We start from the raw sequence: 72,089 nt of genomic DNA on the forward strand, positions 1-72,089 counted from the left end.
CAATAGACATGAAAGAAGGTTTTTTTTCAATTTTACCACCAGTAAATACAAACTGCACTTCTTTGAGACTCCAAGTGGGCTGAAGTTTATTTTAAACACTGACCTCAATGTGGGCGGCATGAAGGATGTCTTGCAGCAAATCTTTAGCTCATTGTACGAGGAGTATGTTGTAAAGAACCCGCTGTGCGAACTTGACAATCCAATCACAAGTGAACTGTCCAAAAACAAGTTGGATGAATACATCAGAAATTTACTACAGTTACAACTGTATTTAATATTTATTGACAAGTATGATTATATTGTGACAATTTTCAACAAAATAAAAAGTGTAGGTATTAAAAAAAAGAAGATGATTTTATTGTCGATGATTGTTTAAAAAAATGAATACTAAAAAGTGTGTTTCATATATATATATATAAATATAATGATGTATATAAAGATATATATATATATATATATATATATATATATATATATATATGTAACTAGGGGAAGTTACCAGACATAAGAAAGCGGTACAGCGCTGTCAACTTTGACACGACTGATGTAATAACACAGGTGGTGGCTGATAACGATCAGAAAGACAGGGCGTAGTATCTCGGGAAGCGATACGAAAGACGGTCTGTCAACTTTGATGTGACAGGATGCAGATGGCTTATTAAATCGGACTGTACAACAGAAGCGGCGTAATGCAACGATTACGATTACGAGTATGATAGGACCGAATATGATTACGGATATGACGGGGATAAATAAGGAAGGCGACGGCTGAGTTCACAGTCTCTCTCTCTCGCTCGCTTTCGATCAGTCAGTCAGTGTATCAAGTTGGTTATTGAACGGGTTAGCCGTATTGTGTTAAGAAGGACGTTAGACATGTGTATTCAGTTAGATGAAGCCTAGTGAGGACTGTTGGGGGTCCGTTGATTCAGACTATTATTGTGAAACATCTCTCTTGATTCATTATATTATTGTGAAGCATTCTTTGATTCATGTAATAAAAGGATCAATAATGAACCTGCATCTTCGAGTATCTATGCTGTGGTCAATGTTGTGTGGAATGAGTGGTTAGACTCGGGAAGGTCACATTTGGCGTTGTCGGCAGGGTAGCCAGAGACTCGTTACATTTGGCGTTGTCGGCAGGATAGACTCGGGGACTCGTTACATTTGGCGCTGCGATCAGGATGAATTCAACGAGACTTGCCGCGTTAGGCACCCATAGTCAACCTAGTTCATAACTGTGTTTAGTGTGTGTGTGAATTCGGACATTCAGGAACAGTGAAAATTGAGGAACGAGGAAAATTTTTTCATACACACACGGTAAGAAAGAACTCTTTTTTTTTTACTAAAGGAATAAAATGTCTACTCTGGACGAGAAGCAGACCCATATTGTGGTCCTGCCCAGAGAGTCCCACATTAACAAATTTTACGGGGACGGTGATCCAACTTTAACCAACAGGTTCAGTGAAGAGGTCAAAGCGGCCTGGGCCTCGAGAAACATGTCACCAGAGGAAAGATTAAGACTGCTGATGGGCAGTATAGGAGAGACGGTTAGGGCAGAGGTCAAATGCCACGATAAAACCGTCCAATCAGATCCAGATAAGGTGCTGGATCTAATTATGGAGACCTTTGGGGAGAGACGGTCGGGATCGCAACTGCTATCGGGGTTCGTAGGCTTAAAGCAGAGAATGGCGGAGAGTGTGATGGAGTATTCACACCGAATAAACAGGGCCTTTGATTCGGTAAAGGGCAAAACACCTGACATTGATGTACGCCTACTGAGGGACCAGTTCATCGAGGGGCTAGCAACCCCGATCTTAAGGAGAGAGTTGAAAGAGGAGGTCCACAAAGACCCGCAGTTGACCTTCCTTCAGGTCAGGAACTCAGCGATCCGCAGGTCCGAGGATGAGGACCAATCGAACTGTTCGGTGGACAAAGTCTCTGTGCCGAAACAGAAACAATCCCCACCCACGGGGACCGGCACGGTGGAAACCATGATGGCTCAACTGTTGGCCCACCTGGATAAGGTTGACCAAAGATTGGAGAGGTTAGAAAGCAGGTCAACAGCTGAGAATCAGGAAAAGAACGGGACAAAACAGAGACAGGTTGGACGGCCGCGACCCGCCGGTCCATCACTCCGGTGGACGGCTGACGGTCGACCAATTTGTTTGTCCTGTTCACAACCCGGACATATGGCACGGTACTGCCAGGGAAACGGTCGTCCTCTGTAAGGCAGGGCCAGGCTACAGAGGGGCGAGGTTATGGCCCAAGAAGCAAAATGATGGGGGTCTGTCCCGAAATGGTGATTACGATTGGGGACATCGCGGTGAAGGCAATTGTGGATACAGGCTCCCAGGTGACGACAATCACGGAAAATTTTTACACCAAATGGATGAAAGGAAAAGACCATAGGTTGAGGTCTGACACATGCATGCGCCTGACGGCAGCTAATGGACTAACCATTCCTTACTGTGGTTATTTTCTGGCGGATGTCGTGGTGGCGGGACATAGGTTGAAGCAGGTTGGGGTGTTCGTTACGAAACACAACCTAGAGACAAATGTGTCAAATATACCTTGCCTGTTGGGCATGAATATTCTTGGCCAGTTGCCAGAATTTCTTACAAATATTGTCGGATCGACCACACCAGGTCGGGGATCCAAGTTGGCCAGGTTTGCCAAGACCAGAGGAAGGATATCAGTCCCGGCAAACACGGTCAAGGCAATCACATTACAAATTGGTGATAGAAGCGTGAATGGTGATGTGATGATAGAACCATGTGGCGCCGCACTGAGGGCAGGCGTCGTGTTACTGCGGACATACACATCAGCGGAAAATGGACTAGTTCAAGGATTAGTGGCAAATGTTTTGGATGAGGAAATTTTTATACCGCCTAATACTCTGGTAGGAGTACCACAGAACGTCGAGGTACAAAGGTCGGCACAGTGCATCGAACTGAGCAATACCAGCAGTAATGAAGTAACAATTAGGTCGGTCAATGTGACGGCCGAGGTGAAGAAAGAGGATGGCCGATCATATACATTCCCGGAAACTGAGGACCCAAAACTAAATGAATTGTTGAATAAGTACAGGGATATATTTGCCTCGTACGAGGGTGATTTGGGTTACACGGAAGTAATAAAACACCAGATACCCTTACTACAGGACAGGCCTGTGGCGCAACCTTATCGAAGATTACCACCAAGTCACTACTCTGCGGTGAAGGCACACCTGAACGATCTACTAAAAAAGGGAATTATTACAACCAGCACTAGCCCGTATGCGGCACCGATAGTAGTGGTAAAAAAGAAGTCAGGGGAGATAAGACTGTGTTGTGATTACCGGAAATTGAACAATATCACAAGAAGGGATGCATTCCCCTTGCCTCGTATTGATGAATGTCTTGATGCGTTGGGGGGAGCAAGATTTTTTTCTACCTTGGATTTGGCTAGTGGCTACCACCAAGTGGCCATGCACCCCAACGATCAACATAAAACTGCATTTATTTCTCCACTGGGACTGTACGAGTGGACCCGTATGCCGTTTGGTCTAACTAATGCACCTGCTACATTCCAGCGAGTAATGCAGAGTGCTATGAGTGACTTTCTATTTCAAATAATGTTGGTGTACTTGGATGATATACTAGTTTATTCAAAAACTTGGGAGGACCATCTAGAAAGATTAGAACAAGTGTTTCTCCGTCTTAGGGAGATAGGAGTAAAGCTGAACCCAGACAAATGCTGCTTCGGTCTGAAATCGGTACATTTTTTGGGTTACGTGATTTCGTCGGATGGCATCGCCACTGACCCAGATAAAATTGCAGCTGTTAAAGAATGGAAACAGCCAACAACTACGGTAGAGGTCAGATCATTCTTGGGCTTTGCTTCCTATTATAGAAAATTTGTGCCTGGTTTTGCAAAAATTGCCGCACCATTGCATGACTTGGTAAACAAAATGACAAAGAAACACAGTAAGGAGAAAAAGAAAGGTAAAACACAACTGATAGGTGAATTATGGACTGATGAATGCCTGAACTCGTTTAAGCTATTGAAAAAGGCTTTGACAGAGGCGCCGATATTAGGATACGCAGACTTTGACAAACCATTTCGGCTAGAAATTGACGCCAGCTCTAAAGGTCTGGGAGCTGTGCTATCACAACAACAAAAGCAAGGCTTCAGGGTTATTGCTTATGCCAGTCGAGCTCTGAAGGAATCAGAGAAGAACATGACAAATTACAGCGCCATGAAACTAGAACTTTTGACATTAAAATGGGCTGTGACGGAAAAATTCAGGGACTATCTATTAGGTGCTAAATGTGTGGTATACACTGACAATAACCCCTTGAGTCACCTAAAGACAGCAAAGTTGGGATCCATCGAACAGCGATGGGCAGCAGAATTGGCACTCTTTGACCTAGAGATAAAATATCGCCCGGGGCGGTCCAACGGCAATGCGGGCGCCTTATCAATGAATCCTTACGAGAGACCGGGCGATGAGGAAGAAACGCTGACAGGAATATGTGAGGTCAGAGCGTCAACAGATATCCCTCACGGGGTGCAAGTGAGGCAGAACGGACAGACCGGGGTGGAGCACATTTCCACAGAGCCCGGACATAGGGACATTGGTAATTTTAATTGCCTTAATCACAAAGAGATAAGAGATGCCCAGAGAACGGATAGTGGCTTACAGCCGCTGTTGAAACACGTCCAGGAACAAAAATTCCCACGAAGAAGGGAAAGAGAACAATTTGGTCGAGAAACAAAGAAAATACTGAGTCAGTGGGACCGTCTCAGTATAAAGGATGGTGTTCTCATGCGGAGAATTCATGACCAAATTGATGGGACAATACACCGGGTGGTGGTGCCTGGACAATTACGAGAAGAAGTGCTAAGGTTGGCACATGACAGGGCAGGACACCAGGGTCAGGACAGGACGCACAAAATATTACGACGAAGGTGTTACTGGCCCAATATGGAAATGGAGGTCAAACGCCATTGTGAGGCTTGTGTGAGGTGTCAGCATGCGAAAATGCCAGTTGTCAAAATGAGACAGCCATCGGGACACCTATTAGCGACAAAACCACTAGAGATTGTGGCTATGGACTTTACGTCGTTGGAGCAATCATCGGATGGGACGGAACATGTGTTGGTAATGACTGATGTTTTCACCAAATGGACTGTGGCGGTGCCCACACGAGATCAGACTGCCAAAACAGTGGCAAAGGTCTTAATAGAACATTGGTTCATCAAATATGGCATACCAAGACAATTACACTCTGACCAAGGAAGGGCCTTCGAGTCAGAAGTAATTAACCAACTGTGCAGCCACTACGGGATCAACAAATCTAGAACAACCACATTTAATCCGAAAGGAAACGGACAGTGCGAGCGGTTCAACCGCAGCATGCATGATTTGCTGCGTACTCTAGAACCTGAACAAAAAAAACGTTGGCCTGATTTTCTCCCAGAGTTGGTATATCTATACAACTGCACACCCCATGCCACAACCGGCTTTTCGCCATACATGTTGCTGTTCGGACGGGAGGCTCGACCCCCCCTTGACTTGTTCCTAGGAAAAAAGGAGAGTATGACTGGCTCATACACTGCACTGGAATATGTGAATGAACATATGAGACGAATTAGAGAAATGTACAGGGTAGTACAGGAAAGACTAGAACATGAAGCACGGCGAAGGGAACCGCCGGTACAGACAAAGGACCCGCCACTCAAACTGAACGACAGGGTATTACTGCGTAGCCACCCGTTAGGCAGAAACAAAATCCACGACCTCTGGGGACAGGAGATATGGCAAGTCGTGGAGATGCCTAAAGTAGCAGGTGGCCCCTTTAAGATAAGACCCATCGATCACACCAAACCGGATCGGTGGGCGAATATTGCTCAATTAAAGAAATATTGTCATAGTCAAGAAGAGCAGTTACACACAAGGAAATCCAAGACAATTAGGGAACCGGAAACTATAACGGAAATTCACATACCCATCACGGAACCATGTCACCGTCAACAGAACAACAGCGACACACAAGGGGAGGATACCGGCAACAAGGAGGATCCCGGTCCCTCCAAAAGCAGAGAGACAGTAGACCATCAGTTAAGTGGTCCGCGGAGAAGTTTGAGAAACAGAAAGAATACGAAATTTTTTGTCAGCAACCATCAATTCTTTCATGGTCGCGCTGGTATGAGAACAGACTGTTCAAAAAGTCATAAAAGTGAACTGGTGAAGGCACCAGACGAAAAAAGGTGGATGTGAATTCTAGAACTGTTTTGTGTCTGAGGAAGATGATGTAGACACATTTGATATGTGAAATAGGGATAACGGTCAATCTTATACGAATGTGACGACATTGACAGTGAGTGGAACAATGGATTTTTTTTACGGTGGTGCGATGGACTTTGAAGGACTGCACCTGCCGGGCGTTGTTTGTGGTTGATAACACACAAAAAAGGCAGGGGTGGATGTAACTAGGGGAAGTTACCAGACATAAGAAAGCGGTACAGCGCTGTCAACTTTGACACGACTGATGTAATAACACAGGTGGTGGCTGATAACGATCAGAAAGACAGGGCGTAGTATCTCGGGAAGCGATACGAAAGACGGTCTGTCAACTTTGATGTGACAGGATGCAGATGGCTTATTAAATCGGACTGTACAACAGAAGCGGCGTAATGCAACGATTACGATTACGAGTATGATAGGACCGAATATGATTACGGATATGACGGGGATAAATAAGGAAGGCGACGGCTGAGTTCACAGTCTCTCTCTCTCGCTCGCTTTCGATCAGTCAGTCAGTGTATCAAGTTGGTTATTGAACGGGTTAGCCGTATTGTGTTAAGAAGGACGTTAGACATGTGTATTCAGTTAGATGAAGCCTAGTGAGGACTGTTGGGGGTCCGTTGATTCAGACTATTATTGTGAAACATCTCTCTTGATTCATTATATTATTGTGAAGCATTCTTTGATTCATGTAATAAAAGGATCAATAATGAACCTGCATCTTCGAGTATCTATGCTGTGGTCAATGTTGTGTGGAATGAGTGGTTAGACTCGGGAAGGTCACATTTGGCGTTGTCGGCAGGGTAGCCAGAGACTCGTTACATTTGGCGTTGTCGGCAGGATAGACTCGGGGACTCGTTACATATATATATATATATATATATATATATATATATATATATATATATATATATATATATATATATGTATATATATATGTATATATAATTAAGGCAAAGATTTAGTTTTCGAAGTCATTTGTTGTGTTATTTCTGTTTCTTTTTAGATACTTTCTGAATGCGCATAAATTGTCTAATTAGTGAACGATCAAAAGTGAACTGAAATCAAGTTTAAGTTATAAATTAAATATATATATATATATATATATATATATATATATATATATATATATATATATATATATATAACGCTATAGTTATAATAAGACTACTCGATGCAATTAAAATCATGGCACCACGAACATGTTAGGCAAACTGACGCTGTAAATTACATGTCTGAGGAAAAAATAAATAAAACGTTATTGTTATCCGTAAATTAAAAAAATGTAATACAACACTTTAATACATGAATGCATATACCGGAAAGAAGTAGGTCTAGTACTGTCTAAAACCTTTTTCAGTCCTCCCAAGCCGGTGGTGAAAACTGTAATTCTAAATGAAGCTATAAAGCAAGGTAAACTGACGCTGTAAATCAGGGGTCTCCAAACTACGGCCCGTGGGTTCCTCTCATCCGGCCCGCGGAGATATTTTTGTCCACGGAAAAAAAAACGTTTGTTGGTGATGGCTGAGGAACATTGGCCAGAAAAATCAAAGATATGCCTGGAATAAACTGGCCCCCGAATTGAAATTTTATAGTCAATGCGGCCCTCGGAATGAAAAGTTTGGAGACCCCTGCTGTAAATCATATGTTAAGACACGCAGACACACACTAATTCCGTTTACAGTATGAGGGCCATTCGATAAAAAGTGATTTATTTAATATTTAAAATATAAATACAAAGAGGGATAAAACGAACACGGAAACACATTAGACATCAAGGTTCCATGTATATAGACGGCTTGCCAGATATGAAATTTAACTTTTAGAAATGTGTGGGTCACGGTTTTTGCTTTTCTGAAGCGAAGTGCATTAATGAAATATTCTGAAGCGGCAGAATTGTCCTGTATGTACTTCGCCTCGTTCGATTAAAATTATCTTATTATTATACAATGTAAGTTTGAGTTTATTACTAGTATCACCAATGTTATTACCATAACCTTCTTTATTTGGGCGAGCGGTGATTTTTGGTATTCTGTGCTTTAATTTTTATTTTTATTTGCAAATAAATCTGTTGGAAATTCCTTGCAGTATTTAACTTTTTATTTCAGTCGAAGTAACACTTCGACAGGAGTCATGTTTAAAAATAACTCCGGGATTTTACAATTTTTTTTCTCTCACAAAAAAAAAAAGCTGTCCACTCTTATTTCTTCAATTTTTTTTCTAATTAATTCCCCTTTTTTTCTTCCCTCCCTTACTTCCGGAACCAGGCAATCAAAATCTCGGATGTTACTGGAGGTAAATCTCCGTTTAAACGAATCGCACTACCCACGTACAACGCCCCCTACGTTTGTTTTAACCCCAACACATCTTTTCTTCACGTTGAATTAATTATCAAAACGAGCCTAATTAATTTTAGCTCAGCACATCTTTACCTCGTTTTGACGCTCGCCTACCTCCCCTTCCCCCCCCCCCCCCCCCCCGTCATTCACTCACGCACACTAACACGTGAAAACACATCCTGTTTGATGTAATTATGCGGTCAAATTCTAACGTGTCTAAAGGAACGAGTTGTTTCTGGTTACAGAGGTTTAGAAAAAAATTCTTGTCAGGAAAAACAAACTGGCGTCGGTAATTAAGAACGATGTCGTCATCACACTGGTCCGTAATTACTTGAGTGTAACCCTAATCCTTGACTAAAGTATGGGTCATCGTGGGTCGGAGGTTTTCGGGTCATCGTGGGTCGGAGGTTTTCAAAGAGCTAATCGTTTCTAAAATATCATGCCTATAATGTTTCAAAGCTATTGTATCATTACAAGGTAAGCATTTTTCATGCATCATTTACATTTTTAATGAAATTGTTTCTTTTAACATCGAATCAGCCTGATAAAAACACCCATTAGGTGTAGCTTACTCCAAGAATTATATAAAATATATATATATATATATATATATATATATATATATATATATATATATATATCGAGTACAGCGATGAGCCTTCTTCAAGTGCTCACAGGTTAGCTAAGATTATATTAGTTTGTTTTACAATGACAGTCCATATTTCAGTAAGATTTTCGTTATCGTGTGGTCACAGTTAAGCCACCCTATGACTGACCAGACATTTTGTGAAATACTGGTCTCTTTACTGAGCCGGTACTTAACATTGCACGACTGTAAATTTCGCTTGGCAAAGCTACAAAATGGCCGTGTAACAGGTTTAGGCTTTAGTAGCTGATCGTCTTGACGTGGGCTTAGTGCCAAGTAGTTTCAAATGGTGTAGTTAAGGGGGGGGGGGGGTGGTGGTCGGCCCCAGGTTATATTTTATTTGATTTTAAAAATATGTGGAAAAAGTTAACATAAAAATTACATAGCATTGTAAAGTATGTGGATGTGCGTAGTTCCGCCGCTGGGGTGGTATAGCCTGAAGGCGTGTCCACACAGTGGATATTTCCGATTACAGCTGTCTCAAATAAAAGACCGAAGATCCAAACTAGTTTGAATATAAAGTGTAGATACGCCCTTGAGCCTTGTTGTTCAAGGGGACAGACGAAGTAGAATTCCTCTATCTCCGCGACCTCGAGTTATGAAGGGATAAGGTGGTCAGCTTTATATGCCCAACAGCTTAGGTACTCATCAGAGCGGGGTGGACTTTGGGACTTTAGCTCGGGATCGTAAATCTTCGGGTTAACAGTCGTAAGCTCAACCTTCCAACCACGCCGTACTATAGCTCGAATACATACACAGCTGGGAAAAATGAGCCCTCCCCACTAAAAAACAAAAAAAAAATATAAATTAAAGCAACAAAAAAAGAAATCTCAAGAGACCCCAAAATAAATAAATCCGTATCCAAATAAATCCCCAGAAAAAAAATAAAAAAATAAAAAATAAACAAAACAAATTATTTCAAGAACCGCCAACTGGAAAACAATTTATTGCTTCATTTTTATATAAAAAATAATTGAAGCTGATGGAAGCTTCTCTCAAGATCCCCCACCATTAAGATCTCTCTCCAGCTCTCCATGTGAAATCTTTTCTGATGAATCTCTTCTTGGGCGCCCGCTGAATACAAAATAGCCGGGCAGAAACAGAAAACCTATCAGCAGCCTGGGAGAATCTTTTATCGTGTGTTTCTTGTTGGGGTGGCTGCATACAGAATAGATAGGCCGACACAGAAAATAGATCAACAGACTGAAGAATGGACATCGCTAAAGCTCGTATCATTGTTAAAAAAAAACTAGACAGAAAATATTTCAACAGAGATGTATTTTTCTTGCTTTAATTGATGTCCATTCAAGTAAACTGTTTTGAACATTTTGTTTTTCTAGCCATTTATAGGGATTATATATTTGGCAAAACTTCTATGAGTGATCAACAATGTAGTGTGGGATGGACTAAGTTTGACAAAACACTAAACATGACTATTGTTAATTTGGGGCGGATTATGCTTGAGCGAAGACTTGGCAGAACATTTTCGAACATCGATATTTTAGTAGACAACATACACCACTCAAACACTCACACATACACGCTAACACAAACACAATACATTCTCTGTCGCTCTATTTTGTAGTCAGTCTTTGAATCTAGTCTGAACTTCGTTGAAAACTTTTAAATCCTCGACTATTTACATTTATTTTAATAATTTTATAGAAGAATTTATAATTAGCTTCAACCAGTATCCAGCGATAGTCTAATATGAAGCGTAGGTTGAATGAGGAGGTACATACAACAATATAGTGTAATGTCACAACATAATGGTATAGTGCATATGTCACACCACATTAGTATAGTGTATATGTCACATCACAATAGTATAGTGTATATGTCACACCACATTAGTATAGTGTATATGTCACATCACATTAGTATAGTGTATATGTCACATCACAATAGTATAGTGTATATGTCACACCACATTAGTATAGTGTATATGTCACACCACATTAGTATAATGTATATGTCACATCACAATAGTATAGTGTATATGTCACATCACAGTTGTATAATATACATATCACATCACAATAGTATAGTGTATATGTCACATCACAATAGTATAGTGTATATGTCACATCACAGAACTATAGTGTATATGTCACATCACAATAGTATAGTGTATATGTCATATCACAGTGGTATAGTGTATATGTCACATCACAGTAGTATAGTGTATATGTCACATAACAATAGTATAGTGTATATGTCACATCACATTAGTATAGATTATATGTCACATCAAAGTATTATAATGTCACAACACAGTAGTATAGGGTATATGTGACATCACAATAGCATAGTATGTCACATCACAATAATATGGTGTATGTTATAATACTGACGGGGGAGCACACACAAAATGTATAATGAAAGTTCACTATAGATTTGTATAGAGCATATGTCACAACACTGATGGGGCAGCAAACGCCACTACAGTTGTATAGAACACACGTTAGTATAGGGCATATGTCACTTAAAGGGTTGAACACACACTGGTATAATGAAATGTCATTACAGAATTATATATGGCATAGGTCCCATACCTAAGGGACAGCACACATAACATTGATGAGTGTTAAGAATTTGAGAGCTAAATTTTGATACCCGCCTCTCCATAGTATCAGGTACCAGAGGCGTAGCGACCCTTCCCGGCGCCCGGGGACAAACTTTCAATTTTAATAATTTTTTAATTAATTTTTAATTTTTTTTCAACCCATTTTGGCGCCCCCTAGGGTCGGCGCATGTGACATATGTACCCCCCTCGCTACGCCTCTGCCTGTTACGCCCCCCCCCTTCTTAGCTCCATTAATCCGCTCCATCTTTGATTAACATTTTTGGTCGTTGAACAATGTTATATGATGCAACTTAATATTGTTTACATAAAAAAAATAAACCATGGAAAATATAAAACTAAATTAACGGAACAAAACTTTTCTTCTATCTAACCGTGTGTGCCACTGTAACAATAAACAAGCAAAAAATAAATCGTTCAGACATGCAGGGTCACAGTGACATATTTATGGATCAATGTCGAAATTATTCACGTATTAACCGGAAGTGATGTGGACATTTGCTTACAAATACATGATTGGCTAAAACACGGCACAGGTTATAGGCGCCCCATTATATTTTATGCAGCAATACACTTACTGATGAATACCCAAGATGATAGGCGAGACGTTTTCCATAACGAGGCTGGACGAACTCGAACAGGGTCAGGCTCAAATAGACACACACGAGTCAAACACAAGGGTTTAGTTTTAAAAATTTGGATTTGAATAGCCCTTTGTAACAAGCCAACGCGATCTTTTGATACTGCTAGTTGGTTCCAGTGTTTTTTTTAGACTTTTTCCTGGAAGGGGGCACTTGAAATTTCGGGGGTCGTGGCGGACACTGGTAAAATTATATATTTTCTGCATACATTCTATTTCGTTTGAGGGCAGACGTGTATCGGGTAGGGGGGGGGGGGCAGCGACCCACACCCTGCCCCTAAAAGATACCTGAAAAAAACAGTTGTTGCCTCTTTACTATTTCACCTACACCATCTTACTTACGCCTGTCTCTATCTGCCGGTCTATAACAAACACCACACTGCTGTAGACTGGTTGATACACACCAGACCACAGGTTGTAATGTAAATGTAAGGGTTTATGCTAGACCACAGGTAGTGTAAGTGTAAGGCTTTATACTAGACCACAGGTAGTGCTGTAATTGTTAGGGTTTATACTAGACCATAGGTAGTGTAAGCGTAAGGGTTTATGCTAGCCCACATGTTGTGTAAGTGTAAGGGTTTATGCTATACACAGGCATTGCTGTAAATGTAAGGGATTATACTAGACAACAGGTTGTGATGTAAGTGTAAAGGTTTATGCTATACGACAGGTAGTGTAAGTGTAATGGTTTATGCTAGACCACAGGTAGTGTAAATGTAAGGTAGAGCTGTGAATGTAAAGGGTTATACTAGACACAGGGAGTGCTTTGAATGTAAGGGCTTATGCTAACACGACATGGCTCTAACCTGTCAGGTGAGTGGCGACAGCAGGCGGTAGTGAAACTGGACACTTCCGGTTCCACCCGTTAACAGTTTCCTGGAGCAGATTTTCAGCATGTCGCAGCAGGAGCTACATTTTAAAGTACTACACGACACATTTTAAAGTACTACACGACACATTTTAAAGTACTACACGACACATTTTAAAGTAATACACGACACATTTTAAAGTACTACACGACACAATTTAAAGTACTACACAACATATTTTAAAGTACTACACGACACATTTTAAAGTACTACACGACACATTTTAAAGTACTACACGACATATTTTAAAGTACTACACGACACATTTTAAAGTACTACACGACACATTTTAAAGTACTACACGATACATTTTAAAGTACTACACGACACATTTTAAAGTGCTACGCGACACATTTTAAAGTACTACACGACACATTTTAAAGTACTACACGACACATTTTAAAGTACTACACGACACATTTTAAAGTACTACACGACACATTTTAATGTACTACACAACATATTTTAAAGTACTACACGACACATTTTAAAGTACTACACGACACATTTTAAAGTACTACAAGACACATTTTAAAGTACTACACGACACACGTTGATTGTCGTGTCCCTCTATCAATGTTAACGCTAGCATACATAATTAGAAAAAAATCTTTGCTCGTTGGGACAAACTGTAACGCGTTAATTATTTTTATGTGGTCCGTTTTAACAAAATGAATGATTGATAACAATTTGAAAGATTAATCTGAATGACAGCGAAAATAATCAAAATCTAAAGCAGGGCTTAGAAAGTTAGCGCCGTAATCAGCGACATGGGGATTCAACATTTTCTCATTTGCGACGTTTTTTATCTAGCAGATCCGAAAATTATCTTGTGTATTGGGTTAAGGGATTATAACATGCATCACTGTTTACATTAGCTAGATAGATCCTAATCACCCCCAACTCCCTGCTAATAAATCCCAACCTTTTATTAAGTTATCAGATGTCAGGTTTATACATAAACTGCTCTCACCGTTATTTAAGTCAGTTCCCAACCTTAGACAACTGTACCAGCTCCCAGCTCTAGGCAACTGTACCAGCTCCCAGCTCTAGACAACTGTACCAGCTCCCAGCCCTAGACAACTGTACCAGCTCCCAGCTCTATACAACTGTACCAGCTCCCAGCACTAGACAACTGTACCAGCTCCCAGCTCTAGGCAACTGTACCAGCTCCCAGCTCTAGACAACTGTACCAGCTCCAAGCTCTAGACAACTGTACCAGCTCCCAGCTCTAGGCAACTGTACCAGCTCCCAGCTCTAGACAACTGTACCAGCTCCCAGCTCTAGACAACTGTACCAGCTCCCATCTCTAGACAACCGTACCAGCTCCCAGCTTTAGACAACTGTACCATCTCCCAGCTCTAGACAACTGTACCAGCTCCCATTCATGTATAACTGTACCAGCTCCCAGCTCTAGACAACTGTACCAGCTCCCAGCTCTAGGCAACTGTACCAGCTCCCAGCTTTAGACAACTGTACCAGCTCCCAGCTCTAGACAACTGTACCCACTCCCAGCTCTAGACAACTGTACCAGCTCCCATTCTTGTACAACTGTACCAGCTCCCAGCTCAACTGTACCAGCTCCCAGCTCTAGACAACTGTACCAGCTCCCAGCTCTAGACAACTGTACCAGCTCCCAGCCCATCTGTATCAGCTCCCATTCTTGTACAACTGTACCAGCTCCCAGCTCAACTGTACCCACTCCCAGCTCTAGACAACTGTACCAGCTCCCATTCATGTATAACTGTACCAGCTCCCAGCCCATCTGTATCAGCTCCCATTCTTGTACAACTGTACCAGCTCCCAGCTCAACTGTACCAGCTCCCAGCTCTAGACAACTGTACCAGCTCCCATTCATGTATAACTGTACCAGCTCCCAGCCCATCTGTATCAGCTCCCATTCTTGTACAACTGTACCAGCTCCCAGCTCAACTGTACCAGCTCCCAGCTCTAGACAACTGTACCAGCTCCCAGCTCTAGACAACTGTACCAGCTCCCAGCTCTAGACAACTGTACCAGCTCCCATTCTTGTACAACTGTACCAGCTCCCAGCTCTATACAACTGTACCAGCTCCCAGCTCTAGACAACTGTACCAGCTCCCAGCTCTAGACAACTGTACCAGCTCCCAGCTCTAGACAACTGTACCAGCTCCCAGCTCTATACAACTGTACCAGCTCCCAGCCCTAGACAACTGTACCAGCTCCCAGCTCTAGACAACTGTACCAGCTCCCAGCTCTAGACAACTGTACCAGCTCCCAGCTCTAGACAACTGTACCAGCTCCCAGCTCTAGATAACTGTACCAGCTCCAGGTCCTAGACAACTGTACCAGCTCCCAGCTCTAGACAACTGTACCAGCTCCCAGCTCTAGACAACTGTACCAGCTCCCAGCTCTAGACAATTGTACCAGCTCCCAGCCCTAGACAACTGTACCAGCTCCCAGCTCTAGACAACTGTACCAGCTCCCAGCTCTAGACAACTGTACCAGCTCCCAGCTCTAGACAACTGTACCAGCTCCCATTCTTGTACAACTGTACCATCTTCTTTCCTCACTTTTGTACCGAATTCCAGCCTCACACTTATGTACGAGTCATTCCATTTAAATACAATTACAAGCAATTATAAAATTAATTAACAACAACAAGGTGTTGAATGCCAGCCAAAGTCCAAACTGAATTCACACGATTGTCCCATCAATCCAACAATTCCCGTGTGGCCACTGTTTAAACTGAAGTTTTACCTAGGTCAGCGTGACATAATCATGGCCAGGTTCATTAACCTGGTCAACTCTGATCCTCATTAACCGCTGCCAGGTGGTGATTACATCAGCTGTCCAGCATCGATCTCTCCAGCTGTCCAGCATCGATCTCTCCAGCTGTCCAGCTGTCCAGCATCGATCTCTCCAGCTGTCCAGCATCGATCTCTCCAGCTGTCCAGCTGTCCAGCATCGATCTCTCCAGCTGTCCAGCATCGATCTCTCCAGCTGTCCAGCTGTCCAGCATCGATCTCTCCAGCTGTCCAGCATCGATCTCTCCAGCTGTCCAGCATCGATCTCTCCAGCTGTCCAGCATCGATCTCTCCAGCTGTCCAGCATCGATCTCTCAGCTGTCTGAGACCAGCTGTCTTATCTCTGTCCGGTTATCTCATCGCCTATTCCCGTGGACTGAATCAAATGTTGGGGGGGGGGGGGTGTATGTGTGAGGGGGTGGGGGAAGGGAAGCTGTACTGAGGCTAATATGGGGTAATAGAAAAAAATGTGTGAAAAAATTGAGCTGTTGGCGTTTTGTTGATTAGACGAGAAACCTGGGGGGGGGGGGGGCGAATGAAGAGATTTGGCCGAGGCTTTAAGTGACACCAGCACACGTGTGATGGCGAGGGTCTGAGTTAGTGGTTAGATGTGTGAGAACCGCTTGTTTTATTATGGTATAGTGGATGTGATCTAGATGTTGGCCATAATAATAGGAGACCTATCTGATCTAGATGTTGGCCATAATAATAGGAGACCTATCTGATTTAGGTGTTGGCCAAATAATATGAGACCTATCTGATCTAGATGATGGCCAAAAAATGTAAGACCTATCTCATCTAGATGTTGGCCAGATTGTGTTCAATAAAACGATTAACGTTCAGCCTAGAGTGTCATTGAACATGGCATGGAAGCGAGTTGATGTAGTAGGTTAATGATTGGAATAGCTTAATTGCATTATTACCAAAGTAAGTGTTGAATTATGTATGTTGAACGCAATTCTACGTAAACTTTCAACAAGTGGTAATTCGAAATTAATGTGTAGAAGTGCTACAGAGACTTAAAAAAAGATTAAATGTCACACTGTGAAAAACTTGACACTTGTTTTCTTTTCTAAAATAATTAGAACTGGATTTTAATTCTTAAATACTTTTTTTACCTTAAATTAAGAAACTGTAATTCGATTACAGGTGAAAAATTTGAACTTTGAAAGTGAAATATTACACCGACAGCAAATTTGTTATCTGTTCAATATGGGGCTTTTTTATTCGGGGCCTTTTGGTTAGTTTGACAATGTTAATGCTTGCTGACAGATAAGAATATCTTGCACACATTTCAAACTGTAAGCTATTGCATTACATGCGTGGGTCTAATCCCACATGAATTAAGCTCTTGTTGTAAATAAATGAAAACTACAATTTTATAGAATATCTTTCCTTACGGGCATATTTTTATATAAAGTCAATGTTAAAATATAAAACGTTATTTTTTACGAGAGGGTAATTTTTATTATATACATGGGCACCTTTTTTTGTAATTCTAAAATAAACAGCCCGAGCGAACAGACATTGGTGTAAAGTTATAAAAAAACCAAATAAAATATTTTTATGTATTTTATTTTTCGATTTATGGACAATTTCACTATTTTAATGGTAACCGTTGGTTGGTAACATCTACATTAAAGTTGACATTTTATGGTAAATTGACATTTGATGGTAAGTTGACATTTGATGGTAAATTGACATTTGAAGGTAAAATTGACATTTGATGGTAAATTGACATTTGATGGTAAATTGACATTTGATAGTAAATTGACATTTGGCTAGTTGATATTTGATGGGTAGTTACAATTTATGCTAAGATTACATATGTTAACATTTAATTTTATGGTAAGGTGACATATGAAAACAAGTTGACATATTATGTAATGATACGTTGATATATGACAGTAAGTTGACATGTCAACTTTAGATAGTTGACATATGATGACATAAATAGCCATACACCATAAAGATAACATAACAAAGCATCATTACACAACAATGTAGTTCCCTTGGCTCAGGTCCATACAAACGGGTGCGGCTGTTTTTTTTTTTGTAGTTTGGCGCGGATAATGGACGGTGTGACCAAATGGCACAGAATTAGATCACAACATTCTCAAGGTCAGGGTCTGATGGGCGTCTCCCAGGCGACTCAGCGCGAATAGACAGATCACAAAATCATTCAGCATGCTTCTCGCTACAGGGCATAGATCACAAAGATCACTCAGCATGCCTATCATTACAGGGCAAAGATCACAAAGATCATCCAGCATAGTCTACCTATCACGACAGGGAATAGATAAAAAAGATTCATACCTATTGCTACAGGGCACAAATCATAAAGATCACCCAGCATAAATCGCGACAGGGAATAGATCACAAAGATCACCCAGCATGCTTATCACTAAAAGGAAGGGATCACAAAGATCACCCATCATGTCTATCGGGACAGGGAATAGATCACAAAGATCACCCAGCATGCTTATCGCTAAAAGGAAGGGATCACAAAGATGACCCATCATATCTATCGCGACAGGGCATAGATCACAAAGATCACCCAGCATGCTTGTCGCTACAAGGAAGGGATCACAAAGATCCCAAGGCATACTACCCTTAGTCCACCCAGCATACTTATATCGAGAGTACTAAGTGCTATCCACTAAACCCATCCAAACTTCAAGATTACAGAGAAGACGTTTCTTGAAAAGCCTACAAATACTTGAGTACTCACTAGAGCCATCCAAACTTCAAGATTACAGAGAAGAGCTCACTAGAAAAGCCTGATAATCCTTGAGAACTCACTAGACCACAGCCTTGTCAAAATAAAATAAATGCCGGTCATGGTGATCTATGCTACCATGTAAGTGTTTAATTAAAGCTCATTAGTGCATTTAACGTAATTTTAAAAGCCATTTATTTCGTTTAATTTCGTACAGCGGATGTTGGTTGTAAGCTTGGTTTTAAATTATATTCCTACTTAGTCATTAATCATTGTTTCAACCAAATCCGTTTCTTTACAAAAATTTCATCATTAGCTAAATTATCTGTTTCATTATTAAAACTAATTTCCCCTAATTAAACAACTTTATACTCGATAAAAAATCCATGTTTAAATCAAGCTAGTTTACATGTTTTCTTCTAGTATTTCAAGGGCACCTGGAGTCTAATATGTAGGACATATGAATTATGTACAGTCGAATTGTCGGTGATTTGACAGAACATCACAAATTCAAACACACATTATATTTTTTTATATATCTAGACGATAACATTGTTAGGGTCTAGCAAAACTCTCTCGTCAAAAGAGATAAATAATACACAGATACAAGGAACATGTTTTATACAGCTGTAAAGAGGTTTTTAATTTACACCACTATATTTGAATCAGGGAATCAGCACATTTGATCAAAGTTTCAACATACACTCAACCAATAATCAACATACATTTGATCAGAGATTCAACATACAGTTAACCAATAATCAACATACATTTGATCAGAGATTCAACATTCAGGTGATCTATAATCAACATACAATCAATGATCAATATTCGTTTGATCAGATTCAACATACGGTTGATCCATGATCAATATACAGTTAATCAATCATCAACATACAGTTGATCAGAAATTCAACATTCAGGTGATCGATAATCAATATACAATCAATGATCAAAGTACGTTTGATCAGATAATCAAAAGGGGTTAAGGAATTAACATACAATTAATGATGTAAGCGTAAAAAGACTAAAAGGGTTACCACTGCTTTGATCACAATCTTGCTTGGAAAGAAGGTCAGCTACGCTATAAGAGAAACAAGTGTAGTCTATTCTATTTATAAAAACAAGTGTTACATTGTGTATAGATGGGGTATTTACAAAGGGTTAACAAAAGTTTGTAGAATATGACACAGCAATAATGAAAGAAACTGATTACATTAATTCTAGATGATAGGATAATTTTAAACTTGTTTTGAACGGTGATGTTTCGTGACAATTTGTAGTTTTGAAAAAAAATCAGTGTTTCTTCCAGACTTTTTTCTCCGGGGGGGGGGGGGCACTTGAAATCTTCGGGGGGGGGGGGGGGGGCGGTAAACTTTCTTCGGGGGACGGACACTGTTAAAAGTATATATTTTCTATATAAATTATATAAATTTCATTTCGTTCGGGGGGGGGGGGCGGTAAAAAATTTTCGGGGGGGGGGGGCCTTCGCCCCCCCGAAGACATGCCTGGAGGAAACTCTGAAAAAAATGTTCGTCATTTTTGTGATAGATGTTACTATTATGAATTTTAGAGAGTGTGAACTGTATTTAAATTTGAGAGAGTGCTGTGATTTTATCTGTATTTGGTATACTATTGTCTGTGATGTAAAGTCTAAAACGTATGCATTTTTTTTGTTAATTTTTGTTAATTTTATTGTTCTGGTTGTTGTGTTAAGTATTTTCTTGTCCAACTTCTGTGTGTGAATTGTTTATGTGTAGGTAGGTAGAGTGGAAATGTGGAGTGTGTGTTTGGATTGTGTTTTTCAATACTGTATATATATATATATATATATATATATATATATATATATATATATATATATATATATATATATATATATATGTGTGTGTGTGTGTGTGGGTGGGTTGAGAATTGCATTTTGGAATTATTTTGATTTTAAATGGTGATTTGACATTGGGTGTGTAGTGGGTAGGTAAATTGAATGTGTGTATTGAATGATCTTAAAACGTGTGTAGTGTGTAACAGTGTTTAAATAGTTGATGGTGTTCTGTTATTTACGATTGTCATGAACCAGTATATCAGACACAAATTTTAGTGCCGTCCACCCGTAAACATACATCAGCCTTAAATCACAATCGATCAACTCATCGATATAATTTACCCTCTTTGGTATAGTGGAAACAATGGGAGATCCAATAACGATGTACTATTTACACAATTTTACAGGACATACGTTTATTTTAAAAGAAAGTCACCAAACGTTCTTTACATCAATTTAAAACAAAATAAAGCTAGACATTTAAAATCTATTGGGTTTAAATTCAAGAACTCAAGTTTTAACTAATATATTTCATAAAGTTAACGTTGGTAAAGCCACTACATTTATAAGTGATAATCAAGTGTTTACACAAACTATTTCAATGTAAAAGAAGCGACTGTGGCACCCTGAATTTTACACTTGCAGCTGATCAACTTACAAGTAGAATCCATCATTTACATAACCAAAATAAAGTTATAAGCGGATTAAAAGGTCTATAAGTTCACGATTTACTTCAGGAAATGTCATTCGAATTTTTTAATCAATGATAATAATGAACTGGTTTACAGCTTATTCTATTCTGCGGCAGCAGGAGAGAAACCTCAGGACATGAGGCAAGCAGGTGTTTTAACTGACGGATATTGCTATGTATAAGGCAGGTAAGAATCAAACTGTTGAAAAACTTTTTTTTACAGGGTCACTCGGGTCAGTTAAGGTCAAGAGCGTTACTTAATTTTCGTCTACCTGACGTATAGATTGGGTTGTGTCATCTAAGAGACCACTAGTTAACATAACATATAGATCAGACCACTCGTCTGAGACCACTCGTCTTGCAAGTGTGGACTGAAGTGATCACACGAGTAGATGTATAATTTTATGCGCACTTGACTACTCAATGAACGATTAGCTAACTATTTTCTTTTAACTATTGTTTCTTGATATATATATATATATATATATATATATATATATATATATATATATATATATATATATATATATATATATATATATATATATATATATGTATTTAAATTTGTATTTAAAATACATATAACAAAAACACCGGGCATCATTTTTCTTTTGGACAAATAAAACCCTAAATCCTAATAAAGAATTACTTCTGATAGGCTACTGAAAGACATACTTACTTCTGACTGATAATTAAAAGTCATAACTACTTCTGACGACCAACTGAAGGTCATAATGACTTCTGACTGTCTATAGAAAGTCATAATTACTTCTGACTGCCAATATAAAGTCATATGACTTCTGACTGCCAAAAGAAATCTCACCCTTACACTTATAGACCCCCACCTTGTACCCATGACTTCTGTCAACATCCATTATTCCATTTCAACTTTGGTCTCTGACGTTGGCACCACGAACCTGGAGCCCTCCAAGTTTACCCGAGGGCCGGCACTTGCCGGATATTTGCCGAGAGTTCGTGTGTCACTCCGGCTGCCGGTCGCTCATTGAACAGCCGGTTCACGGTGCCGGCCCCCCAGTGTGGGTGTGATAAAAACATGGACCGTGATAATCAAGGAATCAAATGATCTTTTGTGTCCGAAGATTAGGGCAGCTCTTCACAACACCAGGTACCATTATGGTCGCAACTACATGAGCTTGTCAAAGAATTTCAAATTTTAAATGTCATGTATTCAAATTTCTCATTACCCGTTCAAATTTCAAAATTGTAATCATTTCGAGAGCTTTTTCAAGTACCATAATTTTTTTAACCATAGTAATCACCTAATTTGAGCTTATTATTGGATAATATTTCTGATTTTTAAATAAAACTTACCCTGTAAGAAATTTCATCTAACAAAAAGCTTAAAAGTAAACGTTTGGAGCTCTGATACAATATGACAAAGATATTTTTTAACAAACATAAACAATAATACTAATACCAGTTTAACCGTATCAAAACCATAAGTAAATAAATAAAATTGGATTTTATAGTGAATTTTAACGAAAAATGTATTCATCCCCCAAAGTTTTTAAAAGCATTGTCAAAAGAATTAGAAAACGTGTATCCCAGTTTAAACATATGTACACAAATTTACACACTAAACAATGCACACGCATCATCGATCGAAGCAGGAGTTTCTAGTTCAACAATGTAACGCTTGTTTTTCTTTTTTGTGTTTTAGATAAACACCGACACAGGAATTGGTGATTAAGGCCCCACGTTACGCAAGCAAAAATATGCATTTTATGAAAAACGAAACAAAAAATGTGAAACAGAATGATAATGATTGACGAGTTTAAGATATGAAGACACGCATCTTTAGCGAGTCTCTGGTGACAGATTGCGTCTTGATATCGGATTGTAGATGCCATGAAATATTTGCCGTTTTTTTTCAGGATCGTTTTGTTTGTAGCTGAATGCTTGAAAGCTTTTGTTAGCTTGCTCCAGAAGAGGGATTATTCAGACTTGTTGCTAAGTCATCGCGTAATGTGTTTTATGATGTTCAGGTTTTTTTTTTAGACATTACAGCCGGTGATTCATGGAAATGTTCCTACATTTTATTATGGATTCAACACAGTCTGTTTGTGATGAAAGTGTAGTTTTAAATGAAGATTTGTACAGCACATGTGATGTCCATGAAAAAAAAAACATACACATAATGTTTTATCATTTCCTAAATTTCGGAATTGAATTTTCAAAACTTTGTTCACCGTGTCATTCCGAATTACCATCAGCTTTGTAAAGCGAAATTTGTATTAAAACATTCATATGATTTATTCTTGTCATTTATAATGACATTCTTGGCGACTAGTTCATTTAGAAGAACATTCTTGGCAACTAGGTCATTAAGAAGGGCATTATCGGCAACTAGGTCATTAAGAATGATATTCTTGGCAACTAGTTCATTTAGAATAACACCCTTGGCAACTAGGTCATTCAGAATGGCATTATCGGTAACTAGGTATTTTAGAATGATATTCTTGGCAACTTGGTCATTAGCAATGACATTAGTTTCAAGCAGGTCATTTTCAATGATATTCCTGAACATTTCTTACAAAGAGCTGCAGCATGTTTTGCTACCCCCACCCCCTCTCAACACAGCTGACACTGGACGCCTCTGGCAGAGTTCCACAGTTTTCAAGACATGAGTTCTATCAAGTCTGACGCCGCTAGACGTGGCTGTGGTCCGGAGAGTACCCGTGGGTGTGCGTCGAGATGCCATTAGTGGCGTCAAGCGGCACTTTCTCCGTGTCCGCCACCTCGTCCACGGTGTTGTGGTGGTTGTCGTGCTCGCTCACGGTGGTCGCCTCAACCTCAGTCGCCGCGGTCTCCTTCGCGATGAAGCCGTTATTCCCGCGAGATCTCATCGAGTTGCCGTCTGACACCCCGCTCTGCTGTTTGGAACCCTGTCGGGATTTTGTGATCCTTAGCTTCAGCCATTTTGGATGCACCTCCTGCTGGGGGCAGAATATGGCGGCGAAGGTCGTGCGGAACTGTGTGCTCATGGTACAGTACAGGATAAAGGTCACCGAGTTGTTGGTCAGAGCCATGATGTCCAGCAGGTCGCCCAGCTTGTCGTAGACAACAGTGACGAAGCATTCGACGAAGATGTTCATCAGGGTCAAGATGCCCTGGGGCAGCTCGGTCAAGGTGAAGAGAATGACCACCGCCAGCAGCATGCGCGTGATGCGGTTGTGCTCGCCGTGTTTGTCCGACTCGGCTTTCCGGCCTTGAGATTTCAGCTTCAGGCGTTTTCTGTACGCTTTGTGCATTGCGTGGACGAGGAGCAAGGTCAAGGTCGTGAGCATGAAGCAGGGCACGAGCTTGATGAGAATGGCCTGGAGCCAGTGGTTCACCTGGTGGATGACCCGCTCTAGCTCCGTGTCGGTCTTGGGTACCGGGTGGTAGTAAACATACGACACGGTCCTGCTGATCACTGTGATATTGCCTGACGAGTCGACTTCGGTTAAATTTGTAGTCGTCTCCCCTTGCTGTATCCCGTAAGTATTTGCCGTGTAGTTGGGAATACAGATGAAGATTGTGAGGACGATAATGGTAACGACGACGTATCTAGCCCGCTGTTGACTGCAGTAGTACACCCCACTTGTCGGCTTACAGATGTAGATGTAGCGGAAAATGGCCAACGCGATGGTCAGCCAGATGGTGGTGGTGTGGCAGACGATGCTGAAGTTGGCGTGGAACAGCAGGAAAACAATCCACGAGAACTTACTGGAGCTGAAGGCGAACCGAGACGGATCTGCGGGTTCCATGACGTAGAAATGCACCGCGAATAACAAATAGTCCGTCATTTTGAGTAAGTCACAGACAGCCAACCAGAGGAGTAGGGTGTTAGTGCTGGATGCCATGTTCTTGCGCGTGAGCACGATGATGTTGGCGCAGTTGGAGAGCACGCCGAACAGGCAGACGGCCACGGCGATGTAGCCGTGGATCTTCCTGTAGCTCTCGCTGAACTCCTCCAGGCCCACCCTCGTGTTGTTGCTGACGATGCCCGGGATGGACTCCACGGAGAAGCAGCTGTCCCCCGCGCCGCTGACCACGATGGTGGTGTTGGCGGCTGGGCTGGAAGTGGTCAGGTCCATGGTTGGTGTCCCACAGGGTTAGTTCAAAATGTACCTGAGTGTAAGTCTATAAAAAGTAACAACCGGATATGGACATACTTGAATGGCTGTCAGCGTCTGTTTGGTTCATAGACGAGTTGTTCTATGACGTCATAGCAGACGACCAGACACTTCTGCAAAAATAAAAAATAAAGTTTTACTTGAAAAACACAATTTACACCTAACATGAAAATTATAAAAAGATAATAATTTAATCTTGTACCATCTGGACCATAGCAGTTTAGGTCGATGTTTTTTTAAAGTTGTCAAACCATAGAAATGGTTTGTTATTTTCTCAACCGCTTTGGAAAACTATTTCAAAACACTATAAATGCTAATGAGATAGCTACATATTTATTTACATAAAAACTATCATCGCCAATATCCTCGCCACTTCCATCAACACTACCAATACTACCATAAACACTACCATTAACACTACCATCACCCCTACCATCACCACTACCATCACACTATCGTCACCATTACCATCACCACTACCATCATACTACCATCACCACTACCATCATACTACCATCACCACTACCATCACCACTACCATCACCACTACCATCACCACTACCATCACCACTACCATCAACACTACCATCAACACTACCATCACCACTACCATCAACACTACCATCACCACTACCATCACCACTACCATCACCACTACCATCACCACTACCATCACCACTACCATCACCACTACCACTACCATCACCACTACCATCACCACTACCATCACCACTACCATCACCACTACCATCACCACTACTATCAACACTACCACTACCATCACCACTACCATCAACACTACCATCACCACTACCATCACCACTACCATCACTACTACCATCATCACTACCACTACCATCACCACAACCATCACCACTACCATCACTACTACCATCATCACTACCATCACCACTATTATCACCACTACCATCACTACTACCATCATCACTACCATCACCACTATTATCACCACTACCATCGACACTACCACTACCATCATCACTACCATCAACACTACCATCACCACTACCATCACCATCACCACTACCATCACCACTATCATCACCACTATCATCACCACTACTATCACCATTACCATCACCACTACCATCACCACTACCATCACCACTACCATCACCACTACCATCACCACTACCATCACACTACCATCACCACTACCATCACCACTACCATCACCACTACCATCACCACTACCATCACCACTACCATCAACACTACCATCACCACTACCATCAACACTAACATCAACACTAACATCACCACAACATAAACTCGTACAACAGCAATCCAAATACTAACATGCCAAAAACAACAAAAAAATAAATAAAAATGCTAATTACAATCCCTAAAGTGCAACTAATCTAAATAATATCTGCTGAAAAGTGCGTCAATATTGTATTGTGACGCGTGATTCGGTCCCTTAATATAGCAACATTTCAGGACCAGAGATCTTGGTCTACCACTAAGGTTTATTTTGTCTACTCCATTCTTATTTAAAAAAGTTAAACATAGAATAAGAAATCATACAAACAATAGAAAATTATACATCCAATTACATAGACGTTCATGTTTGTTTCCGCAATTAATTAATTAGCACAAATAAGTTTCAGTTTGTTGTCTGTTTGTACTTCTGTTAGTGTGTTTTAGTTAAACAAAATTTAGAATTAATTTTTATCTTTCATGTAATATCCGATTTGTTTGAAAGTAGATATAAGACATTTCAAGAACTTCTAATTGAAACGGTCTAAGTTTTTAGGTTGTCGTGAAGAGAAAAAAAAACCCGGTAAAATAAAAATAAACATGACGTTAATTAACTTTCAATATGATGTCATTACTATCTAATTTTTCAATTTTGGACGGCAGTTACACAAAAAAATTAGATTAAAAACTGTATGAACGATGGCTTTGAGTTTTAGAAAAATATCTGGAATTCAATTTAAGATTGTTCGGGCTAAAATAATTTGATCTCGTTAAAAATGCGAAGGGGCAAGTTGCAGTAATGTGACGTCACAAGTTGCAGTAATTTGGCGCCACACGTTACAGTAACATAACTTTACAAGTTGTGTGGATTCAACTCGACAGCACAAGTAGCAGTAATGTAACGTCACAAGTAGCAGTAATGTAACGTCACAAGTAGCAGTAATGTAACGTTACAAGTAGCAGTAATGTAAAGTCAGAACTAGCAGTAATGTAACGTCACAAGTAGCAGTAATTTAGTGGCACACGTTACAGTAAAGTAACTTTACACGTTGCAGTAATATGGCGGCACATGTAGATTCAACTCGACAGCACAAGAAAAATGTTGCAGTAATATGACAACACATGAAAAATGTTGCAGTAATGTGACAACACAAGAAAAATGTTGCATTAATGTGACAACACAAGAAAAATGTTGCAGTAATGTGACAGCACAATAAAAATGTTGCAGTAATGTGACAGCACAATAAAAATGTTGCAGTAATGTGACAGCACAAGAAAAATGTTGCAGTAATATGAAGAAAAATGTTGCAGTAATGTGACAGCAAGAGTTGGCCCAGCGTGACGCCACAACTTGAAGTATTTTACCGACGCAAGGGAGGTAATATTTATTCAGTGAGACCGCATTTATCCCTTTTTCAGAAACATTTATTTGGAAAACACTAAGCGTAAAACCATTTGACGTAAAGCCGTATTTTTAGCCAGCAGATATCAAGTCAACCGATTCACTACGAACTCTAAAAGCATTAGAGTGCATTGTCTTTCATCCCCTGGTTGTTGAAATTTAATAGCACCAAATATTTATTGGTTCGTTTGAGTGCAGTAGTGATCGGGGAAATAGAATTTTATCGAATTTTGGTCTGGTTGGCAAACAGAGCCCAATCAATATTGGAATTTGGTTTTGTTTCTTTCTATTTGGTAGCCCTGCCAGGCTTTCCAGTGTTATTATCAAACAGTTCTCGATGTTACATTTCAAGCCAAAAAAAAAAGTCTTTTCGATTTATTTTTTTGGTTACAATTAGCATCCATAAAGTTAGAGTTCAGCTTAAACGCGTTTGTTGTATAGGTTTTATGAGGGGCAGTCTGATCGGTTGCCATGGTTCAAGTAGAGGCTAAATACATTGCCAAAAATGAGAATAAGGGCGTGGTTAATTAAGTGGGAGGGTCGCCCGGGAGTCGGGGATTTTGTTGTAACGGGCACCCCTGGGGAGGCGCGGTTGAAAAGTAGCCAAAGTAGATTACGTTAGCCGGAAACCGTTTTATTGGATCTGCTCAGGAGGTTGGCGCAGGTGTAGATCTTTGACCTCTATCGTGAGCTCCGGGTTGAGAGAGTTCAGAATTTTTGGGGTTCTGGATATATCTTGTCTTGTTCATTAGTTTAGGGTGGTTTCGTGTAATATATTTCGGAAAATGGTACAATTTTAAAAATTACAATCAGTGTACAATCAGTGTAATTACAATAAATTACGGAGTGGTCTAGCGGTAGAGAGCTGGACTGCTAACCCGTAAGTCTCGAGTTCGAATCCGGGTTCAAGTCAATAGGCAGTCCCTGAGTCCACCCAACTCTGATAGGTACCTAACGCACGTTAGGGAAAGTAAAGGCGGCTGGACATAGTGCTGACTACACTATCTCCTCATATGCCGGGGTCACAGAAACAAGTGAACTCTACTTCACTTGCACCATAGACCGTCAGGGTTAAAATGGAACTTTACTTTTGATTATTAACACAGTAATTTAACATTTAGTGAGTGGCTGCGGTGTCGAGCTTTACAAATAGTTGGGGATGTATAATGACATATTATCCATAAATAAAACACTGAGTTGCTTTATAAACAAATCATGAAGAGCCCATGTTGAATATAAGAAAAGACAGCTATTTAAATGGACCTAACACTATCACATACGTTGACAAAAATATAAATAGGAAAACAACTTATATTTCAACACCACAGTTAACCGACTACAAGAAACAGTTGAAAGCTTTCTTTAAAAAAAAAAACACTGACACAAAACGAGTATTGCTTAATCTAGTTCAAGAGCAAGTCTAAAGTTCGGGGGTGTGTTTGTTTTTATTTCGTTTGTTCAACAAAAGGGGCGGTAAGTGCTCCTGTAGAGCATTACAGAATGGAGAAAGTGTTGGTTTTTGGAGCGCACGGGAAAACGGCTAAAATGCTAACAGTGTAAGTGTTCTCTTCTAAGTTAACAGTCATGGCGAACATCAAAGTTAACATGGTTGAGATTCATAACTCGTGTGACGAAATTCATACACACACGCAAACATTCTCACACAGACATACAGATATACACACACACACTCAGACACACGATCATACACGTGCAGGTACAGGTATACGTTCACATACACGTACACGAACTCTCTCTCTCTCTCTCTCTCTCTCTCTCTCTCTCTCCCTCTCTCTCTCAAGCACACACAAACACAAAAATTCTCAAACAGACATACAGACATACAGACACACACACACACACACTCAGACACACGCACATACACGTGCAGGTACAGATACACTCTCACATACACATACACGTACACGGACTCACACACACACAACACAAACACAAACACAAACACACACTCACACACACTATCCAACAAATTAAAAAAACTGTTCAATTTTTAAAATGTGTATTGCAGTTTAGGTATTGCATAAACATCAGGGGGTTATAAATAGATGAATATAGATGGGGGAGGGGCATGGGGGAACGTGTGACAGATATTGGGTAGAACCATAACAAAACAGGTTTAAGTAGTTTAGCTACACGAGATTCGAGGCCAAGCCCATCACTGAGAACCCAGCGTCCACAGATATCAGGATATAGTTACATAGGCACATTCTAGAACACAGAGCATGGAGTCTAGGAAACAATAATAGCTGTATGGTGCTCAGTACAACATATTGGTCTTAAACCATAAAACAAATCATATAGACTATAAACCATTAAAGGTGTAGAAATGATCTATTGTGTTGCAAAATAGTAACTAGAATTGAAACAGTTTATATATATATATATATATATATATATATATATATATATATATATATATATATATATATATATATATATATATATATATATATATGAGTATGTACATGTACATGTACACACGTGAGTGCTAGGATACATTATGGCTGTGAACTATGTGCCTTATACTAAGCTAAGATTTACATAATGGTAACAACAGTTAGGATATACATTTCTACAATTTTTGGCAAATCTACTTATAGTACTTATACTGTAGACCTTACCACTAAAACCCAGACCATTAAATACAAATGCACCATGTTGGTTTAGGGATGTATTATTTATGCAGGAAATACGACTGGAGAAATTTAAAAAAAAAACATCAAGTAAATATCAAGTGTTTTTGGCATTTGTTGTGGAAAGTTCGCTTTATACAATTATTTATTTTAAAAGTTCAGACTTTAAAATTGTAAAATCGTCAATTAACAAAAAAACAAAACAAACAATGATTATGTAAATAGGATTGATTGTAAATATTTGGCCATATCATGACGTCATGTTCTGTTGTATAATTTGTTATTACTTGTTGGATTTTAAAATAAAAAAAAAACAGTTGCAACTGTATGTTGGTTGCATTTGGAATTAAAAATTGATTCAAAATGTTTGATTGACTAGAAAACTTTCATGAAGTGTATTATTAAATAGGTCGAAAATAATTTTCGGTTGATTTGTTTGATTGCGTTAAAATTATTGATATACGATTAAAATATATTCTATAATTAACAAAATATATAGATATTAGGTCTAATGAGAATATAACTAAATTTTTTTCGTAAAAATAATTCTAAAATTAAAAAAAAACCCACTAGTATTTAATTTCAATATATTTTTAACCAAAATCATCTCTGGCGAAAAAGGGTAGAATAATACATTTTAAGATATCGGTAACTTGATGAAACTTAAATGAAAGGGTAGTAGTGGAGATTATAGCAACCCAAAGGCGTAGCGACCTCTCCCGGCGCCCGGGGACTAACTTTCAATTTAGCGCCCCCCCCCCCCATATATTTTTCATATTTATAATTTAAAATGCAGCTAAAATGAGCTTTTATTATTATTTTCCAACCCATTTTGACGCCCCTAGGGTCGTCGCCAGGGGACATATGTACCCCCTACCACCTTCGCTGCGCCTCTGTATCAACCTGTTACTCCAAGGATACATGACTTTACTGACTAATGCTAAGTAATACAACTATTGCTGAAATGTAGAAAAAGTAATGACATATTTTTTTTACATAAACTAAAATGAAAATGTTCACAAAATCAATAAAAAAATAACAGCATTCTGAAACATTTTGTAAAACATGAGTACTTATATTTTTTCAATGGATATAACCATGCTATAAAATAAATGGTCGAGTATAAAGTAAATGTATAAGACTCACAACCGACTCATTTATTCGCCACGGATGTATTGCTTTGTAGTTAGTATCTACAATTTTTTCAAAGGCAATATGGAAAAACATTAACTTGTGATTGCGACAGTAGATCTATATTGCAGTCCTATTCACAAATCTTTAATAGCATACAATTCTAATATATATATATATATATATATATATATATATATACATACATATATATATATATATATATATATATATATATATATATATATATATATATATATATATATATATATATATATATATACACACACACACATATATATATATATATATATATATATATATATATATATATATATATATATATATATATATGTGTGTGTGTGTATCTATATATGTGTGTGTGTATGTATAAATATATATATATATATATATATGTATATACTTTCGTTTTTCAATTTAATATGATATCTTGCTACCTCTGTTGCATTGTTGTACTGCTCTATATTGCTTATTATGTAATTTTAGTAGATTGTTAAAATGTTTTATATTGCTAATAGTAAAGCTGTGATAGTTTTTTTTTAGTATATTGATTAATGTAAATTTACGGAATGCTAGAATATGTTATAGATGTATAAAAAAATAATAGTATCTTTGGTACACTTAAACATTGAAATCCAGCAATCACATCTTAAACTGATAATAATAATGTGAAAGTTAAGTAGTAATGGAATATACATGATAGTTAAAGTAAATTTACTATTTAATACAGAGAATTAAAATTGATCACATTTATCTAAAGGGAACAAAATTAAGTAGAATACAATTTACTTTGGTATTTTAGTTTTGAGTTTTATAAATACAATTTTAGAAAAGTGGAAACCTAGTATTTAGAAAAGATTTGATTTTTGATATTTAAAAAAAAAACTGTGACTATTTTGTAACAATTTCACGAACTCTGTCAACATTAGCAGGTTGTATGTGTGTAAAGTGAAATGAGAATGATGTCACCAAAAGCATACCATATTAATTGGTTGATATAAGAATGATGTCACCATAAGTATGCCATATTAACTGGATGACATGAAAATGACAAAATCTCATGTGTCTAATCGACAGGTGACCGTATGTATAGCTGTGGTTGTTTAATCAAAAAATATAATTGGCATTAAAGGTTGAATAACATACATTTTTAACTGACAGTTTCAGATAGTGATTTAGATATGTGCTCACACAATACACGTTAAAACATATTTTTTCAATAAACAACCATTTTGTAGTTTACAATTCTCATGGTACGTATTACAAAATACACGGGAAATGACAGTTTCAGGGGAGACAAGTGAACATAGGATATATATTACCATGCTAACACGTCTAATAAGGGAGGTAATAATTTAGCATGTGGTTTATAAGGACAGGGATGAAATACTGAAGACAATGCGTTATGTTACACGATTAGAGTTTATGTTTTATGTAAACACTAAATGTGTTTGTATTATATTACAAGTTTAAAGTGTTCTCTTTTGAAAATGCGTTAATAAAAAAAAATTATATTATTTTTTACCAAACCAACACTATATACATTTAAACTTCTCAATAATAATAATAATTTACTCTTTAAAGCGCTCACTCTTTGAAATTCACTACAATGATCCCACGGTCGTTTCTATTTCTGTCCATGTCTACAATGTGAACTTTGACTCCACAGCTAAGGACTGAGCACAGTGAACCAGGGGTCGGCAACCCTTTGAGGCGGAAGAGCCAAAAGTTACAATTTTCAAAATTTCCCTGGTTTTAAAGAGCCACTAATATTTTTTTATTTCAAATATTTTATTTTTTTATTAAGATTATTAGTATTTGTGCAAGGAGCTGGAGAGCCGCATCGTGATATCAAAAGAGCCGCATGCGGCTCGCGAGCCGCAGGTTGCCGACCCCTGCAGTAAACTAAGCAGTGAAGAGAAACCGAGTTTGCACACCTTATTTTAGTCTCGTCTTATGCCACTTTATTTTCTCTCTTTGATTATTATATATGCAATTGATGTTCATATCTTTGATGCTGTGTAAAACTATCAAACAAATTATTATTACTGATTTAAATGTTTAAAACAATTGATTAAAAAAAAAGCAATTGTTTGAGGATTGTATAGTTATAGATGTTTGAAAGGGAAGAATGTTTGCTTTGATGTGTCTCGTTGTAATAACACAACTTTTCCGATTGCTTAAAATGTGTATCATTTTAATTCTCTGTAATCACAAATTTATTTCAGCTCTACTTAAAAACCCAAATTCTACCCCGCCCCCCCCCCCCCTTTCATCACACCCTCCCCGACCCTAAACCCCAGGATCCCCATATCATATTACCCCCATTACTGCATCCACTTCGCCACCACGACCACACCACTGTGTTGAATTACTATGTTAAGTACTAAGGATTATGTATTATCAAAATAAATTCCATGTCCCCCACCTCAAAAATAAAATAAAAAATAAAATAAAATAAAAAAACAATTAAAAAAAAACAAAAAAAAAGTATTGAAAACAAAAAAAGTCAAATTCTATGAAACTGTTTCTCATTCCAATGTTTAAGTACCAGATATTGAGGATATTTACCAGATAAGGACCGCCTCTAATGCAAAAATATGACGGGCAAAAAGTTAAGCCCCGCCACTTCCTGCCAGCTTTAACTTAATGCACGCACGCAACCTTGACCTTATTTCTGATGTCTATTTCAAAACACGCCAAAAAAAAAAACAAAAAAACAACCAACAACTTATCCAGCTCTATTCTTAGCGTTTGATTAGGATTAAAAACTTAAAGTACAAGTTGTATTACCTCTTTTATATAAATTTTTTAAAGCGGGTGGCGGGGGTTAACTTTTTTAGCGGGCTTATCTGGAAAAAATCTGATATCAGACCTACTGTCAGTGTAGTCTACATAGCACCCACGAGGGAAAATACAGTGAGAGTGTAACATTGGACAGGTCCAGTGCTAAAAGTAATGCTAAAACAGTAAGTTACTACTTTTATTGCAAGATAACCTAGATATACCCTAAGTTGTGCTTAAACCGTGAACCAAACCAGATAGGTCTTTTTAAAGAATAGAAACGCATATAAACTTTACAACAGTGAGGTACACAGCTTTATACAACTGAATAGAAACGTAACAGCAGTTAACTAAACCAGCGCATCTATCAGGATAGTGAGTTGAACGACCTCAATATCAATGTGTCTCTTTTTTAGGTTAGTGTAGCTTTTAACCCACTTTCTATTTAATTATAATTAATGACAGTTAATGTTAATCAAAATGGTAGACCGTGAGAGAATGGTTACAATCTCTGTACTATTAGCTTGAAACATTAACTCAGATATATTGTTATTAGAAAAATAAAATAGAAATTACAATTTTCTTTTGTTTATTTAAAAGGTATGTTGAAAGATATTTAAAATACTGTGTATGTGTGCTTACAACAGTTAAAATATAAAAAACCGAGGGTAATATGCATTCTAAAATTTTGTTCAGGTTTATCTTGTAAAAACTGAAAGAAATTTGTCACAAATATTTCATTCAAAATCAAAGATTTTTCATCATTTCATCATTCATGATTTACTAAAATGGAAAAAAAAATCTTTCTTTTGTAAGATTTTCATCCTGTCATCATTCACGATTGACTAAAATAGAAAACAAATTCTTCTTTTTGTAAGATTTATCCTGTGTGTCGGCTTATTAGATTGTTATGGTGACGTGTAGGAAGTGACGTCATCAAGCGTCGTCCTTGTCAAAGACGACCTTGCTGATCCCATCTGTCTCAGTGAATTCGGTGCACCTTGATATAAAGCCGGATTTACTCGTCCGGCGGGTTCGTGATGTGTCCGACCCGTCAACAGAGTTGGAGTCGCCATAACGGGAGTGAATAATCCTCAGTTTGAGCCATTTTGGCTGGGCGGTTTGACCCGGGCAAAAGATATCCGCGAAGGTCGCCCTGAACTGGGTGCTCATAGAACAGTATAGGACAAAGTTGACGGAGTTGTTGGTCAACGCCATGAGGTCCAGCAGGTCGCCCAGCTTGTAGTAGACTACCTGTGTGAAGCAGGTGACGAAGATGTTCATCAGGGTCAGGATGCCCTGGGGCAGCTCGGTCAAGGTGAAGAGGACGACAATGGCCAACAGCATCCCCGTGATACGGTTGTGCTCGCCGTGTTTGTCCGACTCGGCTTTCCGGCCTTGAGATTTCAGCTTCAGACGCTTGCGGTAGGCTTTGTGCACGGCAACGACGAGCAGCAAGGTCAATGTCGTCAGCATGAAACAGGGGATCAGTTTCATGAGTATGGCCTGGACCCAGTTGTTGACCTGGATCAGGTAAAGGTCAAAGGTTGTGGACATGCGCAGTGTGGGGTAATAGTAAACGTCTTCGTTATTCGTTAATAGATTCTGTGATGTGATAAAGGATTGGTTAATTTTCGCTAAATCAGTATTGTACGAGACGTAGTCTTCAGTTAAGTTAGTTGTGTTATTTACGGACATCGGAAACTGAATGTCATACGTGTTGACAGCGAAGTTAGGTAAACAAATGACGATGGTGATCATGACAACCATAAAAACAACAACCCTAGCCCTATGCTGACTACAGTAATGAACCCCGCTTGTCGGCTTGCAAATATAAATGTACCTAAAGATGGCCAAAGCGATGGTCAACCATATAGCAACAGTGTGACACACTATGCTGAAACTTGCGTGGAACAACAGGAAACATATCCAATGGAACTGTCTAGAACTGAATGGATGATGTGTAGGGTCTGACGGTTCCATGACGTAAAAATGTAACGCAAAGGGAAGATACTCTACCATGGTGAGAAGATCCGCCACCGCTAGCCACAACAAGAGCGTGTTGGTGCTGGAAGACATATTCCTCCGCGTCAGGACTATGATGTTGGCGGAGTTGGACAAGACGCCAAAGAGGCAAACCGCCACAGCGATGTAGCCGTGGAGCTTGCTGAGACCGAGGTAGAATTTGACGAGACCCCGGCTTGTGGCGTTAGAGACGAAACCTGGGATGTATTCGGCGTAGTCGCAGCCTTGTTCGCTGCTCACCTGGACTACGGCTACGGTGATTTGATCCAAAGTAGAGGAGGAAGTAGACACAGGTTCATCCATTTTGACGTCAAACACGATTATATATAACGATATATCACGTTAAATACGATAAAAATATAACGATGTATCATTTCAAATTAAATAATAAATGTGAAAAAAATATAACTTTTTTTTGTATCTCGTTAATCAGGATACACACGAAAAAAATAAATAAATCACTATATTCCCGAAAACACCTCAAATACAGCTGAAATCTAATCCAAATCGAATCAAAGAGCACAAGTGTTTTTGTTAGGTCCAAAAAGTGGGTCCCGTAATGAATACAAGACACGAGTGTTCATGATTTAGTTGCTGGCCCTGCGCCATCATCAGGCCTGCATAATGAATCGATTATCTATTCATAAGCCGTGGGTCACTTGGATTCGCCATCATGACGACATGGACGGTATCGACTACCGATTTTATCTCCGCCTCGCTCCTTGGGCCACCATGACGACATGGGCAGAATCGACTTCGTGTTTAATCTCTGCCTCACTCCTTAGGCCACAATGATGACATGGGCAGAATCGACTATCTATTTAATATCTGCCTCACTCCTTAGGCAACCATGCTGACATGGACGGTATCGACTACCTATTTAAACTCTGCCTCACTTCTTGGGCCACCATGATGAGACGGACAGTATCGACTACCTATTTAATCTCTGCCACTTGCATGCACCCGCCCAACCACTGAACCTTGGGAAGAAAAAAAAAACAAAAACAAATGTTTTGTGACAGGTGGCTGACGGTGTACATTGTACATTCTAATCTACAGTAAATTATCAGAATCATCGTTCACAATGCTACCAACATTATGCCTTCTTTACCCCATGGGGAAGAATACAAAAGTTATTTCAAAACTCCCTTTAATAACCCTTACAATAAAACCACAAATAAAACCGTTACACGAATGCCTTTCCAAATTGCACGTAATGAAATTAAAACAACTAAAATACTTGAGCAAAGTCTCAGAGATAGAATTCCTAACAAACACAGAAAAACTTCCGAACATCATACTGAAGAACAGAGTAGCTAACCCAAAACAAGAAATTCTCTTTAACTTTAACAGCACAATTTTCAAATACTTTCTAAAAGCTTAAGTAGAATTACAGAAAACTAACAATGTCTTCTCAATAACTCAAGTTACATTGCTGCAGCGAGCCTTCTTTCGATTTCGTTATAGAAGAACATCAAACTAAAAAAAACGTTTGTAACTCTTAGAAAAAACGTCAGCAAAGGTCACTGGAACAAGTTTAACATGTGAAAACCAAAGGTAATATTTCAAAATAATCCTTTCAAATATTTTTAACAGAAGAGTACAACATGAGCCGTTTATAACACCTTGTAACTAGAACTGGATCTAAACCCGAATTTTTAACCTGTATCCATAAAAACTAAGCAGAGAGATTGTAATAATTTGGTAAACACCTTCAGAGACAAATCTAAGAAAGATAGAGCGAGAGAGAGAGAGAGAGAGAGAGAGAGAGAGAGAGAGAGAGCAAGCGAGAGAGAGAGTACTATTTTTTTTACATGTAGCCTACACAAGAGGTTTGTTTCTCTGAGAGTAATACACTTCATCAAGAGTCTAAAAGGTGCAGGAAGGGCATATGCCATTATTAACATTTAACTGAACGTAATGCCCTCAGTTGAAATGAAAAGAGAACGGACATTTGAAGAAAGGCACTAACGCTGGCGACATTGTGAATCAGGAAACTTTGATCATAAACTTGTTTGAAGTACAGTAAAAAATACATTTCCGATGTGTGGACGGCATGTTCGGAAAATGTATGATTGATTTGTGAATTATTTAATTGCTTTTAAGATCGACAGAAGTGATAAAAGAAAATCGATACGAACTGTGATCAGAAAATTTGATAAGTGTCTGCTCTCGCGAATGGCATTTGTGTGACGCTTGGAATTTGTATGACGCCTGCTGTTCGTGTGACGCATTCCATTAAGTCCATGTATTGCAGGTATGAAGATTTGCAAAATGTGCACATTGCAAAACATAAAAATGATAACATGATTATCGATGAATCGTTTTGCTTTATTATGAAGAATTTTTATTCATAACACAACGTTTAAGAGCTTATGGAGACACGACATTTAGTTTGCGGCACTTCTGAAACGTATTGCTTTGAATAATTCTGTTCAATAATATATCAAATAAAGGCGAGACAAACTGACATATTAATACTTTATCATGTATATGCGAATGAATACGTATAGCATAAAATCAATGTCGGACGACATATTTCAGAAACCACAGTCATAAAGTTATTCTTTTCAAAGTATAACCTAGAGAGTAATCCATCAAGTAGAATATCTGTCTAGACAGTATTTGGTTGGATGTGGCTGGTACCACGTGATATAGACAACTAGACGTATTGGCTCTTTTTATCACCCGCCCAGCTTTTCAATTCTTTTTCTCCAGGGTCTTGTAAGTTTCAGTGGGATTTTTAAGATTTCCTGAAGTCTCCTTAGTGCTATTTCAGACTTATTTTCTAAAAATAAAAAAAACAAGACCAGAAATCCCTCGAAATAAAAACAACTATTTTGAATGTGAAATACGCTGAAATAATAAATTTGGAAAGCTAAACATCTTCCAAATATATTTATTAAAAAATATTTAGAAAACACTTTGTTTTTTATCGATTACAAAGAAATTCTTTACATGCCGCAGTGTTTATTGCCTTTCGTGAAATAACAACACTCGTAAAGTTAACTACACATTTTTTATTAACATCCTTATTCATTTTAATAGAATGAAAATGCAGGAAAACCAGTTTATAAGCCAGCCACATCCACTAGCTCAGTTAAAGCTAGAGCTGTTCTTTGTTTTAGCTATAACATAATAAACAAAAGGAATACCACTTGTGATCTAGTGTCACTGAAACAGCCAAAGAGAAAACACAAGTACATTCCACGATGTAAAACGGTACGTTAAATACTACTGGAGTAACCAGCAAACACAAATATGTGATACCCTACGACCTAGTACATTAAATAGATATTAGTATAGTGTAGTAGCTAGCAGTAAGAAAATAAAATGTCTGCTTAATACTAGCTTCTAGCTACATCATTACTCAAACGATAAAAAATTGACATCTGGATATTCTGGGGTTATGGGGTTAGAATGAGCAGGGAAGGCGGTGGGATCATGAGGTCAGTTGATGCATATTGATGTAGATTTCAAGATATTATACAACAGTAGCAAGATTCAGCAAAAAGGTTAAGTGGGAAAAGGTCTTGACTTTACAGCACTGAGTCAGATACAGACTTTATAGCCGTAGGTATTAGAGTCAGATACAGACTTTATAAATGTGTATACTGGAGTCAGATACAGACTTTATAACCGCGAGTACTAGAGTCAGATACAGACTTTATAACCGCGAGTACTAGAGTCAGATACAGACTTATTTTCAAGTAAACAATTTTATAGGTAGTTATAAAAATGACATATTTAAAATAATTTTAAAGTGGACTTTTCTCTAGTTGTGAGTTACGAAGTTATTTCAATGTGATTTCGTATGTTTTGTGGTCAGTAGCTTATAGAAATGATTGGACAACGTAGCAGTATGGTAGAGCACATGATTGGACAGTAAAGCTTTGACTTTTGAATCCTTGAATCGTGACCATAGAACGTGGATGAATACACTCAACTTTGATGAGTTACCTGACTCGGGTTTGGTAAAACTAAAAACTTTGGATAAAGTGCTGACCATCAATTTCTCCAAAGTAGAAGCCACAGAAACAGACACCTCAGTTATCTTCCCCAAGGAACTCCAAGTTTAAATGGTGCTTTACATTTGTAGTGTTAGCTTAGGTTAATGAACCCAAGAATAAAAGTAAAATGAAATAAAAGATAAACATAAACGGCATGAGAAAATATCTGTATGCTAAAACCAGCTTTACACTACTTGATACAAACTCTTCAGACAGAATGAATTTAAATACAATCACACAAGGGTGTTTTTAATCAAAATAAGAAGAACAAATCACAGAAATTATGTATACGTTTATTTTCTTCAATGACCTTTATGGTAACTCCATTTAAAAAAAAAACAACTAACGAAAAATTTAAATTCCCTCATGACTTAAAAGCAAAACAATCAGAACATTGAACCGAACCGACTATACACGTATATCAGACCTTGGCTGCTATGTTAAACAAAAATATTCATTATTTATAAGCCACGGCTGTACAGCGCATATCACACACATCAAAAATGATTATCAAAGCATGTTTATCTACGTAACAAAGACTTTTAACTTGCACGTATCAAACTATCGCTTTGTTCAAACCATCAAAGACTTCAATTGTAGGAATTTTTAAAACAAATTTTGATTCATGAATTATTTTTTTGTTGAAGGCGGTAAAAAAAATCAAAGTTGGTGCTGTACAAAGACACACATTTGATATTAAACAGTTTGTGATAAAAAATACAGTATTTTATTTAGAACTTTACGCCTTTGAAACACTAATTCATTTTAGTGTGATTCGACATTGATTCTAAATGTGTACTTTATAGCTACATGACGTTGCTTCTTTCATGGATTTTGAATAATGGACTTTTTTAAGTTAACAAATTGAGTCACGCGACTAAAAAGGAGAATTTGGCTCAAAAGTAAGGGCAAATTGAAAGAGATTGATGCTGATCAACTATAGGCTATCAGTTTAATAAAACGACCCTATGATTTAAAATTAACTTTAATAGAAATGAGGTTCTTTTAAATAAAAAAAAGATTCACGAAATATCAGTTTTGAACCAGATTGTACTACTAATTTGTTTTGATTCTGTCTCACTAGCTTGTTAGAATCTCCGGTATAATGTTAAAGACATAGTCACATTCAAACTATTTTTATTACTTGACAGTATAGAATGCTGGCAGTTAAACAATGAAAGTGGTTGAAAATAACTACACTAGATTTCAAGAAAATTAATATTCACATTTAACATAAAACAAACAGCTTATATAAAAATCAATGCAAATAAAAAAAAAACGATTAAAAGTTAACCAATTTTTCACTTAAACTTCGACGGCAAAAGCTAATGCTGTACAATGTGACTTAAGCGAGTACTTAGATAAAAAATAAACCAAAAAGAGATAGTTGAAAAGCAAACATTTAAGTAAAAATTCATATTATTAGAAGTCGTTTTCTACATAAAATTGCATGAATCAAATATTGCCCTGGGTAAAAATTAAAAAAAATTAAAAAAAAAAAATCAATGAATAAGAAACCAATTACATATTTTAATGATTATATTTGTGAGTCAGTATGAAAAAAATCTTCATCTATCTAACCACATATTTTTTTAAAGACATCCTATTTCAAGACAAGTAAAGTAATCGACATAACTTTAAAAACAGGATTCTAATATGTGATCAGTATGAAAGCAAATTAAGCTGACTTCAAAATTTTCTAAAGTTTGGTTTGAAAATGGATGTTATAAGGGGTATCGTTGCTTAAATTTTAAGTGTGAAAATAACCATTTTAAATACGCTTTTAGCTACAGTTAAAGAAATATTACTACTTGTGCAATACTTGTAACTGTACAATTTAAGTACGGATGTGATTAAAATTAACCTAATGTACACCGTGCAGTGTTTACTGCTTCTTTAACACTTAAGTCTCTTAAACCAGCAATTCGGTTAAGATCAGAGCATAAAACAATGCGCACCATCTCACACTTGAGCAAGCAATGAACAGCGCTGTAAAACATGTTAGCGTGGTTTATGGGAGAAAATAAACAGTCTGATATTTATGGATAGTTGCAGTAAAGTTTAGTCACAATCTTTAAGGCCATTATCTGCTCTTCATCATCTTTTCTTGTTCGTGCTCAAGACACATGGTGCAGATGAAGTAGAGTTAATCTATTTCAATGACCTCGGCATATCAAGGGATTGTGTAGTCAGCAGTATACACAGCCGCTTTTTTTTTTACCTAACGTGAGTTAGGTACACATTAGAGCTGGGTTGACTCAGGGTCGTTCTACTGACTTGACCTCGGATTCAAACTCGGGACTTTCGGTTTAGCACTTTAGCACTCTATAGCTAGGCCACACCGACCCCATGATCTGCACTTACAACCACTTATTCATTCGAATCTACACTCTATTATAATACTTGATACACTTTCACACACATTAATTGGAAATTCACATACTTTCAAGCTCATTCTTATTATCACACATAAATTCACATCTACAACATATTTCAATAAAACAAAAGCCTGGCTTCAATACTTTTTTTATCAACATCTTTTAAGAAAATAAAAAATGAGAGTTCCTAAGGTTTCTTAATTTTTATTTAATTTTTTTTTCACTTTTATCTTCATCTATGCTTGCAAGCACGACATCATGCTGAGGCCAGTTCAGCTTTATTTTAGTACCCAGTTGATAGGCTACGGATGACAAAGTTCATTTTACACGCATCCATACACCTCATTTAAAAGAACTTAAAGAATAACAAAGTGTAGTCAAACAGCCACACTTGCATCAATGCTTTCTTTGTTTCTCTCCCGTACAAGTTTTTAAAAAACCCAGCGTCGACGTAAGATCAAACAAGCAAGCTCCTCAAAGGTTACACAGGCGCTGACTGCTCGGCACAAAAAGCAAAGGCAGTTACAATCAATATTCCCTTGTGTGTCAAAACATGCTACAAAAGGAATATCAGCGCACGAATAACAGAAATCAAGCAAAGCTAATTGTTCCACACAAATGGACTTTGTTATGACAAATGTAGAGCTGGAAAAAAAAATCTGAAAAGCTAATTTGATATGTATGTGTTGCTAGCTACATAAAGAAAATTGTGTTTTGATTGAAAAAGAATGCTGAAAAAAAGGTTTGTAATTAAAAAACAAAAGCAAAGTTGAATAAAATATAAATTATTAAACAAAGATAAAAAATGTGAAATGAATTGAATTCTACAAAACATGATTCGTGATGCAAAAAAAAAAAAAAAAAAAAAAAAAAAAAAAAAAAAGAACAACAAAACAACATAAAAACACGCGACAGACGTAAGGGAAACCCACAAATAATCTGGATCTTATGATGTAAATTATAATTACAGTGTGAAACTGTGTTATTCTTGTAGGCTGATGTGAAGAAAATAATTTTTATCCTTTTAGGAACATAACTTATGTACTTTCGCATCATTTTATAAAAGTCTCTTTCAAAGTCTTTTTTAGCTATTTTTTTAAATTTAAATTTATCTCATTTTTGCTATCACATCAGTTTCAATATCTGTTAGCCTGTTTGAGCAATTTTTATCGTAATTTTTTATAAGATACATTTAAAAATTGTCATTGAAAAATATTTTCGAATCGGCTACACTTGTACTGTACTCATTATGAATGCGTCTACAACAACTTGCTCGGCGTGTAAGACAAAACTTTAAAAAAAATCTAAATGTCAGGAGACGGTGTCACATGTTCACGTGACCTGATCGATATCACGTGACACATGACATGCGCAGTCCGGCAAAAGCCTCAAAATGCCAGACGCCGTTGGTTACAGATTCGTGGATCACAGCAGCAGTGGGGGGGGGGGGTAACTGGGTCTGGCCGGGTCTAATGGTGCCAGATTGCATCGCGCTGGCCCGGTGTTAGTTGTCAGAACGAGGCTAAAATATGCATAGCTTCCGGTGCTATGTAGGTCAACGCAGAGGTGTCCGTTTTGTTTTCAGTATGGAAAATCTTTGGCGTGAAAATTTTCATCCAACGTGACAATCTTAGTTGGTAGTTAAGTTAAACGTGACAAACTTAATTGGTAGTTAAGTTAAACGTGACAATCGTAGCTGGTAGTTAAGTTAAACGTGACAATGTTAGCCGGTAGTTAAGTTAAACGTGACAATTGTAGCCGGTAGTTAAGTTAAACGTGACAATCTTAGCTGATAGTTAAGTTAAACGTGACAAACTTAGTTGGTAGTTAAGTTAAACGTGACAAACTTAGTTGGTAGTTAAGTTTAACGTGACAAACTTAGTTGGTAGTTAAGTTAAACGTGACAAACTTAGTTGGTAGTTAAGTTAAACGTGACTATCTTAGCCGGTAGTTAAGTTAAACGTGACAATCTTAGCTGTTAGTTAAGTTAAACGTGACAATATTAACTGGTAGTTAATTTAAACGTGATGATCTTAGCTGGTAGTTACGTTAAACGTGATGATCTTAGTTGGTAGTTAAGTTAAACGTGACAATCTTAGTTGGCAGTTAAGTTAAACGTGACAATCTTAGCCTATAGTTAAGTTAAACGAGACAATCTTATCAGGTAGTTAAGTTAGACGTGATAACGTTAGTGTGACAATCATAGTAAGTAGTGACCTTAGTAATGAGGTTAGACTTGACAACAGTAGTCATTAGGTTAGAGTGACATTCTAAGGATACTTATAAATTAAAGAACCTGTTTGGCACAACCTTTTTGATCTCGTCCATTTGGAGAACATTTTTTTTTAAATTTGTGAAACAAAAGTGTCCGTTTTTTAGTCTAACTGAATTTGATTTATTGAATCAGAACATGTTTGATACAATAAAATGTTGCCCAAAGTAAAACAAGTAAAAAGGGCAAAAAATTTTTTTTTACTAAAGTCTTCACATTTTTATCAATGAAAACATCACACGACTTAAAGTACGTCAAAACATTGAACAAAGCAAAGGTTGAAAAAAAAATCGAATCAAAAGTTTAAGCGTTCTTGGCACGTTATCCTCAACATAAAAACGTATTAAATTTCAAGTTGAAGGTCACTATATTGACCGACCAATCAGATCTCTCCGTTTCACGCTGTAAACAACAAGATGAACTGAAGCACCGGAAATTGCGACACAGAAGTAAATGTAGAAAATAGCATGAACTGGCTTTTTACGCCTGTGCCGCTAAGTCCGATCTCAATCAAATAGGTTAATTCCGACGAAAAATAAAATCGTACTATGAAAGAACTTTGCGCAATACATTCCGATGCACTGCATTGCTTTTTGGAATTCCAGTTGCAGATTATGTTTTAAAGAATATTGGAGGAAATATTCAGTGAATTGAGAGCACTTGGTGATCCCAGATGATCATAGAATATTCAAGGGGGTAGAAAAATGGAATTTTAGTTGAAGGAATAATTTGATCATGACTATAGTAAACTAAGTTTAAAAATGGCTTGCAGATTCTGGTGGTGCTGTTTGACTCTGGCAGTAGTGTATAAATTTGAGTACAAGTAGTTCAGAATTGGTGAGCACTTTTGGTTGTACAGATAACAGCACTGAGCTGTATCAACCGTAGCTTCTGGTTAGGCGTGGGTTCGAATCCATGCTCTTTTTGATGTTTTGTAATTCTATTTAAGTTTATGAAATAAGGTTGCATTGGTGAGTTTTTATTATATAATACTTCATAACATATTAGACTTCCGAATAAACTAGACTTTTTAATAAACTAGTCTTCCCAATAAACTAGACTTTTTAATAAACTAGACTTTTTAACAAACTAGACTATTTAATAAACTAGACTTCCTAATAAACTATACTTTCTAATAAACTAGACTTCCAAATAAACTATACTTTTTAACAAGCTAGACTTCCTAATAAACTAGATTTCCTTGTAAACTAGACTTCTTAATAAGCTAGACTTTTTAATGTACTAGCCTCTTAATAAACTAGATTTCCTAATAAACTATACTTCTTAACAAGCTAGACTTCCTAATAAACTAGATTTCCTTGTAAACTAGACTTCTTAATAAGCTAGACTTTTTAATGTACTAGCCTCTTAATAAACTAGATTTCCTAATAAACTATACTTCTTAACAAGCTAGACTTCCTAATAAACTAGATTTCCTTGTAAACTAGACTTCTTAATAAACTAGACTTTTTATGTACTAGCCCTCTTAATAAACTAGATTTCCTATGTCTGAATATGGAGCCAGCACCAGCTTCCAGCAATGATACTTAATTCTCATTTGACATGTAAAATTATGCAAGAAAGGAAATGAGAGTGTTTGCTAAACACAATTATCCCCCTACGGATGTTTTATGTTATATAATTGAACACTCATCCTACGCTTTATTTTTCACACTTGTGATACAAGTTTAATTTAACGTGTATGCAAATGAACAAAAAAGGCAATAATCTTTCAGCGATAAAATCAAATCTTCAAGATGACAGAATGATTGTCGATAACCTCTACGAAACTGATCCCCCCCCTTCATCCACATCCACAATCTTAACACTCGTCCATCTAATAAGGACATGCTTGTTTAAGTTATGTTCCTCCAAAATAATCGGCTTCCATAATCTTGGAGATTTTTTACGGTCATAAATAAGAGCTGATTCCTATAGAATTTTCTGAGACCAGTGGCGCCCGCTGCAGACAAGTCTAGAACCTTCTACCACACCTCTCTATTGGAACTAATGTCTGCGAGATGTACATGCCAGCTTAACGGTCATCTTGACCGTTATCTATCCTCTTAGAAGATACAACTGGGGATACAAATAGGCTGACAAACAGGAATTGAACAGCGTTCATTAGAATATTAAATGGGGGACGCTATACAAACTTGCAGCTCAAATATTTGAAGTTTCTGAAACAAAAATGTCGAGATTTATCCAGCCGAAGTAGGCCTTACTTGTTTCGGATTATAAATATTACGCCATTCGTAAGAAAGGATTAAAATTGTTGCCTAGTACTTAAGTAATCTCAACATTTGATCTTCAACTGAACAAAGTAAGAAATTTTACAGAACTGAATGGAAACGGAATTTTTAAAACAAATATTAAAGATTTCGTTCTGGAAGTTATAGAAATTTCTTGCTCATATATGAAAATAGTTGCTTTCCTTTTATTAAGGCTAGCTTTTTGTGAAACAGGATCAACATTATTTTCCTCTTAAAAGCACTGGTAGAATGTAAGCTTTTATGATTTCCATTTGAATCAAATTCCGCTTCATTATGTTATTATTTTTGATAATATATAAAATGTAGCTGCTCAAAATATATGCTATGTCACATAATATATTTTTTAAGAAAACTATTGATTGTTGATTATTCTTTACATATAATTAAATTATAAATCAGATTTAAAATGTATTGGACATCGGCGAAGTCAATATAGGATATTAAGAGTCGTATAATAGATTACTCATAAATCAACGTATGACAAACATTGATGTAAACTACATCACTAATATTTAAATTAATTCTCTCATTATCCAGACTCCGGGCCAACATATTCACGTTCATCATCTAGCTCTCTCGAGAAAATACAAGCTTGCAAATTATGTTTTAACTTATGCATAAAGAACAGACCAGTTGAGTAAAGACGGAGTAGATCGAATTCTTGATGAATGTTAAGCTCAAGACTTGGAGAGCAGGAACCGTAACTCTAAGTAACGAAATTAGGCGCTGTGTGCAGACCAGATGGAGTTATCCTTAAGATGAATGCTGAAGTTATGACCTAGAATGCGGATGGCGTAACGATGGGGAAATCGAAGACATATAATAATACTAAGGGGTCGACGGAAAGGAAAAAGGGGGGGGGGGGACTGTGTCGGAGAGTGATATATATGTATATATATATATATATATATATATATATATATATATATATATATATATATATATATATATATATATATATATATATATATATATATATATATATATATATATATATTACATACATACATCTGTATACACAAATAAATTTATATTATGGAGTTTTAAAAATATTGGACACATCTTCTCCCAATGTGTGGGGAAGACAGCCATTATTTATACCAGGGAGTAGCGATGAAGATGACGACGGATTAGCAAGTAAAAAAAAAAGTATCAGTTATTGGCCCCTATGGACTTGAGTTCACTGTACTAAATGTATAGTGTGCTGGGTGTTACGTCACAGGAAGTGTGTCAGGAGAAGGGGCGAGCCAGAGCACGTGAAAGGGGCGGGCCATGGGGCAGTTGACATGAAACTGTAATTACCTGATACACAATATGTCGCGGAGGGATACGAGGTTGAGATGTTGTTGTGTATTCCTACGCGGAAGGAGTGGGTGGGTTGTATTTCATAAAGACAAGACAAGGGAATAAGCTGATATTTAAGAAAATTGACACGATCTGGAAAGTTGCCAGTAAAAACGGTACTTGTTGGCTTCTGGGGGAGGAATGAAAAGATGTTTGAAGTCATCTTAATCTGGTATGGATTACATACAAAGAATATTCTTGGTTTTATTTTTATAAAAATAAAAAAAAAATAAAAAAAAATAAAAACCAAAGATATTATACAAAAATAACGAAGAAGCCAAATACTCTAGGATTAAAGCAGGGCTTAATAACAAGCAAACAAACAACAAGGAAATAAAAACAACTTGGGGATTAAAGCATAGCTTTAAAGTAATAACAGAACAACCAATAAATGATTAGAGGGTTCTGTTTGCCTTTAGGCTACATTCGGTGGCTTAGTACATTCGCATTTCGAAAAATACCACGAGCAAAAAGTATTTAATATTTCCCTAATTTAGCATGAAAAGAAAAAGGAAAACGAAACAATAAAAAAATAAACTAAAATATCTGCATTATATATATATTGACTTAAAAACTAGCTTGGTGCCTTCGCTGAAGTACTTTTAAGCAATTTTTAGTTTAAAAACTAACATGGTGCCTTGGTTCCAGTACTTAAGCAATACGGCTTGTAAGTAGGTCACCATCTTCTTTTTCTCGTACTTGTCTGCTAGTATATCTTAAACAATTCTTTTTTTATTCAATCGATAAAAACAATAACAGAAAAGTTACCCTGCTATAGTTAAGTTACTTAAAATCGTAAATGGAAATCATGGTAAAAAAATTAATTTTGTTCGAAAATTTAAATCTCTCTCTAGCTGGCGAGATTTCGAATTTTATTCGAGAGAAACCGAGACTTACAAGCCCCATTTTTAGTTCAAAAACAAACAAGTGCATTCGCTCCAGGACTTCAACAATTTTAAGTATAAAAACTTAAGCAAACACAGGAAACATCTAGTGTGGTCAACCACTGTATCCACCATGTTGGAGATCACATGACCGGAGTAATTTACCACTCCACTGAGCCGATACGCTAGTAGCGTGCTGGACATCGTTCTATGTTCTCACAAAAAATGGACTCAGTGTTGGGAACCCTAATCAATCGATGCAGGATTTAGTGTAGGAAACTCTAATCAATCGATGCAGGATCTAGTGTTGGTAACTCTAATCAATCGATGCAGGATTTAGTGTTGGTAACTCTAATAAATCGATGCAGGATTTAGTGTTGGTAACTCTAATCAATCGATGCAGGATTTAGTGTTGGTAACTCTAATCAATCGATGCAGGATTTAGTGTTGGTAACTCTAATCAATCGATGCAGGATTTAGTGTTGGTAACTCTAATAAATCGATGCAGGATTTAGTGTTGGTAACTCTAATAAATCGATGCAGGATTTAGTGTAGGAAACTCTAATCAATCGATGTAGGATTTAGTTTTGGGAACTCTAATCAATCGATGCATGACTTACAGCTGGATTAAATCTATCGGACCAAATCTAGAGGATTATCAAAACATTACGAAATGTTTAAAGTATTAGTTGGTCTTTTCAGTGCGGCTAACAACAGTTAATGGAAATAACAATGTTTTCGTGATTGCAACAGGCAATATGGTAAGACAAACAAAACAGCAATGCTAATCAGCGAGTTCAGTAGGTGCAATTATTGTTGTGGGTTCCAGTCCAGTCTAGCATAAACCATTAGTTCAGTACTTAGAAACGTATACTCTTTAAAGTATATCTGTTTTTTATTAATAGTTAACAGGTGTAATTGTTTTTATAACTAGACTTACTTACAAAGTATCTGAAATCTATTAATATTTTAAACTGATGTAATAATTTATAATTAGACTAAGATTTTGTTAGGGTGAGCAAAAATAACATGTCCTGCGCGTGAACCCAACTTAGCATACACGATTTACGTTGCTATGGCAACACGCTTTAATGAGGCGAGCCTCACCTGGTTCCAGCATACAGGTGTGAGCAGTGGCAGATTTAATACAGGTCTGCAGCGTGTTGGGTACATGCCAGTGTCATCTAATTGTGTTTGTTTATGTACGGCGGTTCTCACTACTTCAAAACTTGTAAGTATATACATTTGTTTACTTTATAAATAAATCGTGTGTATATTCTAATCTATTCGTATTTGTTTTCTTAAGTTAGGTAATGGATGTTGTCAATTTACATGTAGCTTTAGCGGAGCTAAAATAATTTCTTAATAATTATATTAAATTCGTAATATCTAATTAATAGGGATTAGTAAATATCGTAACCATGGGATACAGCTATATTTTAATAGGTGGTGTGGGTTTGTGTAACTTAAATTAAAACAGTTTGTTAAAATAGTCAAAACACATGTTTAACCACAGTATTGGTTAGTAACTTAACTGACATGCAATAAGCAATGTGCATGTTGTTGATACAGCTGCTTCTCAGGTCTGACGAAAGTAAACACCAGTGACCAGATGTGGTGTTGCACTAGCTGCGTCGATGTTTACAGAAAAACATAGGTATGAAAGGAGCATGTGAGTAGAGCTGAGGAACTACAGGTGAGCATCGGAACTACGGTTGAGCAGTAGAGGAAATACAGGTGAGCAGTGGTACTACAGGTGAGTAGAGTAGAGGAACTACAGGTGAGCAGTGGTACTACAGGTGAGTAGAGTAGAGGAACTACAGGTGAGCAGTTGAACTACAGGTGAGTAGAGTAGAGGAACTACAGGTGAGCAGTGGAACTACAGGTGAGCAGAGTAGAGGGAGGTTAACAGTAGAACTACAGGTGAATATAGTAGAGGTTAACAGTAGAATTACAGGTGAGTAGAGTAGAGGGAGGTTAACAGTAGAATTACAGGTGAGTAGAGTAGAGGTTAACAGTAGAACTACAGGTGAGTAGAGTAGAGGGAGGTTAACAGTAGAATTACAGGTGAGTAGAGTAGAGGGAGGTTAACAGTAGAATTACAGGTGAGTAGAGTAGAGGGAGGTTAACAGTAGAATTACATGCGAGTAGAGTAGAGGGAGGTTAACAGTAGAATTACAGGTGAGTAGAGTAGAGGTTAACAGTAGAACTACAGGTGAGTAGAGTAAAAGTTAACAGTAGAATTACAGGTGAGTAGAGTAGAGGGAGGTTAACAGTAGAATTACAGGTGAGTAGAGTAGAGGTTAACAGTAGAACTACAGGTGAGTAGAGTAAAGGTTAACAGTAGAATTACAGGTGAGTAGAGAAGGTACATGTGAACAATGAGTCCACTGGTGAGCAGAGTAGAGCCGACGCACCTGTATATACTAGCAATAGAGGTGTGGGGTTATTCGGTGCAAATATACACCACAGCTATGAAACTGTAACTAGACCCAACCCAGCTATGGAACGAGGGAGATGCCAGTTATGGTAGAGTTGAGAGATATCATATCGTGGCTGTGACACCTCATGTCAAATCACGAACCAGCTGACTGCAACCAACAGTATCGTTGTGAAGTTTGCACCGGTGTCTATGGCATCCCCGCCCTTGTGATAGGTGAAACATTGTGGTTTGTCTGTCAAGGTATGTTTACTGGATGGTTGCGGTGGATCCATCAGCTTAAAGTAGAGGTGAACTTGCACTGATAGGCAGCGCACGTAATTCACATAATACTTAATTCACAAAATAATTATTTCACCCAATACTTAACTCACATACTGTTTTATTCACATAGTACTAAATTCGCATAATATTTAATTTCACATAAAAAATTATTTACTTAATACCTTAATTAACACAATGTTTTATTCACATAAAACTTAATTTACATACTGTTTAGTTAACATAATACTTAAGTCGCGTAAGACTTATTTCCCATACTGTTTTATTCATATAATACTTAATTCACATAATATTTTATACATTCACCAGCAACCACACATATTCACCCACATATTTTCACAAAAAACATCCACACATCCACACACGAATTTACACAATAAGCTTTAAACTGAATTATCCACCATTATCGTTATACATTTACAAAAAATCAATACCCTATATATCCCAGGTAATACAAATAATTTAATAGCTGTAATTCAAGCAAAACAAATCTATAGACCGCTGGGGTAGCGGCCATAATGGTACCTGGTGTTGTGGAGAGATGCCCTAATCTTCGGACACAAAAGCGTCATTTGATTCCTTGATTATCACCGTCCATATTTTTTATCAGACTCACACCGGGGGTCCGGCACCGTGAACCGGCTATTCAATGAACGACCGGCAGCCGGAGTGACACACGAACTCTCGGCAAATAACCGGCAAGTGCCGGCCCTCGGGTAAACTTGGAGGTTCGTGGTGCCAACGTCAGAGACCAAAGTTGAAATGGAATCATGGATGTTGACAGACGACATGGGTACAAGGTGGGGGTCTACAAGGGTAGGGGTCAGATTTCTGTTGGCAGTCATACTTTCAATTGTTAGTCAGAAATCATTATGAGTTTCTGTTGGCAGTCAGAGGTAATTATGACTTTATATTGGCAGTCAGAAGTAATTATGACTTTCTATATGCAATCAGAAGTAATGATGACTTTCTATAGGCAGTCAGGAGTAATTATAAAATTCAGTTGGCAATCAGAAGCAATTACGATATCACAGCTGGGGTTAAGTTTTTTAAACAAAAACAGGTGAAGTAGAGTTTTATTTCTTTGACCCAGGCAGTATGTAATGATAGCGTAGGCAGTACGGTTTTAAAACTGTTGTTTCTTTTATATAATGGATTTTTATATAAACTAACGGGTATAGGTTTCACAAAACAGTATATGTTTACTATCAAACGCATATTTAAATACATTATGTATGTACATAAATAATATGTATTTATATGTGTATGCATTTATCAGTTGAATTTGTTGACTGAATTCTATAAATACGTACATTATTTATTATCTTTCATGTGATTCTATAACACTGAGGGAATTTTTGTTTTTTTCCGTTGTCCGTTCGCATTGTGCAAAACAGAAGTAACAATACGCCTGTAAACCACCAATAAATAAGGGTTATTTAACTCAACAACAAATTGTATTGATTGAATTTGGATACGTTGATGAAATTATTTCTTTTACAATTTGAATTTTCTACTTAAAAATACACTCGATAATACGGCCCAGTGTATCAATTTTTTTTAAACAAGATCCGGGCAAGCGCGGTATAAAAATTTAAATCCAATCTCTTCCAATCCTGATTTATCATTGAGGGTTCAAAGGTCAGGCTAACCGGGGGCTGCTATTGGCCAGGTTTAGCGATAACACAGACGATTGTATGCCCAACCATCTTACTCACCCTCCGCTTGTCTGATAAGCTTCACACTTCTCTCATGCTCTTTCCCACTCTAACACTTCTTCTGTCTCCTCTATTTTTCTCTCTTTCTCAAAACTTCATCAAACTCGCTTTCGTGTGTTAAATATCCAGAGTCCTTTTGAGTTTTATTCTCTTATCTCTGTCTTAACTCTGTCTATCTGCCCCCCCCCCTCTCCCTTTCTCTCCTTTTCCTTTTTCTACCTCTGTCTCTCCATTTCTAGCCCTTCCCCCCTCGTTAAATATCTCGCGTTTCTGCTCCCGAGTTCTATCTTTTATTCTCTCATCTCTTCTCCTCTCTATCCCTCCTTGCCCCTCTCCATCCTTTTTTCTCTCTCCTCCCTTGCTCTACGATTCTCTTCGTCTCTCAATGCTCTCACCCTCCCTCTCAACCTCTCTCCAATTCTCTGATCCTCTACCCCCCCCCCCCCCCCGTTCTCTTCCTAACGCTCCCTCTTTCCTTCTCTCTTTCACTCCCTCTCTCCAAATTATCCCCCTCTACCCTAATCTATTCCTCACGCTTCTTCTCCCCTCCCTCTCTCCCTTTGTACCCCTCCACCCCCTCCCCTCACCTAATTCAACCCCCACGCCCTGAATGCACTGCTTACACCCAGCTACATCCAATCTAACCTGCTTCAGTTAATGATATACACAAAGCTGTTACCTTGAGATGCCATATCTACCTGAGCCTGACATTTACAGAGGTACCTGACACTGCTGGCACCGTGTTAACATGTCAGATCTGACGATAGTGTCAGGGTATGACAACTGGTGTACGTAGGTTTCCACACACGACGGTCAAACTGTCAGTCTCATCGTGCTGTTAACAGGGTGTTAAATATTATCAACAGATATCAACGTTTTATCAACAATGAATCATCAGTTACAACCATGGACCAGCTTGGTATCAACAGTGAATATCACAATGTCAACACGACATGAATATTTTATCAGCGATGTGAAACAACAGTTAAAGCCACTGTCTAGTTTGGTATCAACAGTGAATATCACAATGTCATCATGACATGAATATTTTATCAAAGATTTACACTTTATCAAAAGTGAAACAACAGTTACAGCCACTGTCTCGTTTGGTATCAACACTGTACATCACGAGGTCAGCATGACATCAATATTTTATCAACGTTGTACAACAATGTATCAACACAAATAACACAAGGATATCAACCAGGATACCAAGTGACTATCAACGGGTTATCAACAGTGTATCAACGGGGTGACTATACAAAATCAACTGGCTATCTAGAGTGTATGATGAGTGTATGATTACCATATTTGTACTTAAGTATCAACGATGTATCATCATTGTATCATCAGCTTATCATCATCTATATACCAAATACATACCAGTTATTACTTGGGCTTTAAATACAAATACGTACATTACCCGGCTATAATATTTTCTTGATACAATTCCAAAGCAATGATTATTAACCACTCGCATAATCGAATTAATTTACCAATTAAGAAAACGAATAAGAATCCAATCAACATTTTAACTCGAAGTTATTTAACTAGTAGTGCTGTAGTTATGTGTCATCCCTCTTTAAAATAAGCGCTCAGCATAAGGCCTTCACTGTAACTAAAACACTCATTGTAACACACAGTCACACACACAAACACACAGACACACACAAACACACAGTTACACACGACACATACACACACATACACACACCACAAACGATGGGGGTTAAAAAATGAAAATTGATATCTAATTTCACCGTATAGACGATCAAAGATCGATTGTTTACACATATTTAATCAATTGCTGTTCAGTTTTTGTGTGACGCATCTTTCTACAAATACAACAAGGCTCACAACACGAAATTATTGTATCTCCCTAAAGCTTTAAGTGACGCTTATATCCCGCTCATGTTTTATTAATCTCTTCCCAAAGTTAGTAGGAAGACACACATTTTTTTTTCTCGATGCTGCTCTTGTGTTCTGCTGAATGGGATTCTAAATAGCCCGTAGCTAGGGCGAACGTCTGAGACGAATGTAATCGAGAAAGGAAACGTTATATAACTTAGAATGAAATAAACTAGGGGATATTATACGTCTAATATATTTATGGGTCATACGGGGGTTTGGTCGTGTTTACATTTTTTGAATTCTTTTTGATACATTCATAACTTCAGTTTTCATACCGATATATATATATATATATATATATATATATATATATATATATATATATATATATATATATATATATATATATATATATATATATATATGAAAAAAGATGACACTACAGAGGTATGACATTAGAAGGCTAATAAATATCTATTTTTAGCATTTATAGTTTGGTATGTATGTCTTAAAATAGCTATGATGTAGCCTACAAAGATTGTTTAACGGTGGTAATGCCAGCTAACATTTTTAAATAACTAAGCGAATAAAAGTAGATTTGGCTAAAAAGGTTCATGTTTTATATTGGATTGAATGACACTAGTAAAAAAAAAAAGTAAGAATATTTCATATAGGCCTATTTAAAAACTTGTAATTTTTATATCTTTTAAAAAAATATTTTTTGTTCGTGATAAAATTTTGCGAATTAATAGGAATTTTAAAAATATACATCCGCATGGAATTATATTGAAGATTTGTTAAAAATGAGAACTTGCTATATAAAAATACCCTTTCCCATCCAAAACTATGACAGTTCTCTGTTTTCTACAGCAGACTTTTCTTCCCTACACAAAAACAAGCCCCTTCACCCTCGAGCCATTCCCCTCCCAAATTGGTCCCCTCCCAAAGCATGTTCCCTTGCCCCACAGGTGAGTCGTCTGACAGCCTTTCCCATATCCTTTTAAATGCCGTCCCCACCCCTGAAAACACTTTTGAAACTGAAAGTCCCCACACAGCCGCTCCCTTCCTACCTATAGCTGACCGCTATTTTAGGTTTCCGTTCATGTTGCTACAACTTTCTTGTACCCCCGGGATCAGCCCCACCAGGAATCAGCCCGTCCACCAAATTAAATAAGGGACCCAAAGGACCCGCCCAACGCTGACAATGGTAGGTCGAGTGCGCATGACGATGCGCAGACAGGAAGCTCATACGCGCTGAAAACGAGGTTTTTCATTACAGGGAAGCAACTTGCATGCTGAACATTATTAGAAGCAGAAGTTAAGGGGATTTCTCGCAGGCTTGGGGATAACTTAAGTGAATTTTTTTCCCTTATCAAGACGGATTAGAATTGAGATATGATTGGGTGGAGAAAAAAATTGTCGGGTATAAACATTACCGGATAAAATGTGCTAATAATCAATACCGAAACCATTTTGAAACAGATCAGTGAAAAATGTGTTGATACTTTTATGGCCCGATAGTCCAGTAGAAAACTGTATGTATCAATGATCTAAATCAAAAGATAACAACAAAAGAAAACACCCATTTAAGCAAGCAAAAATGTCGATGTAGAGATAGTGTATAGAAGAATATTTACATGAATCGTGTAGAATGTAACAATTAAATAAATGCTTAAAATTTTTTAAATACAAGAATTTATCATAGAAAAAATCCAACCGTTTGATGTTGTATTAATGCATTGCACAATTTATATTATAATATCATGATATTAAAATATGGTGATTTCTCGGAAAAAACATGTCCACATATTAGCTTAAGTTCGGTTGCACGGATAATTTGTCCAAGATTGTTGCACGGATAAGTTGTCCAAGATTGTTGCACGGATAAGTTGTCCAAGACTATTGCAAAGGATAAGTTGTCCAACATTGTTGCAAAGGATAAGTTGTCCAGCGATTGAGTTCAGATTCAGGGATCAGTTGTCCAAGATGAGCTCGGATTCAGGGATAAGTTGCCCAAAGAAAAAATTCGGATTCACAGATAGGCCTACGTTGTCCATATGCCTCGTTCACGAAAAAAAACTGTCCACGGCTGTTCCACAAAAAAACTGTCCACGGCTGTTCCAAAAAACAAGCTGTCCACAAACAGGCCTGCATCCAGCTTACTACCATCGATATTTTCTTTTCCACATTTTATGTTAATCCATTATTTATTCATAGTTTAATAGGATTAAGCGTGTTCTTTATTATACTTAATCTCTGTTAATCGGATTATCCAACGGCATGACGATCTACTAAGACGGGCGTTGATCGATAAAAAAAAAAGTATGATATTTTTTTAGACGAACGGCGATGAATACTTTGTATGATTATGTTAATTGTAGCGTCTAATGCATACAGTGAGAGCATATGGACGTGCAGTCGTATGGGTATTTTTTTGTTTGAACAGTTTAACACCATGAATGATTTAACATGGGTAGGAACTCTAAAGAGCCCGTGGGGGACTGGATCTAACGAGGATTGTGTTTTCTTGATTGTTATTTTTTGTTCTTTGGGCGAGTCTGTTTCAACAGATGAGGGTGAATTTGTTTGTAGAGTTGGTTTGTTGAGGCGAGGGAGGTGTTTTATAAAGCTGGCTCCGGTCTTTGAACTAGCGTTGGTGTAAGCTCTCCAGTAAATTGTTTACATGTTTGATGCAAGGCTAGCGGATGGGGGGGGGGCTATTTGAAGATCAAAAAAGGACGTAACCGTGTTTTGAATCTAATACTTCGATAGTAACATATTAATAACTTGCAGAAACATGCATAAATACATACACATACAGTGAGATTTATACATTAATTATGCAATTTTAAGATGAATATGTTGTTAATTATTTAGATGTAGAAAATATTAACAAAGTTATTAACAAAACAAAGGCCCCTCACACGTTTTTTTTTTTAAACTAGCAACCTAAATGTGTTCAACCCAAGTTTCAGAAGAGAACAAATTTCTAGCGGCTTGACTTTATACGTTTTCACTGGAAGGAAATATGAATTGAGGATATACGTATCTATGAGACTTCGAAAAGTAATCCTTATTTTAGTTTGACAGTGATGTTTCAGATTAGCGTTTTAAATATAGATTTTGTTGTCCGTTATTCAATATTAAGTATACAGTTAATTTTCACTAATCCTTCAAACGTCGGATTAAGAAATTTTATTACATGATTCTTTCTAATTTATTTTTTAGCCGATGAGTAAAGGTAGAAACACATGACTCACTCTAGCACGCGCATGCGAACGTGCATGAAAGGAGATGTTAAAATAGTAGAGATACGTGTACATTTTGTGATGGCCAGTACGGGCCGGAAATTGAAAAGTATTAAATCCTTGCTTTACTAAGTAAACACTATAGACGTGGACTAAAGCCAAGGTTGAATAAAAATTGACCACCGTTGGGACTGAATGACCATCAGATGACCACAACCACCATAGTCCCAGAATGACCATCAGACGACCACATTCGGTACATTCCCACGATGACCATCATATAACACGACTCACTACAATCCTATGTTGACCATTGTCTTCACCGCGTACAATCCTAGGTTGACCATTGGCTACACTGCGTACATTCCCACGATGACCATCATATAACACGACTCACTACAATCCTATGTTGACCATTGTCTTCACCGCGTACAATCCTAGGTTGACCATTGGCTACACTGCGTACATTCCCACGATGACCATCATATAACACGACTCACTACAATCCTATGTTGACCATTGTCTTCACCGCGTACAATCCTAGGTTGACCATTGGCTACACTGCGTACATTCCCACGATGACCATCATATAACACGACTCACTACAATCCTATGTTGACCATTGTCTTCACCGCGTACAATCCTAGGTTGACCATTGGCTACACTGCGTACATTCCCACGATGACCATCATATAACACGACTCACTACAATCCTATGTTGACCATTGTCTTCACCGCGTACAATCCTAGGTTGACCATTGGCTACACTGCGTACATTCCCACGATGACCATCATATAACACGACTCACTACAATCCTATGTTGACCATTGTCTTCACCGCGTACAATCCTAGGTTGACCATTGGCTACACTGCGTACATTCCCACGATGACCCTCATATAACACGACTCACTACAATCCTATGTTGACCATTGTCTTCACTGCGTACAATCCTATGTTGACCATTGTCTTCACTGCGTACAATCCCACGTTTTAACTGATGTCCTCAAATAGCAACATTCAGCTATGTAAAGTGGGCCACAGGGAATCCCACCCACTCCATTAGACAAGATGAATGCTAATTTCAACAACGACTTTCTGTATTGGTTTCAGCTTTTTTAAAATTCTGTATCTCGCTTGTAGTTAAGTAATATACACAATTTGATTTAAACGAACATCAGTTTTAATCATTTATATTTCACGCAGCGTTTTTTGTGACCGACAATTTGTTGGGTAATAGAATTAGGTTCAGTGACTTTTGACTAATGCCTCATAGCTTCTAGCTCGAGAATTGTTTGTCTGAAGGTCATTTGCCTGAAGGCCATTTGCCTGAAGGTCATTTGCCTGAAGGTCGTTTGCCCGAAGGCCATTTTCCCTCATAGTCGTTTCCCCATATGAGCATTTTTTGCTGTCAGTATGCGTTTAGCCACACGGTCATTCTAATTATCACTGATGAGAAAAATACTAGCAACAATCGGATGATCCCCCACTGTCTATCAGCACGTGTTGTGTGTTAAGTTACGACCAGCTAGGCACCTGTTTGAAACATTTCCAAACTTCTACTGTAGAGAGTTTGTTATATGGGAGTACCTTGTTCCCCAGAGAACGCTTACATGTGACTGTAGATGTTTTGGTGAATGGATGTGTTATATTTGATGCAAGGATGTGGTCCTTTGTGCTAACTATTGCTCTGTATATGTTGTTAAATGTTCAAGTTGAACTGTGTTGTTTTGTAAGTTTTTGGAGATTTCTTGGGAGTTTCTGATGAAATTAGTTTTTTAGCTGTGTTAATGCTTGTTGTATGGTTAATGGTGGTTCGTGTTGATCTTATTTGTAATTTGGTATCATTTTTTTTTATGCAAAGATATTTAGCTGACTGTTTTGTTTTGTTTTTATATTGTGTAGGTTATTTGGTAGCGTTAATGGGGTGGGGGGTATTTTAAGAGGTTTTGAGTATTCCTTTTAAATTAATTTAAAGATAATTAAAAGACATAGCTGCCAAATGCTGCCGCTGGGCTTTACACACCAAATGATGTTGACTGTAGCGTAATAAACAATCTTTTACTTATCACTGAAGCTTTGCAGCTTATCTGATGGATATTTCTAAGTATAAAGCAGTGATTCATATAATCTCATCACAACCTTAGTAAAAACCCCAAACATGCTAGTTTTTGTGGTATCTGTTTAATTTTACTTAGCCAGATAGTGTTTTTTTTTCTATGGAGGCTAGCGGCAGGGCCGTGTAGACAGTGCTAACAAACTGGACACGTCCGTGTCAATAGCCTGGCCAGGGAACAGAGTCGGACGTCACAGCCTGGGAATTAGCCCACAGAGGCTCGTGCAGGGCTGATGGACAGGAGACAAAGTTAAGCTGACAGCGGCCTGTGTGAGTGTGTGGGGGTGGATGTGGGTGTGTAGGGGCGGGTGTGAGTGTGTGTGGGCGGGTGTGGGTGGGTGTGTTTGGGTCGGGGAGGGGTGGTCGGAGAAAGGCTTTTGCTTACAAATGAAAGATCATTCGGGCATTGGTGTTTTCGTGCGCTGTTGTGTACGTGTGTTTGTGTCGATGTCTTTGTTTTCCGGTAGTAGTGTTTTGTATGTTGTTTATATGCCCGGGTGTGTTCTTATGCATTTTTGTGTTTTAGTACAATTGTTTTGATTTGTGCGAAAATGTGTATATCGTGTGTTTTTGTTGTAATTGTCCTTAATTAAATTATCATTTTGAGCCTGGCGTCCATGGGGCAGACGAAGTAGAGTTTATGTGACCACGGAATACTGTAAGGAATAATGTTGTCAGTATCCGCCTTTACTTCCAAATCTTGAATAAAGTCCAATCAGGTGGGTGAAATTAGAGACGTCCTACGTACTCAAGTACGAGATCCGAACTCGAGACTTTCAGGTAAGCAGTCATGCTCTATCGTCTGACGACGCCGACATATGTGAATGTCAAAACGTCTGCTAGAATTCAAAGATATCTATGTCTTAATCCTTGACGATTTCCTCGAGAACACAACAAACTCACATGGGTATTTTATGTAGCACTAGCTTTTCTTTAAAACCCAAACTTTGAAAACAGACCTGAATAATGAGTTCCAAATATAGTAAACACGTCCCATAACTCTTACATTGAGGCTAAAAATAGCTGAGTGGGAGGGGGGGGTTCTAAAATGTGTGTCTAACTGACTTAATCAGGAGCGCAGAAATTTTAAAACATGCACCATTATCAAATATTCGCCGTAACTCAGGTACTCACCCTCGACCACGTGACCAGCAGCTCCATCCCAGACCGCCGTCTCATTGGCTAATTGGATGGACATAACTGGGCTAATTAGATCGGAGCCAGACACCCGGGCATATGCCCACAACATAGCTCTATAACAGCCAAATCGATGGGGCTATTTGTCTAATGACACTAGGGGCAGAGCGAAAGGATTTGCTTGTGTTTGTACTTTAAGCTGGAAGTGTCGAGTGAACGGGGTAAATAATAACAGAGATCAAATGCAGTGGAGCTGATTCAGCCTCTTCGGGGGACTCTGAAGGGATATACCAATTCTATCATTTTGACTTAATTAATTACGCTTTGCAACGTTAGTTCATTATGAGGATAACGAGCATCCTTTATAGTGTCGTTTTATAGGTTAGTGCTTAGATGTATGGATTACTTAACGTGGTTAATTCTATTGTGATTTTACGTGTGATGATATGTTTTATATTTAGAGCATTTACTTGTTTAATATATTACAATACTTAATCTTTAAGCACTTAGTGGTATTTTAAAACTTAACCTTATAATGTAACATGGCAAAATATTAAAATATGACGTTTGAAAACGTAAATTTTATTTCGTTAATTTCCAGCCAAAACGGTTATTTCAGTATGCCCAACATGTTTTACCAGACGAATATTTTTATTTACTATTTAATTTTGTAATGATTTTTTTTATTATTGCATTATTATTCGTTTGATAACGTTCTATACATTACAAACACGTAAAGAACAAAAAGGAATAATATGAGTTATGGAGAGATAGAAAAAAAACGCGAGGGACATTGCATCGTAATGTAACAGAAGAGAGAGAGAGAGAGAGAGAGAGAGAGAGAGAGAGAGAGAGAGAGAGAGAGAGAGAGAGAGAGAGAGAGAGAGAGAAGGAGAAAGAGAGAACGAAAGAGAAAATATAATGATGTCAAAATATCATGACAAACTGGTTTGAGTGAAACACATATTGTCAAAATTTCATGACAAAGAGATTTGAGTGATCCACATAATGTTAAAATTCTGCTAGCTTTGAAATCTATAGAGCCCGGACCAGTTACTGCTGATGCATCCAAAAAGTAGTTTAAATAAAATACAACGTACTAAAATGCTTACTATTCGCCCTTATAGACCTGGACTAGATTTCTCCCAGCGTAACGTAGATTAACCAACACCTACCGTTTTCCCTATAATTTAAAGCCATCACCTCAAATCAACAAACTGATATACGTTCTACACATTACAAGAACACAGTCAAGGCTTCCTACCCATAACGCTCCGGTCCATTAACCCATATCATCGTAATTGATAAAATTACTTGAAGGATACCGGGTATCTATGTTTATACATGGAGGTAGACCCTGCTTCAAGCGAGAGCTGATCATTTTATAGAGAAAAAACGGGTGAGAGTTCAGTTCATGTTGAAAGTGGTTCGTTACGTTCGTGTGAAGTGATGAGGTACAATTTTTTGCTGGAGATAAGTTTGTAGAAACTTTTTTTTGCAGCTAACATAGATTAGCGTCTTTAACAAAGTAATTTCTATTTTAATTTTTATATTTTTGAACTAGAGTTCCAGTAGTAATTTTTTTAATGATTTGTTGATTTTTAGTGTCCAATGGTATGTCCAATTAGATCTAATAAAACGAAAAGTCTCGTTTGTTTATTCCTTTTATGGAGTTACACGCTCGCATAGAAAATGTTCCAACTGTTAAGGTAAAACAAACACCATCCAGATCTACCAACGTTGGTGCAGGGTCGGAACTTCAGTGCCGCCAGACCCTCAATGTGGGGGGGGGGGGGGGGGCACGCCATTTAGGGGCCCATAGCCGACCATAATAAATTTTTTATAGTTAAACAAAAAATAATTTTCTTGCATTTTTGACTTTACAGTAAAAGCGTTTGTAAATAACAAACAGATCTGCAGTGTGAAATATAGGCAAACCTTCAAAACACTTCCATGACTTTTTTAAATGGTTAAATAGGGGTGCTCATAAGTTTCTTTTAATATATTTGTAATAAACAAATTAAAAAGCAATTACTTCTCTCAATTATCTTTATAAAATACATACTAAAGATTGACATAGCATAAAAAGGAAATATATTCGAAACAAATAATACAAATACAAAAAAACATAAAAATAAACATAACACAAGAAACCATTACACAAACAAAGCTTTCATGCTTTATATTCTTTTGAATTTGTTTAAACGGCTATTGTGTAAACAGGCCTTCGTGCCTACAATTTTTACCGTTGTTTTAATAAATGTGAAATTTGAATTTGAAATTTGACTGGCTAAAGACTAGAGGGTAGGCAGTTTTACATAAACATATTGAATAAACTAGTTCTAAATCTAAAAAAAATTGAAAACAGACTAATGCACTCACACACATTACATGTTGTAATTTGTTTCAATTGAAAATAAAACATTTTTTTTCAAAACCCGATCAGGCCAGAAATGACTATCCAATGTTTGTATATATATATATATATATATATATATATATATATATATATATATATATATATATATATATATATATATATATATATATATATATATATATGGGGGCCCAGAATTTTTTTTTGCGGGGTGGCCCTTTTTTTCTAGTTCCGCCACTGCGTTGGTGTCGAAAATTTTCTAACTATTAAAGTAAAGCTAACATCATCTAGATCTACATAGATAACCAGTCTTCAAATTATGACTAACACTACGACAATGATCATGGATTTGCGTGCACTAATCTCTGTAACAACGTATAATCCTAGTGAATGTATTTTTTAGACCTTACGCACAATAATGAACATAAATTATACTATGATACAAATGCACATTGTATTAAGGCAAGGCTTGATTGTTGAACACATTATGTTGTTTGAGAAAATAAACACGATAAAAGTAGTCATGCGTTAAAATGTTTTTATTTCGATATCGATTTTTAGGGGGAATTAAAAGGGAATGGTTGAAATCGTTAACTCATTGTGTTTTTATTTTACTAACAAAATAAAAAAAATAATAGTTTGATGGATGATGGTTCTAGATTATTTTTGTGCCATTCAAGGCTCCAACATCTGATTTTGTGAAGAGAAAGCCCACCTGACCTCCCACCTTTCGACTATTTACTCACCATGGCAACCAGATTTGACACTTTTCTTTGAGTTTAGAGGGGTGGGGGGATGATGGAGGGTATCTGGAACCACGAGACTGATAAACACAGGTGCTACACATGTGTTGGTCACGTGTCGGTACTCAAAGAGCGGGTAAATCAAAAACTGCTTCCAGATTTTTTCTGTGTTAAGAAAACCACTCTAAAGAGAATTGTGATTTTTTTTGTTTGATTAGTTTTAAACTACGTAAATTATGTATCTAATGTTTCAGGGTGTGAATTATATTAAAGTTATGTATTTTACGGAAACTGGCTGTTATGAAAAAAACATTTTAAAAAAATGTCAAGCTTATAACTATGTTACGCTTCCAGATTCAACTAGTAATTAGTGCCTTACTATTTTATCGCTTAATTATTCTATGACATGACCTTAAGAAAGTTTCCCTCCAAAACACCTTGAGTGTCTACCTATCTCCTGGCTTAACCAGCAACAGCATGGCCTAACCGTCATACAGTTGAATTTAAAAATTAAAAACTTTCATAGAAAACAACAAAAATTTAACGGTAAAGGTCCAGACTTAATATCACTAAAATCACGAATAATCTAAGAATCACTAATTACGAGCTACCTGAATTTATATGACCTAAACTCGCGTGAAATCAGAGCAGCTTAAAGTCTGCTTATTAGATGCCAACAGCATCATTAGCAGGCCAGGTTAGACCAGCGTTTATTGATCTCAACTTTACCACATAACAGACGACGATTAGCTGCTAGGTAACGATGGCTATTGTTTTACTTGATTACCACGGCAGAGCGAAATAAAGCAGAATTAGAATAGGTCAGCCCGAGGCAATGTTATGCAAATTATTTATTTGCGATCAAGAGATAAATCAATTGGGATAATTATTTCATTTTTAATAGCTAAACACACGCGTGCTAGCACTCACAAACTAACATGGTTGTTGGGGATGTTAAAAAATATATTTCCATGTCTCTTTCTCCCTCTCTCTCCCTCTCCCTATACATACATACATATATATAAATATATATATATATATATATATATATATATATATATATATATGTAACTGGGGTAGGCCTAACTACCAGTTACAAATGATAACGAACGAGAAGCCGAGACACGGTGTTGGTCTGATGCAACCGATGACAGGTGGCTTATTGGGTCGGGCTGATAACAACCTCAAAGCCAAGGCGTGCTATTTTGGGAAACGGTATTCAGACGGCCTGTCAACTTTGATGGATAGGACGCAGATGTTATTTTACGGTCTGTACGTTTGAACTACGCAACTGGTGGTCGGAGATCGAGTACAAGTATCGATTACGGAGGAATACAAGTACGGGGACGAGTACGGATACAAGGCATAAATAGGAGGGCACGGCAGGACTCGCTATCTCTCTCTTCCGTCGTCGTCGCTTGCTTTAGATCAGTCAGTCTGGGTGACATACCCAAGTTGGTTATATTGTGTTAAAAAGGACAATAGACATGTGGATTCAGTTATATGAAGCCTAGTGAGGACTGTTAGGGGGTCAGTTGATTCAGACTATTATTGTGAAACATCTCTGTTGATTCATTGTGTTATATTGAAACATTTCTTGATTCATGTAATAAAAGGATCAATAGCGAACCTGCATCTTCGAGTCTTTCTACTGTAGTCGATGTTGTGTAGCATGAGTGGTTCAACTCGTTACAATTGGCGTTGTCGGGCAGGATAGACTCGGGAAAGGTCACATTGGGCGTTGCGAACAGGATAGATGCAACTAGCCTAGGTCACATTTGGCGTCGTCGAGCAGGATGAATTAAACTAGACTTGCCGATTTAGGCACCCATAGTCAACCTTGTGCATAACTGTGTTTTGTGTGTATGTGAATTCGGACATTCAGGAACTGTGAAAATTGAGGAACGAGGAAAATTTTTTTCATATACACACGGTAAGAAAGAACTCTTTTGTTTTACTTACGGAATAAAATGTCTACTCTGGACGAGAAGCAGACCCATATAGTGGTCCTACCCAGAGAGTCCCACATTAACAAATTTTACGGGGACGGGGATCCCACTTTAACCAACAGGTTCAGTGAAGAGGTCAAAGCGGCCTGGGCCTCGAGAGGCATGTCACCAGAGGAAAGATTAAGACTGCTGATGGGAAGTATAGGAGAGACGGTCAGGGCAGAGGTCAAATGCCACGATAAAACCATCCAATCAGATCCGGATAAGGTGCTGGATCTGATTATGGAGACCTTTGGGGAGAGACGGTCGGGATCGCAACTGCTGGCAGGGTTCGTAGGCTTAAGGCAGAGATTGGCGGAGAGTGTGATGGAGTACTCACACCGGATGAACAGTGCCTTTGATTCGGTAAAGGTCAAAACACCGGACATTGATGTACGCCTACTGAGGGACCATTTCATTGAGGGGCTGGCAACCCCGATCCTAAGAAGAGAGTTGAAAGAGGAGGTCCACAAAGAACCGCAGTTGACCTTCCTCCAGGTCAGGAACTCAGCGATCCGCAGGTCCGAGGATGAGGACCAATCGAACTGTTCGGTGGACAAAGTTTCTGCACCTGAACAGAGACAATCCCCACCCACAGGGGCCGACACGATGGAGACCATGATGGCTCAACTGTTGGCCCACATAGATAAGGTTGACCAACGCTTGAAGTGGTTGGAAAGCAGGTCAACAGCTGAGAATCAGGAAAAGAACGGGACAAAACAGGGACGGGTTGGACGGCCGCGTCCTGCCAAGCCATCACTCCAATGGACGGCAGACGGTCGACCAATTTGTTTGTCTTGTTCACAACCCGGACATATGGCACGGTACTGTCCGGTGAAACGATCGCCCTCTGTAAGGCAGGTCAAGGCTACAGAGCGGCGAGGTAATGACTTGGTAAACAAAATGACAAAGAAACACAGTAAGGAGAAAAAGAAAGGTAAAACACAACTAATGGAAAAAATGAACTGTGAAATGAACTTGAATGTTGAAAAGTGTCAAGTGAACAATTTGTTGGTAGAGAAAAATGATGATAAGAAGAAAATTGGTAGACTTAATAAAGGAATTCAAAGTCTAACCAGGAAACTGGATAGGAAAAGTTCATGCAAATTAAAAGCACAGGAGAAATGTTCATCTTTAAAGTGTCTGTTATCGGAAGAAGTAAATAAAAATAGTAGACAACAGAACAGTGTTGGCAAACTAGAAGAAATGAAAGAGTCTCAAACAAGACTTGAAGAGAAATTATCCGATATTGAAAAAGAACTTCAAAGTACAGCAAGGCTGGGATCCATCGAACAGCGATGGGCAGCAGAATTGGCACTCGTTGACCTAGAGAGAAAACATCGCCCGGGGCGGTCCAAGGTCAATGCGGACGCCTTATCAAGGAATCCTTACGAGAAACCGGGTGATGAGGAAGAAACGCTGACAGGAATATGTGAGGTCAGAGCGTCAACAGATATCCCTCATGGGGTACAAGTGATGCAAAACGGGCAGACCGGGGTGGAGCACATATCCACAGAGCCCGGACTTATGGACATTGGTGATTTTAGTTGCCTTAATCACAAAGAGATAAGAAATGCCCAGAGAACGGATAGTGGCTTACAACCGCTATTGAAATACGTCCAGGAACAAAAATTCCCAGGAAGAAGGGAAAGAGAACAATTTGGTCGAGAAACAAAGAAAATACTGAGTCAGTGGAACCGTCTCAGTATAAAGGATGGTGTTCTCATGCGGAGAATTCATGACCAAATTGATGGGACAATACACCAGGTGGTGGTGCCTGGACAGTTACGAGAAGAAGTGCTAAGGTTGGCACATGACAGGGCAGGACACCAGGGTCAGGACAGGACGCACAAAATATTACGACGGAGGTGTTACTGGCCCAATATGGAAATGGAGGTCAAACGCCATTGTGAGGCTTGTGTGAGGTGTCAGCATGCGAAAATGCCAGTTGTCAAAATGAGACAGCCATCAGGACACCTACTAGCGACAAAACCACTAGAGATTGTGGCGATGGACTTTACGTCGTTGGAGCAATCATCGGATGGGACGGAACATGTGTTGGTAATGACTGATGTATTCACCAAATGGACTGTGGCGGTGCCCACACGAGATCAGACTGCCAAAACAGTGGCAAAGGTATTAATAGAACATTGGTTCATCAAATATGGCGTACCAAGACAATTACACTCTGACCAAGGAAGGGCTTTCGAGTCAGAAGTAATTAACCAACTGTGCAGCCACTACGGGATCAACAAATCTAGAACAACCACATTTAATCCGAAGGGAAACGGACAGTGCGAACGGTTCAACCGCAGCATGCATGATTTGCTGCGTACTCTAGAACCTGAACAGAAAAAACGTTGGCCGGATTTTCTCCCAGAGTTGGTATACCTATACAACTGCACCCCGCATGCCACAACCGGCTTTACGCCATACATGTTGCTGTTCGGACGAGAGGCTCGACTCCCTCTTGATTTGTTCCTAGGAAAAAGGGAGAGTATGACTGGCTCATACACCGCACTGGAATATGTGAATGAACATATGAGAAGAATTAGAGAAATGTACAGGGTAGTACAGGAAAGACTAGAACATGAATCTCGGCGAAGGGAACCGCCGATACAGACGAAGGACCCGCCACTCAAACTGAATGACAGGGTATTACTGCGTAGCCACCCGTTAGGCAGAAACAAAATCCACGATCTCTGGGGACAGGAGATATGGCAAGTCGTGGAGATGCCTAAAGTAGCAGGTGGCCCCTTTAAGATAAGACCCATCGATCACGCCAAACCGGATCGGTGGGCGAATATTGCTCAATTAAAGAAATATTGGAATAGGCAAGAAGAGCAGTTACACACAGAGAAACCCAAGACAATTAGGGAACCGGAAGTTATAACGGAAATTCACATACCCATTCCGGAACCATATCACCATCAACAGAACAACAGCGATACGCAAGGGGAGGATACCGGCAACAATGAGGATCCCGGTCCCTCCAGAAGCAGAGAGACAGTAGACCATCAGATAAGTGGTCCGCGGAGAAGTTTAAGGAACAGAAGGAATACGAAATTTTTTGTCAGCAACCATCAATTCTTTCATGGTCGCGCTGGTATGAAAACAGACTGTTCAAAGAGCTATAGAAGTGAACTGGTGAAGGCACCAAATGGAAAGGGTGGATGTGAATTCTAGAACTGTTTTGTGTCTCAGGAAGATGATGTAGACACAGTTGATATGTGAAATAGGTAGAACTGTCAATCGTATACGAATGGAACGTCGTGGACAGTGAGTAGAACAATAGATTTTTTTTACGACTGTGCGATTGACTTTGGAGGAGTGCACCTGCCAGGCGTTGTTTGTGGTTGAAAACACACAAAAAAAGCAGGGGTGGATGTAACTGGGGTAGGCCTAACTACCAGTTACAAATGATAACGAACGAGAAGCCGAGACACAGTGTTGGTCTGATGCAACCGATAACAGGTGGCTTATTGGGTCGGGCTGATAACAACCTCAAAGCCGGCGCGTGCTATTTTGGGAAACGGTATTCAGACGGCCTGTCAACTTTGATGGATAGGACGCAGATGTTATTTTACGGTCTGTACGTTTGAACTACGCAACTGGTGGTCGGAGATCGAGTACAAGTATCGATTACGGAGGAATACAAGTACAGAGACGAGTACGGATACAAGGCATAAATAGGAGGGCACGGCAGGACTCGTTCTCTCTCTTCCCGTTTCAGCGAGCTCTCTTCCATCTTCATCGCTCGCTTAGATCAGTCAGTCTGTGTGACTATGTCAAGTCGGTTATAGAACGGGTTAGCCGTATTGTGTTAAGGAGGATTATAGACATGTGGATTCAGTTATATAAAGCCTAGTGAAGGACTGTTAGGGGTCAGTTGATTCAGACTATTATTGAGAAGCATTCCTGTTGATTTATTGTGTTATTATGAAGCATTTCTTGATTCATGTAATAAAGGATCAATAGCGAACCTGCATCTTGAGTATCTATACTGTGGTCAATGTTGTCTAGAATGAGTGGTTAAACTCGTTAACACGTGGCACTACAGGCAATTAGGTCTCATTACATGTGGCGTTGCGAGCATGGTAACTGTTGGCTCGTTACAATTGGCGTTGTCGGCAGGATAAATGTTCGCTCGTCACATATATATATATATATATATATATATGTGTGTGTGTGTGTGTGTGTATACATATATATATATATATATATATATATATATATATATATATATATATATATATATATATATATA

At 38.1% G+C, this 72,089-nt stretch overlaps 3 protein-coding genes across 3 annotated transcripts; all 3 read right to left on the bottom strand.

The window, feature by feature from the left end:
• Window positions 1-24,054: 24,054 nt before the first annotated feature.
• On the bottom strand, window positions 24,055-25,620 carry LOC131939735 (G-protein coupled receptor dmsr-1-like). The gene has a single exon (XM_059298218.1). The coding sequence runs from the start codon at window positions 25,483-25,485 to the stop codon at window positions 24,055-24,057; it is 1,431 nt and encodes a 476-aa protein (XP_059154201.1). The 5' UTR covers window positions 25,486-25,620.
• LOC131939736 (uncharacterized) lies at window positions 25,575-27,113 on the bottom strand. The gene is made up of 3 exons (XM_059298219.1): window positions 27,102-27,113; window positions 26,016-26,687; window positions 25,575-25,637 (listed from the first exon to the last, which is right to left on the bottom strand). The coding sequence occupies exons 1-3, from the start codon at window positions 27,111-27,113 to the stop codon at window positions 25,575-25,577; spliced, it is 747 nt and encodes a 248-aa protein (XP_059154202.1).
• An 8,560-nt stretch (window positions 27,114-35,673) lies between these two features.
• LOC131939737 (sex peptide receptor-like) lies at window positions 35,674-37,065 on the bottom strand. Its single transcript, XM_059298220.1, has 2 exons — window positions 36,430-37,065; window positions 35,674-36,342 (listed from the first exon to the last, which is right to left on the bottom strand). The coding sequence occupies exons 1-2, from the start codon at window positions 37,063-37,065 to the stop codon at window positions 35,674-35,676; spliced, it is 1,305 nt and encodes a 434-aa protein (XP_059154203.1).
• Window positions 37,066-72,089: the final 35,024 nt, after the last annotated feature.

This window comes from Physella acuta, unplaced genomic scaffold, assembly GCF_028476545.2.
Source record: "Physella acuta isolate Inbredline_101_S28 unplaced genomic scaffold, ASM2847654v3 ptg000291l, whole genome shotgun sequence".
Taxonomy (NCBI): Eukaryota; Metazoa; Mollusca; class Gastropoda; family Physidae; genus Physella; species Physella acuta.

Bases quoted from the DNA above. Each gene is read 5' to 3' on its own strand.
- LOC131939736 (XM_059298219.1), bottom strand. The intron at 25,638-26,015 runs GTAGTATGATGG...TTATTTTTGCAG, and splicing joins GTATGATGGTAGTGGTGATG to AAGTGTCTGGTCGTCTGCTA.
- LOC131939735 (XM_059298218.1), bottom strand. From the start codon at position 25,485: ATGGACCTGACCACTTCCAGCCCAGCCGCCAACACCACCATCGTGGTC.
- LOC131939737 (XM_059298220.1), bottom strand. From the start codon at position 37,065: ATGGATGAACCTGTGTCTACTTCCTCCTCTACTTTGGATCAAATCACC. The intron at 36,343-36,429 runs GTAAATAACACA...ATCACATCACAG, and splicing joins ACATTCAGTTTCCGATGTCC to AATCTATTAACGAATAACGA.